Below are 72089 nucleotides of genomic sequence, written 5' to 3'. Positions count from 1 at the left end.
GGCGAATTCTGGAAGTAGGTGTGCAAATGCCCATAGTTCTGAATCGGCAGAAAATTCACTAGCTAGTGCATGAGCCAATGAGTTAGCCAGGGATGCAGCTGAAGTTAGAGTAGACTGAAGAGCACCGCGTGAAAATTTGTATCGTTCAGCTACATACCATATTGGGAATGTTGATCTATTCTGCCATAGTTCGGCGAGAGCTAGAGCGACGTACAATCGACGAAGAGGTCGTTCATCTAACTTCTGTCAAATAAAGAAACACTGTTCTAATTATCCTAGGCTATAGGACAATAATTATAAATACAAATATCAAAGATTACATTTCGAATAACTAAATAGTGAAAAGTGGTATCTTCATCACAGTTACACGGTGTCTTCTCGAAGAATGATATCATTCAGTCAATAGTTGGTATAATAAAGTACACACTATTCCTGACAATTCGAAACAAAGAAGTAAATAATAAATTAATTACTCGTGCACTAGAAGTTTTCAATTCAGTTTAGTTTAATTAAGCTGGTATTAGAAGTTAAAACGAATATATACGAATCTCAAGTGTTATTTGTATGGATATATAAAAGAATGATGATATAAAGAAGTAGAAAACTATGATATGGATATGAGATGAGATGTAACTTTATCAATGGCAATGAATATGGTTCATTGTCTCAATTGTTCCTACATCATCCAAAAATGGTTTTTACTTTTTAGTACATTTGAATTAACAACTATATATTTTCAAATTTTCTAATCCTGTTTACTCACTACTTTTAATCGCAGTATTAGATAGTCAAAATGTAAAATGTGAAAACAAAGATTGTATGAATATTTACATCGGAAAATCAAAGAAAAAATTAAGGTATTCAATTTAAAAACAATCTTGTTGTACTCACAGAATGTATATGAGTAAACAGAAATGAAACTACAAAAACAGAACAACTTACTCGTTTGATAGGATAGCCAGTAGCTTTCCACAAAATATATCCTTCAGGAAAACCCAAAAGACTTATTAAATTAGCTTCATTTTGTGGCATGATACTGATACGATCAAAAAGAAGACTCCAGTCAATTTGTATAGTATCAACAACATCCGGTGGTGCAATCAAATACAGTAAATGTAATGGACCACTTGTATTTACTGCTCTTGCTGCTATACGAAAATCTGATATTAATGGTCCAATACGATCTGTATCGATTCCACCTTTTACAGATGCTCTACCCAATTTAGTTGCCTAACAAAGATTGTAAAAAATGTCATGTATCAATCGGAAATAGAGATGTACTGATCATTGAAATAAATAAACAAATTTTGCGGAAACCCCACTTTAGTATTTTTATTCACTACATCAATAATATGTCAAAAAGGTCTTACGATTCTACATTACTCTGACCAATTGCTTTCCTCCTATAAATACAGTTTCTTCTTTCCCTTTCATATTTTATAGTTTTGAATTTACCTTTCAGACAAACATCTATTTATGGTTAAAATATCACTAATTTTAGAAACAACAATAATTGATTATGGTTGAATTCAAACAAACAAAAGGATAACTGAAAGCTGATAAGATGACTCGACAGCTGAGTTACAAAGCTGAAAATCTGTTAGATCACATCTTCCATCTCTAAGAAAATATAAAAGAACTGAAAGATGAAAGATTCACGCTATCTTGAATAGAACAGAATAAACTACTAATAAAATCCGCTTTTTTGTATAATACTACACTACAGGGTACAGGCTATTGGTAGCATCTTTAGTTTTATGTTAACAACAATAAGCAATTATTCAGTGAAACAAACTTTTTCAAATTGTAAAATAAATACCTGGAATCGAGCTTTTTCCAACTCAATATTTTCTAAAACTGAAGTTGTTTTCCTGAGATATGCATCAACTGACACAACCACAATTAGATCCATTTTAATCAGCGTATTCAATTCAGTGCGAACTAGGTCATCGAAATCTCCGCGTTGATATAATCGGTACTGTACACCCAATAACGTTTTTTCACATGACCAAATAATATCTGGGTAAGTTGCGGCCAACTATATGATTAAAAGTTACACAACATTAATTGGAGAGTAAATACATTAAACCGTACTTTTTAAATAAAATATTGACCACCTGATACTCTTCGGTAATAAAACTCTACGCTGCATACATAATTAGGATATAGCAATATAAATAATAGTCAGTTAACGACTAACCATTTGAATATGAAAGCAATACAACGGTAAATGGAGTACGTATATGTCTTTAATGGTGTCAATGGTGATTGAGAACGCAAATTGATTAAAAGTATGAATCTTGAAGTAAATCGGTCATCCACATTCACTTCAAGAAGTTAAGTTGAACACTATTGGGACGGCTCCGAGAAAGCACGCGGAAGCCACCAGAGGGTCGGAAGGAGCTGGAGAGATTCCACCCAATCAGAACCCGCTAGGAATTCCTAGAATACCAACGCGGGATGGTACGATTGGACAACTGCATGACTTCCTGATTGCAGATTGGCTAGATTATATTGATTTTATAGTTTATAATAAAAACTATATATATATATATATATATATATATATATATATATATATATATATATATATATATATATATAGAGAGAGAGAGAGAGAGAGCCAGAAAAAATTATTTCTTAAAGGCAAATTAATACAGTAAGTAATAGTTGATAAGGGAAAACTAACAATAAGCTTATACATACCATACATTAGTAGAGACACAGAAAATGAATCTACGAGAGTTATATTTATAAAAAAGGTACCATTTAGTGATTGGTAATACTAAACGAGGAAAGTAATTGACTGTTTAAAGAATTAGCTGCTAATTCACACATACGATTGAAAGTTGCCACACAAATATAACAAGTTTGAAAAATGATATAATGTAACAGATACTTACTTCAAGACCTATAAGTGAAAGTATAAATTGTCGTAGACCCTTTCCATTTTCATACAATAAGCTGCTGCTACATAGACCAGTTGTTCCAATACGTGGTTTAGTGTCATCAGGGTCTGATATATCAGATAACAAATGAGCAAAATTTTGTCGTTCATTTGGTTGCAATATTGTAATACTTTCACCAACAGTATCCAAACCAGCACGACCAGCACGTCCAACCATTTGCTGATATTGAGTACTGGACAAAAAAGAACTGCCAACATAAGGTTTGCGAATGATTACTCTATAATAAATAAAAATAAATTACTAAATTGGGTAGGTTTTCTCTTGTTTTAAAGATGCTTGCTTTTTAATAAGTTCGACTAACTGATTAGATGGTAAAACATTAAGATGAATAATTGTACTTTAGTTTAGTGATTTAAGACTGATCTGTTTCAGAACAAACAATAACCAACCAACAACATGACTACTTCATGAATATTACATACAGTAGTTTTCCAGAGCACTCCCGAAGAAATGGTCTTAGAAAAATAACTCCACTCAATCGATAAAATTATTACAGGAGATAACAGACAGAAAGAATGTGACACTACAACCATTATTCAAAAAATGGGTTACCTCCTAGCAGGTAGATTAACACCGGCAGCTAATGTAGATGTGCAACACAGCGCTCGGATTACTCCCTCATTATAGGCAGTTTCTAGTGCACTCCTTTCTTCCTGCGTCAACCCACTGTGATGATAAGCTATCCCTTTAGGAACTGTATATTCCAAAACTGGGCAATGTGTTTGAGCTCCTCCCTTTAAATCTTTGTTTTCAATTGTATAATCGAGACGTAAATTGTCTAACAATATTGATCTTTGTTCAACAAGATTTTTCTCGGTTATATAATCTTCATCATTTGAGTGAGGAAAACAAGCAGTGACAGGAAGGAGTTCCGCTAACATTTTAGCTGTATTTTCACAATGTACTTTGGTTGGACAAAATACTAAACAAGAAAACCTTTCTTTAGATGATCGAGTAAATGAGGTATGAAATAACCTGTTACAACACCAATCACTCATTGAATGTCCAAGTAACGTTTCTGCAACTAGGGCAACTAAGTGGTCCGGATCTCTAGAAAGCATCTTTTTTGTATACTAAAATGATGAAAAAAGGAAATAGAATTTTTAAAGCAAAGCATAGCAATGTACATATCGATTGACATGGCCAGTATGCAAAACTGAACGTTTTATAAGTAAAACAATATAAATTTGAGTAGCACCCTACTCTTCAAAAGAAAAGTCAATTACTTCAAGATACACAATACATTTTAACAAGTTTAGGGAATGAGTAGTAGAAATAAATCGAAACATATTGGGTTTATGATCCTCTATTGTTGGACCATTTTTTAATAAAACAATTATGGTTGTTTGAATTACAGAATTACGTAGCAACCGTGAGTAAAAAAATACTGAGTGCTACAACTTGAAATTGGCATAAATGAACAATTTTATAGCTGATAAAATTATTAAATCATAGTTTTAGATAGACTTTACAGAAACGCTTTACGAACATATCGTAAAGTGGTGCACCTGAGAGTCAATATTTCACTTTGAAAGTAAGTAAACATATTTGATCACTTCAGTTAGATATTTTACAAGTCGATTGTTTTCCGTATATGATAACGTTAACATGATAAATTTACTAACGCTCAATTTATGTAAGTTCCCGTCAAATCAAATACACCATAATTTTATTGTAAATTTGGGAAAACAAATATGACTTGTATTCACGTACAGTATCCCACTTTTGGAAGTTGAATATGATCATGAAGCAACACAAACCTATCTTCATTCACCAAAAAAATGTTTCAGGGTAAAAAAGCACATTCATATATGTTAACCAATTATCGAGAGTATTAGTAGAGTATCAGATATACCATGAAGTGGTAAATTGTGTCTAAAATGTTTGTTACATTATCACCCCTCAAAAAGGGACTGTTAACACTTTTTAGTACAATGAGTTAACAATAATTTATAAAATAAAAACTTGAAGCAAACCTGGAAATCTACCATACGACAATGAACAAGCCTATCAGTGAAATCATTTCCTTCAGATGTACAATGAGATGTTTTCGTAGAAGTAATCTCATATAGATGATCACCAACTTTTACGTATTCAATTAGTTTGACTGGACGAAAATTGCTGACATATAATTCTGCACTTAGATAGTCGGTCAAATCAGAGATGTTGGGAAGGGTTGCACTCATACCAATAATCCGAGTAGTAGCTACAAAGAAGAGACTAAGGATAAAATGCTGTGTGAAAAAAACTTTAGTTATCTAATATCCATAAAGCATCTATGTGTATGATGCTCTTACGAAATATATTATAAAAGGATTATATATACTAAATGAAAAGTACATTATGTACATTTACCTCACCGAGGAAGTCTAAAGACAGAGGAACCATACAAGAGATTCTAAAAGAAAATTTCTAAATTGCCAAGGCTTATTAATAAACAATGTATGGACTTGTAGTAAAATAACGCTTTGAAAGTCATTTAATGTTAGTATTAAGGTGGTAGGATTGTAAGCAAGTAAAGATTGTAACCGATCTTCAAAGTCCTTTTGATAACTACGGATGGGTTTGAACGTCCTATTAAATTGCAGATGCAATCATTATTCCGACCAAGAGAAAACGAGATATTAGATACTATGAAGTGGTATACAAGTTAATTTTATGCTTAAATAGAGGAAATATATGTACAGTCATAGAGCTAGTTATTTCTAACTTTACTCTATTGCCCAAAAACGTTGGCGGCAAAAATTCTGGGCTACAAAAGTAAGTATTATACTAATGCAACCGACTAGGCATTCAACTGTATAGACTAAATGTACGAGGTATCATTAGGATCATTGGAGTACTGCAGAAATTATATAAACAAGACAACAAACACACCAATAACATGTAATGATAAAACTTACGAGAAGATAAACGTAACTTTGTAAGGATCATTTCTAAGCATGCACCACGAGGCCCACCATCACCAATCATATGCAGCTAAAGAAAAAGTAAGTATTAGTTACAGATTCACTTAGATAAACAGGGGTTTAACGAATTTTAGAAATACATTTTAACGTAATAATATGGGGTTCATACGAAGACAAAAATAGTATTGACACTGAAGCAAACTACTTTTTAACATTATTGGCACTTCAATTGACTTCTGAGTGTAAAAAATTGATATGCAGCAGGTCTAAAGTAGATGGATGAGAGTATATTGAGTGGTTTTGAACAGCTTCTTTACAATAAGGAGATAGGAAGGTTTGGCCGATGTTAAATGACATTTGGTAACAGAATTACCGAAAAGTTAACGGCCCCAGAATTAAGAGTTTAATAATGACTGCTTAGTTTGCTACTCAAATCATATAAACAAATTGCGTAACTTTTATCTATATTAAAAGGATTGGATGGAACAGAATGACCCTGTATAACTAATTAAATTGCCTCTGACAATACTTGGTCACAGGACACTAGCTAATATCATTTACTACAGTACTTAGAGCTAACTGAATATTATCGACAAAGAGTGCCATGGGACCATCAGTACACTGAGTGATTGAGATTTGTTTCCCATTGTGACCGACATTTGGTGGTTTGAAGAACACGACAGGAAGCCTTGAATCTAAGTTCGGTGCTTGTTGGCAATGCAGGGTAACCCAATTGAAAGTCTCTGAGGGAGAATGAGACTCTCTGAGGTTGATAATAAATCTCGGAAATACATGCCAACCAGCAAGAATTACATGAATGAGGCGTCTTCCCGATAGTCTCTAAACAAACACGAATTGATTTTTATATCTTATGGCTAGAGTTTACCACAAGCTAATACAAACCAAATAAATAATAGTGACTATAAGTTATTAATCGCTATTCTTTCTTTAATTCAACATCTCTAACAGGTCGTCAATACTCCTGAAATGAAAACTCAATAATATTGAAGACTAACTCGCATAACTAGATCTAAAATCATAACTCACTAAATCATAAACACGTAGTTTGGAAATAATGTGGTATTTATGTAGATTAAATCTAGTGCTTGATCCCAATAACAAAAATAATGCTACTGACTACCCTTACGCCCCCAAATGCCCTGGTATGGCCGAGAATGGGGTGGGCCCGCCCTCCCTCTCGAAATGCTCGCACATGGCCACGCGTATACAGCCTCTGCCAGGGAAGTCCTATTCACTGCCTTCTCGTGACAGGGGTGTTGTTTACGAAATTGAGAAGACAAAAAGCGAATGTCCGGCGCTTTAATCGAATTCCAAACCAATGGTGCACATGGGCTCCAGTATCCTGAGGGAACAAATGGCGTATGAAACAATCGTTGGTCACCGGCCACCATGGGACTGCATCTCCTCACGATGTTCCACTGCCTTGTGGGTCAGACCTTAAGGTCAAAGGCGCGGGGTGTGGCCCCCTAAGAAAACCACCTGCTTCGGTCTGGGCACCCGGGCAGTATCACATCCCTCACATAAATCGAATGATTTATGTGGCGCATATCTGTTTGGTGCCTCCTTGTACCAACGTTTATGTGATTAAATAAATAAATAAATCGGATGACTACCCTTACACTAAAAAGAGAAAAATTATTTGAAAATGCATAGACTTAGTAGATTTAATCTAACATTAATACTGGATGTATAACATGGAATCGGAAATAAATAAAATCATTTATTCAAATAATTCACTAAAATCGCTATATTTGTCTCACCTCATCCACAATGACTAATCCCAGACTATCCAATGTCTTTGTATCAATCAAAGAATTTACGATAGTATGCCCTTTCTCGATGGTAGCCATCAAAACAGAATATGATCCATTACGTTTAACTGGAGGGATTCGCCCACGACTACCGGCATATTCCTCTACCCAAAATCCAAGTTCTAGACCCATTGGTGTAAGTGATCGGACCTATGAAAAATTTTATAACAGATAAATTTGTTCGGCATAAATATGACAAATATTTCACAAATATATTTGTATTCATTGGCTGAAAATCCTAAGTTGTTATACAGTCCACACTTCTAACCATAAGTTATAGAAATAAGTCCATCGATGACTCTAACGAACAAGCAGAAGTTTGGTTTTATCCTACCTTCATACAATTAGAATTTTATCCTCAATAAAGTATGGAGGTTTGGAACGTTTGATTTAGAACGAATATATTAGTAAATTAATCGGGTTCAGGATGAGATTAAATTTATGCGATAGTTAACCATTTACATGTTTTGAGAATATCCCATAGTTTTATAGATTTTTGCGATAGCTTCTTACTGATAATAAAGAGACTATTTAAGAAGTAAACAAAGACGGGAAATGCTTCATAAGATAGCAAAATTATCAGAATATGCAGATAAAAAGAGGTTCATACATTTGTTATACTGAGTAAATTTTCACCAGCAAGTCCTTCTTGTACCATAGATATTAAAACACAAAGCTCCATATGACCCGAACTGGTTGCCGAAAGTTACACAAGCTTTTTTTTCGACTCACTTGTGCTTTTTTCACTCCAGCCTAAATTTAAGGAAAACCGTACATGGAAGTGGTAAGTAGGCATGTATTACACACGTCCTAATCATTAGAGCATCATTAATTAATTAATTTTTATCTCCGAAATAAGACCCGGTATTTTAAGTCCATAATATTTTTGTAACAACTTAAACGAGCACAAAAGTCTTTAAAATTATTGATTGTACTTTGACTGAATAAAATAGAGAATGGTAATAACATGACCTATGCAGGAAAATCTGACGTTAAAAACAATAGCTGTCAAATTAATGGACGAATGTTTTTACATTTTTGAAAACAATGAGGTTATAATTGGATTTGAACATACATATAAAAAACGGATTTTCCGGTGAAATTAAAAATGTCAGGACGATAAGAGTATGGATCTCATGTTTGGGTGGACATGATTTTAACATAACTGGATAACATACCTTTTCTTGAACTATTGATACAAATGGTAGAATAAAAAGCACGCTTTTATTATAAATCAGAAGTTCTTTGAGCATAAGAATTTCTGCGACCAAAGTTTTCCCTCCACTTGTAGGTAAACTATACACCAGGTTAGACCCATTTGCTACGGCTGTTAAATTCAGACACTCTACTTGCCAGTCTATTAAAGAAAGTGATTTTTAAAAAGGAAAAAGGATAAATAGCAAGTAAGCAGTGAGTCAAACAGATTTCCTAAAAAACGGAAATTTAACAATTATTTTATAGTGGCAAATAGGTAGCATATTTACTCAGAACAGAGCTTATAAATCTCCTAAATTTACTATTCCTAAGCCGACCTTTAAATCGAAGATACATTCAATGAAACGGTAGCCGAAAAGAAGTACTTGCCTGGTAACAAAATTATATGACGAAGTGTACTAGTCGGAACACTAGCTAGTGCTGAGGAATATTCATTGAAAACTGACCGATAAATAAGGGGAGTTATTTGGGCTTCGTGTGGTTGAATTTTCTTTTTTTTTTCTCGAAACTAATCGTAAGACAAGCTGCAAACCATCAAAGTAAATTGATAGTGAAAAACGACTGGTTAGCTATCCCGAAATACACATCACGAACAATCAATCCTGCAAACATTTTGTGATCTAATGAATGCATAGAGATAATTCAGTAAGTTTACTACACAGAATGCAATTTGAGTTACTAAAAATAAATAATCTAATTACACATACTAGAATATCGGGAGGGTTTAAAGAAATTAAGGATATCAATTTTCAACTCAAACAACAATGATATCAACCCACGATGATTAGTCGGTCTGATAAATGTGAAATGTAACAAAATAACATCATCGTATACTTTGTAAGCACTTTTCGGGTTTATGTTTAAGCCCTGCACAATTCTTGGGTGAGATACTAATAACATGAACTTTTCAATTCAAAAATCGAGTCTTAGCATTTAAAAAACATGAATATATTTAGTATGCATAAGGAAATTATTTGATTAACATAATTATGTCTTAAGTCTTAGATCTGGAGATGACCTCTAGAAGGACCAATTTTAAAATAACTAATAATAAGTAAAAACCAGAAGTGTTATTCTGATTCTGAAATACGGACAGTAATTAGGATAATTTATAGGATCCATTTCCTGATATTGAACTGAATTTCAGTCACTCAATAGTCTAAAACGTAGGACCAGGCACATATATGCATTGATCTAAGTTGCCACACCTCATTAGCACAACAAGATGGACACCAAGATCACAGTGGTTACTTCAATAGTAGTTAGTTCGTAGAAAGAAAGGTATAAAGGAGTTTTAATCCCACGGTTTAAGGAAAGACAAAGAGTATATACACCTACACCATTGTGATCCGTTCTGAGCCATGCCACTCAGAGTCTCCAACCATTCATTACGATATTCACGCGGACTTCAAGTAGCCTGTATCTACCAACATGGCTCAGATCAAAAGTCAGTGACTTTATGAACTGATACCGCGTTTTGGTTTAGTCTTCCCTAACTTCCTGCCATGTCTCTAACATGAGTCAGCATTGCGCGCCACTGTAGTCAGTACTTGGGCATGCGTAATACGTGCCCTAACCACCTCAATCGATGGAGATCCACAACCTCATCAACTGATTTACCATCATTCCCTAATACTTTGCGTCTTATCTCACTACTACTTACTCAGTGTTCCCATCAGATGCGAGCAATATTTCTAAGACACCTGAGATCGAATAATGGTAACTAACGAGTATCCTCTACCTTTAATAGAGACGCTTCGCAACCGTAAAGTAAAACAGAACTAACTACTGAGTAGCATACTCTTCCTTTAATTGATAGACGGGTATTTCGCCTTCGCCATAGGTGACAAAAGTTGGCAAAAGCCAAATCCGTGCAGTGATTTTGTCAGACACCAACCCATTAGGGCTGATAAAACTTCCAAGATAATATAAGTGAAGTTGTCGAAGCGTTTGACTACTTCACTCCCTATCATCAGTTCAGGTGTTCACACAGGCCAGTCGTGGAGCAACTTGCATTTAGAAGGGGAGAGACGCATCCCAAACATTCTGGCATTGTTGCTCAGTGCTACCAAGACTGCATTTTTCAGAGTCTTCACCAAACAGGACTATCGTCTGCATATTCTAAGTCGATAAGTGAACCTCCCTGTAGGAGATCAATCCCCAAAAATTCAGACGACGAGAACGTTATTTCCAGCAGTAGGATTATGATGAAGTTGAACAAAAATGGAGATAGTGGACAGCCTTACCGGACACCACTTGAGGTTGTAAAATCAGATGACAGTTCTCCATAAGCTCTCACTGGACTGGTAGTGTTTAAGTAAGGAGTCCTGACGAGGTTTATGTGCTTTTGAGGTACACCCTTCAATGACAGACACTGCCACAGCACCTCTCGGTTTATAGAGTCAAATGCCGCTTCTAAGTCAAGGAAGACCATCATTGTGGACGCCGATAAGCATTCCTGTGTTCTAGAGTCTGGTGAATGGTGAATATGTGGTCGATGCAGCCACGACCAGGTCTGAAACCGGGCTGATTTTCTCGTGATTGCAGCTGACGAGTTTTAGTTAGGCGTCCGATAATTATGGAAGCTAGTATTTTAGATGCTATATTAGTCAAACTAATTCCTCTATGGTCGGTTATCACAGGATGGTTTTGACCCGTTCTTATACATTGGGACAATCAGTGCTTGCGACCAATCAGATGGGATTACGTTCGACTCCCAGATTTTAGCTAAAATATTAGTCAACCTAGGCTCTAAAACTATACAGTCATCTTTAAAGACATCTGGACCAACTGCTCTTCCTTGTTTCAGATTAGCGGATATAAAATACCAGCCCTAAGGGTACCACGCTTTTCTTTCTCTGCAGATTTCCAGGATCAGAGGTAAGGTTTGAAAAGTGATTTTACAGCCCAATTAGTTAGAGTTTGGTAAGTAGAAATACACTTAGGTGGAAAGTTCGTTATTCCATCCCAGGAAAAACAATGTAGAAAATCTACCTCAACAATGGTCGAACAAAATATCACTTCTAACAAATTGCAACTTTAATCACAAGGAGATAATGTCTGACTTAATGATACTCAACAACGGCTCAACGATGGACATATTATTATGAGTCATTACAATATGTTCTAAAAACGTCAGTGGTATCCACATCTAACCTCAAAGTAAAATGATAGACAGATGATTTCGGTAGCTATTACTGAAGCAACATGTTTGAAAAGTCATTTTAGAGAGCTCTGAACGTTATGGTGAGTGGAGAGGGATTAAGGGAATGTTGAAAAAAGTTTCTACAATGATTATAACGACTGACTGGTAATCAATGTTTAGACGGAAATGGGAGCAGAGACAAGTAAAGGTAAACAGGTGCTTAGAATTATCGCACATAACTGAACAACAACCATTATTTAAGCCAAACTTTTGTATATATGTATAGCAAACTACAGAATAAATAAAACAAAAAGCGACTTATATTTTAGACCACAAATTCACAGACAATTGCTAAGTTTCATAAGCATCCATTAGATTTGGTTTAGAAGAAGTACATACTGTAAATAATTTTTATGGTTTTTAGGCCTAACTAGGTCCCTGGTGCATGTATAATCCTCTTGGAGAATAAAGTTGTGCTGTTTAAATTGTAAACAGCTTGGAGTACCTAATCCATTTGAAAACCAAAGTAACATACAACCAGTCTCCAGAGGAATACACATATATTTGTAGATATAGAGCAGTAGAGTATTAGATTTTACCTTCGATTTGTTAATATATCGTTACGAGCTCAGACCTAACTTAATCTAAAACAGATTCAGCAGTAAGATAAATACTAACACATAAAGCGTGTTTCAAAACCGAGTGAAAATATCTGTGTTGCTATTGAGTTATCAAGTTAGGTTTTCCACAATACAATTAAAAACAGTTCATCACAGTTCAGGAATACTTTATGGTGACTTATTTTGAAAAACATCATCTAAATGTTAAGTGGTATGTGAAAGTGAACGCACCATACTTACCATACAATTTCGTCACACCTCGAAGTTCATGAAATAACTCTTTTACACGTAATGGTAGACCAAAGAAGCAACCTGAGGTCTGCCTATTTTCAGCACTGCCTGAGAAAGGTTAGGATAGTCGTCGTTACCTGAATGGTTTAAAGTACTTTGCTCAATAATTGACAATGTATGAAGTCTATTTGAATTGTCCAGAGATTGGGGGTCGTTGTTAGACTTGCAATTTCTGACAGGTGTCGAAATTAAAAACTTCCTTCCTCTTGGCCTTAATAACAAAAGGTCATTAGCTAAGAAACATAGGGTCAATAATATATTGCAGTACTTGCATTCTCTAACAATAATAGTAAAAGAAATCAACCACGACAGTTCTCATAAAGCCATTTAGTTCATCAATATTTAATAAGGACCATATACTTAAGTTATTGATAAATCTGAAGCATGTATCTCTATACAACTAGACTGAGTCACATGAAATAGTTTCGTGTTTGAATTGGAAACCTATTAGCTAACCCTTAACACCAAAGTGGTAGATTAATAGCTACTACGTCGAGAAATAAAACTAATCGTTGTCTATAAGTCTTTGGAGTAGGTAGTTACCAGTTTTACGTATAGTAGAATAATCCAGAAAAGTGCTAAACAACTTCAAACATGACAGAATCTTCCGGATTACTAGCAACATTTAGAGCAGTTTACAACATATTTGACTATATAACGACATACGTTTCCGAAGATCTGCTAGCATCGAAGATGATGAAAGATTGAGGGACAATATTCTACGCTGTGCACAACTCCAATAAGTGAGTCTTTACACCAGGTGAAAAACTAACTTTTATTTTAGATGAGTGAAAAACTGAGGTAAGAAGGCTGAACAGAACTTCAGCGAGCACGTCACCTTTTCATTGAGACTTGAATCAACACAACAATTCACCACCCCGAAAGTAGCTTGAACTGAATCTCCCGATTTTGGGAAAATTCTGGGGAAAAATCCTAAACCTAGAGAAATTTAGAGTTTTTGTCGCATTTAAATGCGACCTTTGTATCTTAATTTCCGGCGTTTAGCGTTATCCATTTATCTGCTTGCACACCCTAAATTACATGATACCGTTGTAGAACCCGTCAGAATGGACTTACGAAACTTTCGTAAGGAATACGAATAGTGTTATGGGTCTGAAAACTTAGTTTACAATGTGTATTCGTTACAGCACCTTCCTGACGTTGTTCGTGTACATGGACCTTTAAATAGTTTTTCAGCCTTTCCATTCGAGTCTTACATGCTGTTGCAAAGCAAGCAGCTCAGCGTTATGCTGAGAAAATGTCCTTCTGAGATAGGCTTCAAGTTAGTTGTTTAACTAATACTACCCCAATAGCTGCTAAGGTGGTCTCCAATAAACAATTATGTTTAAGAATAGTAAATTAACTTCATTTAAGCCTGACAATGTTGTAGTAGTAAACGGACAGCCTGGTTTAGTTACTGATATAGGGGAGGATGGATTACTAAAATTTAGATCTTTCGATGACCCACGTAATTACTTCCAAGATCCTTTCCCATCCAGTGATATAGGAATATTTATGTGCTCCGTAGTTAGCCATGAACACACATGGGTATCGGTTAAGGACATTGACTGTAAATGTATAGCCATTAATTGCATCAATTATTTAGTTATAGTTCCATTGTTGCATACTTTTATGTGAATGTATTTTGTTTTATTTGTGCTTAATTCATGATCAAAAACTATTTCACTACCTCTTATGTTATGTTTAGCCCGCTAACAAACAATACGTCATTGTTGACGTTCCTAGCAAGAAACAACTAATGATAGCAGCCAAGCAGTGGATTGTTGGCAAAGAACTTTGCCTTTTTTCCAACGGAGCTGGTCGATATCCACCTGCAAAACTGAGACCGACCAGATGACAATTGGTCAGTTCTGAAATGTGAAGTAATATCCGAAATTTCGGTTGTTTGACATAGTCACCTCACCAATTGCCAAGTACCTTTCATTACTATTTAGATGTTAATGAAGTAGTTCGACACAATTAGATACATCACCGTCAACATTAGAATCTAAGGCTGTGCTTCAACGGCCCAGTAAGTCACCTGTACGATCAAGTGAAGTTTTTCAGATTTGATAGACTGTATACAATGATGCAGAACATGTCGTCAGCTATTACTGACTTGAGTATAAATGTAAAGCTGCTACTAGTGAAGTTCAGTGAACGCGAACATCCGCATCAATTCGATTGCGGACTATCAAGTCAGCAGTTCCCTTTGTCATCTGAAGAGGAAGTGCAGATGCTGGACACTGGTTTACAGCAGAAAGAAACCAGGGACAGATTTGTAAGTCAACAACATTAATTTTATAATTTGTTCGCATTACAGATGGCCATGGTAACGAGGTTAATGGATAATGATCCTAAAACCTCAATGCGATATGTTTTGTCGTACCTAATGACACCTGAGGTTGCCAGTAATTTCACGCTATTTGGCAATTCTTCAAAACGAACACTTCATAAATGCCGGTTTCACGGCTGCATACGAAGTAACCTGTATCTATTATTTAAACGTTAGGTGCATTAACCAATCGCTTTTTGTCATCATCTGTCAACGAAAAAGACCTTGCGAAACTGCACGATATCGCGACACAATGTTATTTTCACGACGTCAGAGACAAATTGATAAAGCGTAATAGGAGGGAACAAGAACATGTATGTAATAATTTAAAGTGCTAACTTCCCTACTGCTCTATAGTTACAGTCAAGTGTTAACAAACATAACCGTAAGTGAAGCTTCAAGTATTTGGCTTTGCCAGAGCATGTCACTCAGATATCGTTGTAACTTCTTTCGTTCTTTACACTTCAGAATTCACAGGAAGATTATTTTTATTCTCAATAGCCGAACATGCTTGGCTAAAGGAAGTAATCCGTGAAATGTTCTTTATGTTCTACTTATTTTTCCATAAAACTTTATTTTGTAAGTGAGCTCGCTTTCTTACTTACATGGGAAACTATTTAAGTGTTGAGAAATTGAGTTTGATTGTCAGTGAACTTGCGACTAAATACATATGCTTTATTAATAATACATCACCCGTTTCTTCCTTTGCAGATCTTTTTAAATAACAATGAATTGGCAATTACAATGAAAATGCATAACAATTGATGCTCAAGCTTCTGCTGTAATGTTGTACAATAATACGCTTTTCCTTTTCAATAAATTTATTTAAACATATACCATTTTTCGCGTGGACTGCAGTTTTAGTGTGGGGATAAAGGCGAACATAGGAGAATTTTGGGGTTATGCCAATGGTGTTTTAAAATTTGGAGCAAAAGTAGACAATTCGGCGTACATTTGGGCGAAAAGTAGACAATTCGTCGACATTTGAGCGACAAAAAGTGGGAAGTCCGCATTATTTCTCCCGGACAGGCGAAAAAGCAGACATTTTGCTGCGTTTCCCCTTTATTTTCCAAAGCATTATCCCCTTTGTTCGCCTTTATTTCCGTTTTGTTGGTTGATTTAGGGACTACTTGATTTGGGTGAAAGCCCCAAAATACGAGATTGGGCTGGGAAAAATCACCACCACCATTCTAGGCACTCGAATTTTTACCTATTACTGTTGAATAACCACTAGTAACTTTTTTATTTCTATGAGCTGGGTTTCTTAGACTATATAAACGACGAAATAGGAATACGACAACTGACCTCATGGTTAAATAACAGACTTAGTGATCTTCAATTTGACAACGATGCAAATAAACAACCGTTGGACTTTGTACAAAACAGTATTTATCCCTCGTCACTAAGGATAGTAGGTCGACTGAAGTGTTGTAATATGTGAAGTATGTTTTCAGGTAAATATTTAGTTTCTTCTTGAAAGTGTTGGCCGGTGGGTCTGACTGAAAATAAACTAAACTCCGGTTCGTAATTTTGGCAGTCTACTTAGCGAATAATCAGAATGAAGGGGAAATTGTAATTTCCGCTGTCTTAATAAAAAATGGCTATTGGTTTGCCTCCACATGTGATTTTTCGCTAGCCTTTTGGTTTCGCTGCATAATTTAGTCTTATAGTGTTCTGAAATTCCTCAATTTAGATGATAGCCTAAGTGCTCGCGCTAATTTTTTCGGATCAGATTTATCTTCCCGGTTTTTGCTACCGCGACTCAGGTCAGTGTATTTTCTTAGGCATGTTTATATTTTTATCTGGCAAAATATTAATCCATTTTTTGTTTTGAGTATTAGTTTTAGATATCAGAAACCAGAATGGGCGTTTTTAGCTAGAAATGTATGTAACAGCCGCCATGGATTTTCTAATCGTCCTTGGGTTCGTTTCCAACCGTCATTTTTGATGTTATTGAGAGCAACTAAAGAAGACCATCTCTAGTTACTCATTCTCCTCAGTATTGTGGATAGCTCTATTCCATCAATGAGTTATGATCAGTTATTGTGGATACCTGTGATGTATTCGAAAGCATTATTAGATCCAGTCACCTGAAAACCTGCGACCAATTTAGAGACGCTACCGCTGTGTTCCAAATTTGTTAGTGAAAATACACTATATAACATCATTTAATGATTTCGTCTCATTATGTCGTGTATGTGAAAGCAAGTAAAATACTGGAAAGCTAGAAATCTGCTACCAGCATGTAGTGTATGTATGTTGTGTTGGTCATAAAAGTTAACCCGAGTTCCATAATCAGAGAGCAAAGGAGTAAAAACTGTAACTGACTGGTAGATGAAGTGAGACGCGATAGAAGTCTGCCTTAAGTTACGAAAATATATTGGCTCATTGCTGAAATAGTGATCATTATTCGGGTCTGTAATACACTAAGTTAACGTGATAACGTTGATTACAATCCCACCCAATCCACTCCTTTACACTCAACTATTGGTCTTTCGATAGGTTCATAGTTTTTACTGCTGTCTAATGTCTTAGTTTAGTCACTTGAATGTGCTAATCTTAGTGAATGTAGTAGTTAATTGGGAGTTAATATTTGTTGGATAAAAATAAATGCGTTCGTTCTATGGCAGTGAGATTGCTGAGGCCAGTATTTGTCACATTGCCTGGCATGGATTCAGTTTATCGGAATATGAGGGATCATGGAAATTCGACTGCAATGAAACAAAGAGAAGATAACAGTCAGCATTAGTAAATGGAAGTTTACACAAATACTGTAAATAAACGACTGACTACTTTGGTAGTAATAATGACAAAAACGACAATGATACTATTATTAGAAATAATAAATACGATAGTTATGGCAATAATAAGGTACAAGACATGCATGTTGTACAGCCATTATATGAGAAGGGCGACAATCCATATATGAGTACGTGACTATCAAAACTCTTCGTAAAGCTATCTGCTGAGTGGGCTATGGTCATATCGGCTGAGAGAGCATTTCAAACGAACCTGATAGTGAGTGAAAAGAGGTGTGATCCAATCTATGTATTCGCTCTTTGATATGCATTTGGTTGCCCGGTATCTGACTGCATTGAGATCGTACGATGATTGTGTTAGGTCCCGATAAGCATAATGGATGGACCAGTAGTATACGCATATTATTGGTCCATAAATGGATCCCAAAAGTTACCATCCATTATGCTTATCGGGACCTAACAGATTTCCATCAACACATACATGCCGGCAACCCTAGCATATAATTATCGGCTTAGATTGCACTAGTGAATAACGAAATTAACTAAGCCTAATATGAGGGTGGATTTTGAATACGTACACTTAATATAATTGTTGATCTGAACAGTTAATCAGGAACACGAAGTGGAGAAAGTGAAGCGAAATGAAATGAGACACAGCAAGGAAGGCGAGTGAGACAGCTCGTCCTGACCAAGCTTTACTGAACATTTATAGTCAGACCAAAAATGAATTACACACACATGATGAATGGGGTGAGCATTTAACTCGTGTAAGATCATATAGAAAGTCATTGTTGTTAAGCCGATAAGTGCAAGGTCAAAATGTGTCTGGAGGGGAATGAATAGACGGGTCTTTCTGAAAACTAGAATGGATTATGCACGCAGTAGTGTATTTGTGAGCGACAACCAATGTGTTCACAAACCGGAATGAGAGGTCAAAGGTTATGTTTTTTTAAACAACTTCACGCTTAATAATGGTAATTGTACAATTGTGAGAATTAATTAAAAATGGGAACAGCAAACAAAGTAGTTACAAAATATTACGTCTTTGATCTGTCTACCCAATTTTGTGCAGAGGATGTTTGTTTAGTCTAGATTAAAATCTTTACGGGATAGGCCGACCGCCTTAACCTTGAGGCTAGTATACGTGAGTTCGAAGTGAGACTAACTTCTTAAGGTAGAGAGACGAAAACTATTCTATCACTTGATTGGCTGACAAGTATGCAAGTGAGAGAGGACAAGTCAACTGGAACACTACTCGATTTATCCCCAATCCCGACTTGGTTCCCGATTTCAGATAGGTGCAAAAAGATACGTGAATAAACAGATGACTAACCTGACCACAACGTATAATAATTACGACAATACAATTATGTCCAAGACTGGAAACCAGCGTAGACAATAGAGTACAAAACGGTACGTTTGAATTACAATGGCCTTGGAACAGGAAAGGCTATGACAGTGAATCATATATCAAACGAAAGCTCATGATTTGTAGAATAAACTAGGGGAAAAATAAATGTTACCGTTTTACGAGCTGTGAATTAAATGAAATCGCCCCCAAAAAATGACTCCCGTAGTTTGTCAAGGCTTCTTGATTCTCTAATCACATCACAAAATAAGTCTAAGTTGACTGTCTCCACATGCCATTCGTCATAGATTGCTTCTAGAGTTACAAGTATCAGATTGAGGTAGGCCGTTTTTTTGGGAGTATTTGTGATTCAATACGTCATTGTCAGGTAGCCTCATGCTCTTCTTTAGCTTAGGGAAAGTAATCGAAGGCAGCCGAATCGGTTTTCATAAGGCCTGTCCCTTAATCTTGTGACCAACATACTGATGCCTCTCTTTACTAGGTCCAAGAGGTTCCTATTAATTTTGTGGAGACGAAGTACTATAAAGTTTCTAGATGCGGGTGACTATATGTTTTGAATACTGTCGGAAGGAGCTCTGGAATCAACACGTCTTACCATTTCCAAATAAAGGTGAAGTTAGCGTAAGTTTTGGCTGCATCTATACGGTAGTTTTTACTAGTTTCCAAGTTTTCAGTAGTTAATAGTTTGGGATTGCCCTCCATGGAGGTAGTCGGAAGAGATCTATCGTATAAGACGTGTGTTTTCTGTGTTCGCTTGGTGTGAATTTCATAGCATTGCATTTTGACATTCATGCGCGCAAATTGGTGCCATTGAGTTAATTTTATCTCTCAGGAAGTCGAAAGAGATCAGGAAGAGGAGTGAACTCAAAACGGTTCCTCATGGAGCTCTCGACGTTGAGACACTAGCGTACAATAATAATGAAGTCGCAAATAACGGTGTGTTATATTAGGCATGCCGGTTTAAAGGAAAGATCAGATTGTTACGGAAGATAAGGTCTTCAATGATGTGGGTTGCTCGGTTAGTTTGATATTTTATGAGACACACTGATCATGAAAGTATAAGGGAAAACGTTCCTCACACTGCATCAAGCTCTGGCGATTTATCGGTAGAATTTTCTCGCTCTCTCTCTGTTAAAATGTTGAATATATTTATTCTGATAATTTATCTCACAATTTCATTTCACTTATAAACTGATTCAAGTTAACACTTTATATTAGTCAGCCCCAACATTAACAATTTTATTTATATAACAAACAATTCCTGATTCACATATTACAATTTCCAAATGATGTATTTTGCCTTAAATCTGGCCAATTTTATGGATTATTAATCTGGATTTATAATTGTAGAACCTGATGAGAAATTATTGAAAAGAATATTCTTCGTTCATACAATTGTGTTTTTAATATAATGGGAATTTTTCATCAATTAAAATCTTGTGATCAACCCATTGCGTTGAAGGCACTCAATGAGTTCCTGAAGTAGAACACAAAGTTCACTGAAACGGAAAGTTCATTGGAATTTATAAAGAACTGTGTCGAATCATGTCATTATCCGAAACTGTTCTATAAGTCACTACGCCGTAATCATATTAATCCAAATAGAAAAACATTAAAACGCTATGCACTTAATAAAATTGACACATTGAATAATGACTTGACAGAGATAGAAGTAAACATTGCTCGCAGAAGATTTGCAGTTGATGAATTACCAGAAGACCTTAAGTCCCAGTTTATGGAGTATGTCACAAAAATAATTAAGGAACGTTCAAACAAGAAACATATCCAACTTCTCAAAAGCCTTGAAAATCAACCGGTTGAAAATAAATTTTCGACGGAACAAAAAGGTATGTGCACAATTTTTCCTGTACTGAATTAAATAAAGAAAAACTTGAAGTATTAGCACTTGGCCTAAAATTCTGTGATACACGAAACCGCGTAAATCAAATCGATACGGACATACAATTTGAAAACCTAAATCGTCAGACATCAGATCTGGTTCCGACCTCTGACCAGGAACTTGAACGTTTCAAATCAAACCTAGTTGACTGTTGCTATCAGTTTAAGAATAGTAGATATAACTACAGAAGTATTTTAACTAAGAAACACAAGGAGGCTATCATGGATCTCATTAGTGACGAGAATCTGATCATCACAAAACCCGATAAAGGAACAGGAACCGTCCTACTTAACAAAAACGATTACATTGACAAGATGAATAATATCTTGAATGATCTTCAAAAATTTCAGAAACTGAATAACCAAAAAGATGTCAATAATAAGATAGAGAATGAACTGACCCAAACCTTAAAAAAGCTCAGAGATCAACAAATGATTCCAAAAGACGTATACGAAACAATTAAGCCAATAGGTACACATTTACCTAGGTTATACGGACTGCCAAAGATACATAAACCGGATATCCCATTAAGGCCAATTTCGGACATGTATGATCCCCAATATCATGCTGTAGCAAAGTGGCTAGTAACTGTTTTGAAACCACTCCATAATCGTCTGGCAAAACATAGTATTAAGGACGTATTCCAATTCGTTGACAGGATTAAAAACATAAACACGAAAGATCAGACGATGACTTCTTTTGACGCAGCATCACTGTTCACAAATGTTCCACTCAGAGAAACTGTAGAATATATTTGTGAACAACTTAGAGAACAGGGACTAGAAACGACAATCCCTGTAGAGATCATCAAAGAATTATTACTAAAATGCACTATGGATGTACATTTCAAATTCAATGGAGAAATCTACAGACAAATAGATGGCGTCGCGATGGGTTCACCCCTGGGTCCCATATTGGCAGACATTTTCCTTTCTAAACTAGCAAACGGCCCACTGGCACAATAGATCGATAAGTTTCCATTGTACTGTCGATATATGGATGATACATTTATCCTTTGTAACGAGCGTACGGACTTGATAAGAACACTCGAGCAATTCAATACAGCTCACCCGTCCATAAAATTCACATGTGAGAAAGAAAATAGGGGTAAAATAGCCTTCCTAGATGTTCTGCTTACAAGGAGAAAAGATGGATCGCTAAAAAGAAACATAAGCAGGAAAATGACCTGGACGGGTCAATATACTAACTTTTTCAGTTTCGTTCCTCTACAACAAAAAAAGGAACCTTATCAAGACACTACATCATAGAATCAAGACTATATGCACTATGGATACGATTGAAGATGAAACAAAGACATTGTTTACAACCCTGAAAGAAAATGGATATCCAGAGAAATTTATAAATAAAAACTTAGCCAATAAAAGACAGCGTAGAGGATATCCAACGGTAAATAGAAAGCCTCTATATATACACTTGCAATTCAGAGGCGACGCGCCGAGTGAAATGTTAAGACTTAAGCTAAGTAGATCAATTCAAAGGACTTTTAACGCAGCTAAACTACAACTACTATTCTCCACACGACCAATAATCACTCCGAGGTTGAAAGATAAATTACCTAGACTAGCCACCTCCTTCTGTATCTATCAATTCAACTGCTCCTGTGGAGCAAGTTATATTGGCAGATGTTCTAGGAATATGTACATTCGAGCTCGTGAGCACCTACCCGTGTGGTTAAGCAAAGGTGTCGTCAAAACTGTTAACAGCTCCATCTTAGACCATTTAGTCCAAACAAGACATACAGCCAACATGGAACAATCTTTTGCAATAGTTTATCGTGTCAACAGCAGTCTACCTAATTCCGTCAGACTGCGAATCCTACAGACGGCTGAAGCAATTGCTATTCGGATCAAAAAGCCAGAGCTTTGTATCCAAAAGAAGTATGTTCAGCCACTCCTTTTACCCTGGCCAACTAGCTAATAATCAATCTTATAATGTGGTGACGTAATCTGATTAATGTTCATTTTATGTCCCAAACTTATTATTGTTATTACTATTATTATTATTATTATTATTGTTATTATTACTATTATTGTCTTTACACTTGATAACCCCTTTTTGAGGAATTTATTCAATATCCACCCCCGAATCTACTATATTTGACCTAATTATTTTACATATTACGCAATTTCCGACTTGTAATCACAATATTCTCTCTCTTACCTATGTTGACTATATTTATTCTGATAATTTATCTCACAATTTCATTTCACTTATAAACTGATTCAAGTTAACACTTTATATTAGTCAGCCCCAACATTAACAATTTTATTTATATAACAAACAATTCCTGATTCACATATTACAATTTCCAAATGATGTATTTTGCCTTAAATCTGGCCAATTTTATGGATTATTAATCTGGATTTATAATTGTAGAACCTGATGAGAAATTATTGAAAAGAATATTCTTCGTTCATACAATTGTGTTTTTAATATAATGGGAATTTTTCATCAAGTAGAATTTTAAATATCAATTTTATCGCAAGGACAGCAGCTAGTTTATTTTCCACCTACTAGTTTAAAGGCCTAGGTTGCTCGATTTCATAAAACTAGACTTTGTGAACCGCTTGTTTTCGTCACATTTTCCGTTTATTTTTTCCTATCTGATTACATACAGCTCCACGACTGCTACAGCAGTTGTGAAGTTTCCGTCATTTTTGGAAAGTTTCTGACGACTGTAAAGTCGCTGTTTAGTTCTATTATACATATTTATTTATTAGCCAGTTGTTAAATGTGCAGGAATATTCTATTGTATGATTTCACTGATTTTATTTAAATAATACTCCTGCTTGGGTAGCACCTGATTTGTAAGCTCATCTTGCAAATTGTTGATCAAGCCTGTAAAGATGATGTGAACCTGAAAATTCAGAGATAAAATACCACCATTATTACTGCTGCTGAAATGTTTGGAAGGTTTAGCAGCACTTCTAATTTTCCATCTAAAACAAACAAAAATGATTTAAACTGTTGTTTTAGGGATAATCTCTTGAAAAATGACAGTCCGGTTGTTGTGCTTACTCACCTGATTTCCAAAAACACAGTCACACCTTTTTTAGCCGTCCTCGATTCATCACTATGAGGTAAACGACATAGGTCGAAGCACGCTTTACACCAGTGGTTTTATGATAAATTATTAAGCACCAATCACCACTGTCATTTCGAAGAAGCAAGAACAAGTTTCGACGAGTCGATAAAGCTCAAAAAGCCTTCTAGCCTGGCCATTTCAGTGAACAAAACATAATAAGCCATAGTGGTGACCCGTGTGCATCCCTTCGGGTTAATTCAACAGCAGTTAGATAGCCAACTGTGATTCTATATATTATGACCGTCTATTTAGAAAATACTCCCAGATAACCGAAGTACACCCTTTTTAAATATGTGATAGGCCGCGGAAAAACACACTGGTGTCTTCACGCACGTGATATATTAGGTCCAAGCTGAAAATTGGACGGTTTCAGAGCAATCATATATCCCTAATTTTTCGCATCAATATCTACTCTCGTTCCTCTCGTTCCTAACTATCACTTCGGTTCAACTAATTTTTGAGCAAAGCTCGGAGGTCTCTCCCTCCTGCACTACTTTTATGTCTCATGGTGACTGGGGGAACCTCTCTTCATGACGTAGCGAGCACGCTCTAAAAACACCAAAATGAAATAATGAGGGTGATAAGAGAAAGGAATAAAATGAAGGATGAGAAAAGTTGTTGAAACTTTGTCCCACAACAGACCTTAAAGATTTTGGTTCTGAATCTGATGGAGAATAGTCTAAATGACTGTAGTAAGGCCCTTCGCTTGTTATGGCGGACATTAAAGATTTGGTTGTTTCATCTGTTCACAATGCACGAAACTCACGCACTCTGATCGAGTCACATGAGGCTAAATCTGAAGGATTGTCAAACTACTCAAATGAGGCCTTCTCGGAGGACACTATTGTTATCAATGCTTATAGACATGTTGGACCCATTTTTACCCATCCCTGAATAGTGATTTAAAAAGTCCTCAAGGTTGTTGTTGTAGGTTTTTACACATTATGCATACAACAGGCGGAGCGCGAGATCCTAATTTAAACACAAATCCATTAAAATTTAACACATAATAATGGGAAATATGCTGTCTTCATAAAGAAGGAAGCAAGTAAATACTTCATCATGGAACCCTTGATCCGATAGAATGCTGTCAGCCAACTCATATCTAGATAACTGACAATGCTACAGCCATAATTTCAAGATGTTATTCGTGATATGAGTGCTTGTAACCCATGAAACTTTCTTTAGATTTCTGAGTAGTCCGAATGCTCTCAAGTCTACGAGCCCTGTTGGATAATATCTACAATTCCTATAATCTTTCACGGACATAAGGTCGATGACACCCACTGTGTTGCTCAATACGTCTATCAGGCCTAAATACCGAGCGATTGGCACGACACCATCATTAGACCTATACTTAAGAACAAAAAAAAGAGCTCACGTCCCACCACTGTCCCATCATTTTAACTAACACAAAAGTTAAGGTATTGAAAAAAACAATTTAAGATATGTTGCTAATTCATGCAGATGCGAAATAAAGAGGGCTTCGGAGTGAATGGTTTCGCTCAACCAAATCACAAACTATCAGAAAAGACTGAACAGTGGCTCGAGATAACGGATTTTTTGTTGTTTTAATATTCTTGCATTTTAGCAAGCCGTGTTTTCAGGTATCTTGTTCATAGCCTATGCAAAACCTTCACAAATTTGGAATAACAGGCATAATAAAAGACCAGGCAAATATTTTTAAAGCCGAATACAGATGGGAGTAAAAGGGACTTAACAAAACTTCTCAAGTGGTCAGCACCCTTATTTGTAGATAATATAAAGTCACTGAAACCAACCGACGGTGATAATCGTTTCCTTGTTCTCTAAGTTGGTTGAGATAGGTTATTTCGTTGACCTCAAAGTTATGGTTCGCTGATCATAATAAGACTGCGCATAAATACGTTGGATATGTTAGTTGATACCACTACATTGTCGATGAAACACCACCTGAACAAGTCTGTGAAATAAGGTTCTAAGTTGTGACTTAAAAAAAGCTGAATACCTCAAAGAAGCAGACGCTAGAGGTTTTCGAGTGCTATGGTCTCTTGAAGTAGCCCCTGAAACGTCCCCTATCGAAGTACTGAGTATTTTGTTAAACTAGGGCTGAACATAATTTTCATTAAGACATCTAGAAAATCCAGGATCAAGACCCACAACTTCGACTGGATTTTTGTCTATGCTGCTACTACACCAAGTGTGGTTCCAGTAACTTCCAGATGTCAGAGGTCATCTGTAGTATAGTAAATACAGTTCGAACTGTAACTTGCTAAAGTAAATTAATATTCCTACATCTCACTGGGTGTATTATTGACACAATCGAATATTTTAAACCCCTATGTCAGAAGTTCAACACTTATCGTATGCGAAAAATACTAATATTGAGAGACGAAGCCTTTTTTTTGTTCAAGATATTTATATTGAACATTAGATGTAGCGACCCAATTAATTGGGCATAAAAAGCTACGGAATTTTTCATCCTATCAATTTAGACGATTTTATGGTTCTATTCTATCACATAAGTGTCAGTTTCATAAATTCGTTTAATCGTTTATTTACCTACAATTGACGTACATACTCACAGTTAACCTTGGAGTGTGGTTTTCATTTCGAGCAATGACCTCTAGGCGTGTTGTGGTTTCAGCTGTGAATTGGACTGAACTGTATTCAAAATGCCCGAAACATCAATTAGATCAATTTAGAGAGTTGAAGACAAAGACAGACAATCTTGTATCTAAGTAAGATAGCTTAATTTACTAGACATTGTTCGTCATAGGATAACATCACTTCCAGAATCTCTGCCACCAATTAATTGGGAACACTATGCACATGCCGTCCCCATCCCAGGGCTAGTAGATAAATTCAAGAAGGAATATGCAGGTTTTTCAGTTGAATATCCTAAAGATACGTCGGGTGCTGTCACTAAAGTTCAGAGCCAAGGAAGGATTATGGTAAGTGCTTTTTGCTAACAGACGACTTCGCAGATGGCGAACGCTGAACGTCATGCAGATGCTTGTTTGAAGATGAAAGCTAGTGCAGAAAAAATGGTAGCTTCCCCGAAATAATCTTTACTTTTATTAGAAAGCTGCTCTAAACAAACTGCCTCCTGTAGATGAGTCTGTGCCAGAAATCATGGTTGCGTATTTTGGTCTTCAGGCCAATCGGTTTATCGATCGCAGCAAACCAATATCTCTAGGAAATACGAATATTTTAAAAAGGTCTGCACCATCGATGCATTGGGACTTCAATTAACATAAATGACCAATTCTAGTTACGTATTCGATTAGTTTGTACCCTCCATGCTTCCTAATTTTAATAGAAAGTACACCTTGTTCTACTTATTGTTATTCCTATTGGTTATCTCAGTTGTCTAGAGGATTTCGTTGGCCAGGTATTTACGATTTGAACAGTTTGTGCTAAAATGGATTACCGTTGCAGTCATTTGCGTATTTGAAATCAGTTGGTTGTAGTAGTTAATGAAGAGCTATATCTAAGGAATTCTTATCTATCACAAGAAAGTTAGCTGGTACTAGTTACATCCACGGATAATCAGTCCCATAACACTGGATACTAGTTAGGTAATATATAGCTTGTTCGCTTATGACTTCTACTGTTCCTACTGCTATATGCACGGTAGTACGTTTTTATCTGCACTTTTTAGTTGACGTCTGATTTCAGTTGTCGGTAATAAAGCTTACGAAATTGTGGATAGAATTACAAATGTGTATCCAGTAAATACGACTGACAAAAATGTGGTACAATCTTGGTAACCGATTTCATTCACAACTGAGAATTTATATTGGATTCCTGACATGTTAAACGAGAACTAGTATAGCGTACTCGTCCAACTTAGTTTCCATACGCATGTAGACACCCAGAGTTCGAGTCTGAGTAGATTATATTTAACGCTTTCGCGACAAACGCGTCGACCACTTAGAATGGGATTGTTTTCTAAATAAGAATTGCGTTCCAAACTGTGTGTAACAGGCCTGAGTGGGTTCGTATGTTGGTACACTGATTGTCCACTCCTTGAAAACACTAGTAAGCTATTGTAACAGTGAGAACAGGTAACGGCACTGAGTTGTTTCCAACTACACCGAGAGTGTATGGACCAGTCGGATGGTTTGCCATTTTAGTAGACTTGATCTGAATTTCATCTAATATCTAACCTGGAGTCGGCTTATCTTTCGGACTACCCGCAAATTATTGCATTTATTGGACTCTTTTACTTAGCATTCGTTGGCGCAAAAATAATGCTATTATACACTTGTGGGTAACTTTCAGTACAATTCATTTAAGCTAATGCGAAGAATAATCTGGTGAATGATATATTAAGGAACTTGTGAAGAGTCACTAAGACAACGTCAGTTCGCACAAAGCAGATTAGCTGTCCTCTACGATACCACTGATGAAATAAAGATAATTTGAGCAATTAAGTTCCTAATCGCATCTGGTAGTCCATTCCTCAGTTGGACATCTTTTCGTTGCATTTGTTAGTATCTACAAATCAACGATTAGTAGATGGGATTCATCTGGACGACTTCTGACGTTAAGTTGGTTCAAAATTGGCACTATCAACTCTCAGTCTTACTACACTGTAATAATCATAGTGGAGGACCAGCGGCTAAGGTTACGCCTCTCTCACAACCAAATACGTCTAGTTCAACCACGGCATCATCAGTAGATGGCATCTCAAATAGGATAGATGAATCCCATTACGGTCCTGATGCTAATGTTACTTTTAAGATGTGGTTCAGGCGTTATGGAGATCTATTTATATTTGATTTCGCCAATCAAGATGATGCTTGGAAAATGCGGCTGTTACTTTGTAAATTGGGTGCAACTGAGCTGGACAAGTATTGCAATCTGATCCTGTCTTTGAACCCACGTGACCGATCATTTACAGACACAGTTCAGACATTAAGCCAACATTTTGGCGATAACTCGTCTGTTTAATACTCGTTATCAATGCTTGAAGCTAACTATGAACGAATATGATGATTTTCTTACGCATTTGGGCGTCGTCAACCGTGAATACGAACGCTCCCAGTCAAAGTACTTGACTGAAGATCGGTTTAAAACCCTGATCCTCATTTGCAGCCTGCAGCACCAAAAGTTCAGTGACTTACGAACAAGGCTACTAAGTCGGTTGGATCAAGAGCCGAAACTCATCCTGAGTGATATAGCTAATGAATATCAACATCTCACTAATCTGCAACGAGACACTTCTATGGTCCAGAGTGGTGGGTCTAGCCGATCTGAAGTACGAGCGGTGCAACAGATGCCCTACAAAAGCAAACACGTCCCTCCTTCATCCAGTCCATCCCACTCCAGCTCGGGACGACAGACTAAAGCGAATCCCCCTACTCCTTGCTGGCAATGTGGTGCATGGGACTACGTTCGAAACTGCCCATTTAAACAACATGGATGCAAGAAGTGTAAGGTTATCGGTCATAAGGATGGGTTTTGTCTGAGGAAAAAGAATCCAAGTCAATCCAGAAATACCAAAGAGACCCTTCCTACATCCCGCACCAATTCTTTGAGCTTAGTATTTTCGTGTCAAAGCTCATCACCAGGTGAGAGAAAATTTATTACTGTTAATATTAATGGGCATTCATCTAGATTGCAAATAGATACTGCTTCAGATGTCACTATTCTCTCACGTAAGATTTGGACCAGAATGGGCAGCCCAAACTTGCAGCGTACAATGCAAAAGCCTCGTACTGCGTGTGGTAATTACCTTTACCTGCTAGGACAAATGGAATGTACAGTTACTTTCTGTGGTTCGGCGTTTGTTGAGGAATGTTACATAACGCCAGCTGATCTAAATTTACTCGGTTTAGATTGGTTCGATCAGTTAAAATTAGCTGATGTTCCGTTGAATACCATATGCAACATGGTATCACAACCCCAACTACGACAACAACCACATGGCTTGGGAGCATATACGAGGAACTTGATGACGCAGTTTTCAACCATTTTCCAACCTGAATCGGGTCGGTGCTCTGCTATTAAAGCAACGCCTCGATTAAAAACTGGGGCTAAGCCTGCTTTTCGTCCAAAGAGACCTGTGCCTTATGCAACATTACAAACAATAGATGAAGAATTGAATCGCCTTCAACAACAGGGAGTTATTACTCCCGTTTCCTACTCTGCATGGGCAGCACCCATAGTTGTTATCAAGAAGGCTAGCGGCACGACACGTACATGTGCTGACTTTTCAACAGGCCTCAATTCAGCTCTGGAACAACATCATTATCCCCTGCCTGTTCCCGCAGACCTATTTACCATACTGAATGGGGGAAGGTTTTTCGCTAAACTGGATCTAGCTGATGCTTATTTGCAAGTGGAAGTAGATGAAGCATCGAGAGAGCTGCTAACTATCAATACCCATCGTGGTTTGTTCCAGTATAACTGTCTACCTTTCGGGGTCAAAACTGCCCCATCTATTTTCCAGGTATCTCGGGAGTCGCGGCTTATGTAGATGACATTCTAATTGTAGCGATGACATTAGAACAGCTACGAGAACGCACGACATTGGTATTGCAACGCATCAGTGACAACGGGTTCCGGTTACGCTCAGAGAAATGCCAGTTTTATTTGCAGTCGGGTTCGTTTTCGATGCCGACGGCCGCAGACCGGATCCTGAGAATATCCAACCTATCAAACTGATGCCCACCCCCACTAATGTCCCAAAACTCACATTTTGTAATCTTATCTTTGTGGAGCTTGTGTGCAGGTGTATGCTTGATGAACCTGGTATCTTCTGGTTGTCTGTAGAATACACTTTCTACATCTTACCAAGACTTCTGGATTAGCGATCCATTGAGGTTTCACCGCGTGGGTTCAAATCATATCCACGTCGCCAAATTGTTATGTTCGTTAAGCTTGAATGCTACTGCTGATTCGTCTTACTCGGAACGCATAGAAAAATCAAGGATTCAGAGACTCGATAGGCTATACTGGTCCGTTGTCTCCGACTCAGCTAACTCGATCCAGAATTCTTGGTAAGATGTAGAAAGTGTATTCTACAGACAACCCGAATATACCAGGTTCATCAAACACACAAATCAGGCGTATTTATACAAAATATATATAATCGACATCGCCATGGAAGTTTTTAAACATTTAATCGATAAGTTCGTCAATCGACTATGTGCGTGCGTGGTAAGAAATGCCCAAGCATACATCTGCATACAAGCTCCACAAAGATAAGATTACAAAATATGAGTTTTGAGGATCTAACGTCCCCAACACTCCCATTCATAGACCTTAATGTATGATAGACTAAACAATCAATATCCTCAGGAAGTCTGTGCAAACACTTGGGGTTCCTGAATTCCTTAGGAAACTAATTTCTGTGTGCTTACGACACGAATATCTACTATTGACTACTCTTCTGTTATTCATTCCCCTCCCAACGCATTTGGAGGTTTCCGGATCCAAAAGGCTATTAAGATAGACGCTATTCAAAACTGACATCTCAGGCCATGAATATTTGCTGTGTTCCTACGACATATACAATATTCTAAATGTAACTGTTCACTTAACTAGGGTGATTCAGGGTGTTTTCTGTAGTTCTGCCAATTTCTAACTGTGAGGGGTTATGACATAGTAGTAATCACCAGTTGTGTATACGATTTTACAGATAAAATGTCGTGGATGTCTAGTATCACCTAAATTATCAGTAATTCGTAAACAGCTCTGATTTGCGGCCGGTGAAAGTAAGATGTGATTAACCACTGAGCGTGGAAAGACTAGATCATTTACTGTCAAACATGTAATTTCCTTTCTATCATTGATTTCTGCCCCAAACTTTAAATGCATACCGCTTGTAGTCGTGTTGCATAAGGTACTGTCCATACCCCGGTTCTCTATATTGGGTCACAAACCGTGTATCTGGTATAGTCGCTAACCCAGTCTACGTAGCGCAGCAATAGAGTATCCAGTGTAGTAGTAATATATTCTCAGCTACCTGTATGATTTAGCAAACAGAAATATTTTCATTCTGTCGTCGTATCAGGCTTATGAACATTATACTCAACTTGAAGCCTGAAGACATCATAACCCTTTTTCAAAAAGCACTGAACAACAACCTGGAGATACTAAACATGAATCTCTCACCTGTAAGCTTATTTCAAAAATAAACATCAACACGTCATTTTAAAATAAGGAGTGAGGCAGTTGATTGTGCTGGCTGGCTTATGCGTTCTCTATACTGATATATTGGATATGAGGGACTTTCGCCAATATACAAATAGTCGTAGGGAAACGAGTATATTCACCCAATGTTACTGAACTAGGCATATGAATAATCCATTAAAATACTAACTTTTGGTCTGTGTTTATGTGAAACAGTACAGGTTTCCTGAGTAGAATTCTCAAAGTGATGGAAGCAAACGACCGAAGACCCTAAGGGGGATTGGTCAGAGTCAGAATGATAGGTGCACTCACTTTTCACCCTTCTATAAATAGTGAACGTTTTATTTATCCGAAACGATTTTTTCACACGTTCCTTATTTCCATGCTATTACGTCTATATTGACTTTTCAATTGTATGCTGTCGAGAAGTGCGTCAACCTGAGCCAATGTGTTTTGTATTTATCCAACTAAATACTATGTAGCAGATTGTTCAAAGTTTTTGCTATTAAAAATATTCAAAGCAGTCACAATAGGTGTAATCAACTTGTAACAATACTGTCTGTCCTTTCCTCACGGGTTTTATTAATTTCCAGATCGATGGAAGAAATAGGCGACTGCTATACAAATGGTACACAAGTAAAATATCTGTAGAAAACCATAAATGACAATAAGTAACGAAACTTTTTATTAGAATGAACAAAGTGTTCAACAATATATTAGATTAAAAATATTTGCATGATCACAACCACTCCCCTCAGACATGAAACAAACTGTAGCAAGAGAAGTGTATGATAATTATTAATATGTATTGTTCCACAAAGAGTGAACAAAAACACAAAACCGAATAATAAACGAAATTAAGTCATGGAATTTAGCAAAGCAGAAATATCACATTATTAGATCACATTTTTAGTGAATGCAGTACAATCACTACAAAAGATACTTATTAAAAAAGGTATTCATAGTATATGTACACTAATGATGTAAAGCAGAACGATAACTAGTCAAAACAAAGCAAGTCTGTAACAGCCTCCTGTTTATTTGATTTACTGTCACCTGTATGAGGACCCCAAGTAGATAAAGAGTTCCAGTTGTTCATATCTAACACCTCATCATCACCCTCATTTTCAGAATATCGGCTTTTGGAATTTATTCCTGCCAGGTCTATTAATTTGACATCGTCAGTTAACTGGTTATACTTGCTACTGACAGATTTTTCTCCAACTGACTCAGTGTTGATTACATCCTCATCAATATCTTCACCGCCTTCATCTTCGCCTGTATTAAAAATCCCTAGGTTGTACGCAAATGCATCTCTTGCCAGATCCACTTCAAGTGGAAAAATTTTTATTTGCTTCATGACACCATAACATTGATCATGGTAGGTGGCCATAGCATCGATGAAACGTTGTAACTCAAACACGATATCTTGTACTGGTGAAGCGGAAAAGAACAAAAACCGACTGCGGTTAGTTCAAAACAAATATGAAAAATATAATCCCATTTTACATACCTAATCATATAAGAAATCTGTGGCAAACTATGAATACTATAGTTCTAAGGATCCAAAGACATTGTACAAAAAAGTCATTGTAGTCCGAAAAATTGATATCTAGTTTGTTTGGTATGTTATTTAGAATGCACATGTTGACAAAATATTCAGCCTAAAAGCTTCTTATACCTAACAAAGTTTAATTTTATGGTATCAAGAAATACGTTAATAGTATGTCTAAATTCGTAGACACTTAGGAACCTGGTTACTACACGTAAAACATTGTATTCAGTTCCAGATCCAATTTATAACATATACACAATAGTTGGTTCATGTCATGATTTGGGTTCTGAATCATATGTTAAGCAGTGTCTAATTTCGCATTCGGGTCTTCAGAGTCCTAATAAGATTCTTTATTACATCGGGAGTGTTGTTCGCTCAGACATCAAATCACGATATGAGAATGACGTCGTCTACCATCACTTGTCAACCAGCTGTTGAAAGTAGGGATATCTCCGTCGAAAACAAAATGGATTCCAACATACGGCAAATATCTAGCCATGGTAGAACCAGTATATCAGTCAGTCATCTAAAACATAGGACCGGCACATATATGCGTTGGTCCAAGTCAACATACCTCATAAGAGCAGTATAAACCAGTTCATACAAAACTGATTAAAAACAGTGCGATTTTCGACTACCGAAATCTTGACGATCGTTATAATATAAAGGAAAAATTTCATAACGTCAATAAAGTTGTATTAGACTACCGTCAAACGGAAATTCATGAATACCGCATTTAGTAACTAAGTGAATGAGAAACAGTAAATACAATATTAACTAGAACTGGAAAGTTATGTAAATTATTTTTCCCTACTAGTCACAATGCGAAGAAACCAGTACTTTATAACACTAACTTAAACAGATTATTGTTGTAATTACATAGATCAACTAACTGATCACTTATAAACCACGGGGAAAATTATAGTGCAACATGTTACAACTTTATTTACAAGACTATTAATATTATTATTAATCACTTTATTCAATATTATATATTTAGCATAACATAGAAGCAACTTTCCTGACCAAATAATTGCCGACAAAACCGTCAAAAATCAATCCCAGAGACTGTCATAATACAATAACAGTTTTGTAAGATATGCGATGCCAATAGAAGTCCGATAAAACAGTTAATATAATTGTCTGTGATTGGTATGGGTTAAGCAATTAAAGACTAAATACGACGATACATGTTTGAAAGCGGTAGGTGATTTTTTGAACTATAATAGCTGTAGTGTAGTGTGACTCAACTGCCAAGTACGAGTTAATATACTTCGGGATTCGAATCAAAGTACTTAGGCATGTACTGTAAAGAATACTCGGTTATCTAAACTGAACGTGGAGCGCGGTTCAGACCTGTTACATAACAATTGAGAGGCAAGCGGTTTAGCAACTAAGCAATTTCTCTATCTTTCACTGTGTTAATTACGGTTCTATACAGTGAAGTGTAAAACTGTAGTGGACGAACACTGGAGTCCGGAAGACCAATTTATTATTCATGCACAATCACATAGTGGTTTAGTAAGATATGAAAATCATACAGCAAATACATCATTTTCACATCTCTTAGTTGTCCTTTACATCCTTCATGATTCTTCCAATTCCTTGGTTTCCTTCTCTCTCCTCTTCATTTCAATCTTTTGACAAACATTCCACTTCTAATTTGTATTACATACTACTTATGTCGACAAACATAAATAGCATACGCCACACTCGTTCCCACTTTAAACGGTCGATCTTGCGGTTGTTCTACTCTCTGTGTCACTTCCTTTGCCGCGCTCCCCATCAAGATGTAGAATTCACCGGCGCACTGACCTCCACAGCAATATCGGCCTTCCGGGCCACCTAGATACGACGTCCTCCCAGCGACTTCTACAGCCAACACCGCCCCGCCGGAACACTCCGCTTGACGTTACATTCCTGAACCGGACAGCCCCAAGTAGCGCCTCCTCTCTTAACCCGGTAACGGCGTACACAGAACTTCACCTCTCTTTTTACAGCGACACCAAATTTAGTGAACAAAAACTTGGTGGGGAAGAGGAATTTATTAGTCAATACGAAATTGCAGAATGTCTTCGTAAAATACGAAAACCATACATTAAATACTTCATTTACACATCTTCCATCAGTTGTCTCTTACAAAATTCATCGTTCCTTCATTTCTGTTGTTATTACAATTGCTCTCTGTTTACATTTCTATCCTCTTCAATTCGATCTGTTGAACCTTTGGCTACCAGGCATTCCACTTCTGATGAGTGTTACATGCTACTTATGTCGGTAAACATAAGCAGTAAGTAAAACATATATATACCTTTGAACTAGATAACCGTTTAAATGGGCTTGATTAGGACTCTACCGTTTATACAGCAATGTGGAATGATTATTCACCTACAAATGTTAACTCAACTATTTAGGAACCATGCTACTTGAATTATAGTTTAAGTGTCTCCATATTAAAAATAAGTTTATCCACACTTTGTTAATGAGTGCAGAAAATGGTATACACGCCAAATTATTATTCCACTGTTACTAAAATTTAATCCAATAAATTACCAGAGGTCGAACGTGATTAAAAAAGGAAAATAAATACACTGTTTACCATGTTTATTATCCAATAATTCTAGTTTTACTAAAACATCATTGCGCATCTTAGCAAACCGTGTACGTGCATCCTGTCGACATCTTAAAACAAGTCTGTATTCATAATTTCCAGTTTCTACACGATATAGTGGTTCTTGAACCATAGCAAAACCATACTCTTCATCGTCCATTTCCTTTACTTTAAGACAATAAGACTAGTGAAACAAAAGGAGATGAAATAGAAAATAACAACGATGTGTCAGTCAATCACGAAAAATATACACAATAAAAACCTATTGATCATCCAAGAGTAATATGATGGGCTTTGTTGAGATTCTCATGATACCGAATTTTAGCTAGTTTTTCTACCTCTGACAAATATATCCTTTTTTACAAATGAGACGCCGTATTTTAAAGTGGATTATTTGGAGATACATACAACTAGAATATTAAGTAAAGTTGTAATACATTCAGTCTACAGAAATGTCCTATTAGAAGTAAACTGAAAGTTATACCAATTTGCGTTTCAAACTAATTTGACAAGTACATGTTTGTGTTGTCCGTTACCTGGGAGCACTACTGAGGCAACCCGAATGCGGAAATCATAGTAGATGGAAAAGGGTACAATCTAGAACCCAGTGGTTGAAAGTCAAGTATTTTAACAACTACACCAATACTCCAAATCAATTATATTTTATTTTAGCAATTTTTTACTACAGAAAAATATGTAGTCAATATGTCCAGAGGTTATCTTAATCTAGTTTCTGACTGCTTAAAAAGGTCTACCTTTGATTTAATACACAATGGAAGTTAAACCCTTACCTTAGGTTTTACAACAGAGACGTCACAATTCTATTAACTGAACAACACTATGATTTTTAATATCACTTGGTACAAACGTTATCATCACATATCATCTGTGTGTGTCTGTCTTTACTTCCAAGCGGACTAACTAAATAAATCAAGGCCTTCTATTAGAGCTTGTAGACATTAAGCTCAAAACTATTCATCAGTAGGTAGTGAACTGTTATGCAACTTTGTAGTTGGCTAGCTTCAACAACCGTTGTGACATGGATTAACATAATGAGTGAAAATTCTGAGTGGAGGTTATACCTTGTAACAATGGTGACAATGTAGTAACAAGCTGAAGCCAAGATCGACTTTTAGTATTATCTCAGTCATGTGACCATTGAATTAAGATCACCTTGTCAGCTGCTCCATATGCTTATTCAGTTGTGAGAAAAAAAATTAAACCATACGAGAAGAGCAATCACAACTACTCTAACTTAAAGTGTAAATTAAGTTGTTCAAGGATATTTTGAGAGAAGACAGTGTATGAGAAATATCATTAGATAATATTACACCTGACAGGACAATATATCTATTCAAGATACTAAAGAACATAAAAAACATACTCCACAATTCCTTTGAACTATAATAAATACAGATATTGACAACATAGGTCATACCGGAGAATTTTCGTAACAGAGTAGATTGTTGAAATCAATGGGGCTTTTAATTATAATTAGGTTTGTTCAGCTGTGTAGTTACAGAACGGTTGAACAAACTAATCCATTTTTATTGGTTTTGGTTCACATGTTTGTCAGTTGACTTCAATTTCTTGTATGTAAAAGTAAGACAAATAATGTATTTAGATAACCGATACTTGTACCGAATTCAAGACAGAAATCAATCAATGGTATTCAGTAAATTTAAGTAGAAAATTCACACTATCCTACGTTCAACAACGAAAACAAATTCAAACCCAAATTGATTGTCAAATACTTAGTTTAAAACAGGACAGAACGAGCTGAAGTAAGAAAAATTAGTAACGCTTCGCATACCAAATATTCAAATTTGACATCTAAATATTTTTTGATTGTTAACTTTGTATCAGGAACCGCTTTATGTAGAAATGTGTTTAAATCCATGATCATCTATGTGGAATAACAAAAAGTGAAAACATTTTACTACAGAAATGAGAGGGAAAATTATTACAAATTCTAATGTGTTATGAAATGTGCAAGATGGCTTTTAAATACGAATAATATGCAGAAATTTTGAGAAACACCGTGGAATAATGTTACTCTTAGGTCTGATAATACTCCCGTTATTTGCAGAGTTGTTAGCTATAAATCTACAGTCTTAACATACAACAATTCATTTATTGGTTCAAGTATTATCAGAAATATTTGAATTACGTAAGCAGGACGGTTAGCAAGTTAGAGTTGATATGCTTCTATAAAAGTGAACGAAGTAACTCGATTGTAAATAGATTTAATCTCCATTTGGTTTGTGAAACAGTTAAATTAATTATGAAAAAAAACTATAAATTATTGCAGTATGGCGATTTTATAGATTTGATGTGAACTCCGTCTTCAGCCCCCTTAGGGGTTACTTCAAGTTCCAAGCCCGGATAAAAGAGGCCTGGCCGTGAGGTTAACAAACCACACCACGTAAAAAGAGTAATCAGAGAAACTATGCCCTGGAAGACGAAGGTTTTCATGAAGACAAGTTATGAAAACTTATGGCTGAAATTATGCTTCTTCCGACAAATATACAAATAATTATAGCACCCCCACTTGATTTATTCTAGCCTTTAGGTAAATGAATTACTCTAATCTATTCAATCATCCTGATATTTATATATGCAACTCTAAGCATGTGTATGTGAAAGTTCCAGGATGATCAAAGCATTCTTTAAAAAAAAACGACGAAAAAATAACAATGGTCATCTAATGCAATGCTCTCATCAATGACGGGAGTGATGAAAAAAGCTGGTTTTATGTAGAAAAAAAAGGTTCATCGCAGAAAATGAGTGTGAAAACACCTTATGGTGGACCTAAACGCCAAAGTCGGGATGAATAACATAAAGTACAATTACAACATGAAGTGGTATGAATAAAGACAAATAATAGGAGTGGTGGGAGACTGGTAGATCTGAGTGACAAGTATAAAACCAATATTTAACGTCAGGCTGAAAATAAACAATGTCACATAGAATGAAGTCGTACGTTGAGAATAAAAACAATATCAAAATGTTACACTGGGAATAAGACTGATGTCATAAAACCTTACATCAAGTAAGAGGAGTGAACTCGCCTTCTTATCTCGACATATCAGAACTAAGGAAGCAATAGCTTTAATATGTTAGGAGGTGCTCAGTCCCAATAAGCATCAAAATAAAGAATAGATCTTTGTACACCGCCTGGATAGATTTAACAAAGGAAAAAACAAGACGGCATCAGTCAACAAAAGCAACGAAAGTCAAGGCACTGACTGAATATTGAGAAGCAAACAAATGAGCTGATAAGCGGAAATATGTAGACGAACTGACAACAAGGAAATATGGAAGAACCATATGATTCCCAAAAAAAGCTTACAGGGAAATATAGTAGATCAATCAGCGAGACCCGTAAGGAACAAAGATAAATCAATCATTTAGGATCAACAGCAGCAGGACAGGTGAACAGAACATTTTTAAGAGCTCTTGAATAGACCGGCATCACTGAACCTACCGGACATCAAAACAGAACACACACCTTCCCATAGATGACACTCCGTAAACAATAGAAGAAACAACCAAGGCCATCGGATAAATAAAAAATGACAAACAGCAGAACCAGGACGCATACCACGTGGGGCACTAAAGTAAGATATAGAGGTGCCTGCAAATATCAGAGTCCGTCTTCATATCTGAAGCTACTTATGCGTTATGCAATTGTAATCACTGTGGTTTGGAATAATGAAGGTTAGTCAGTTTAGATGAAGTCACATTAAACTCCCAAACGACGGTTTCCCGTTTTTACATTCAGTTAGCGAGTGTATATGCAATAGTTGACAGCAATCAACTTCCGACCCCAATGAATATACAAATATCTATGAAATAAATCCCATAGTTCTTTTATTATATGGGTAAGTTTTAGTGACACTGAATACATTATGCTTTTGAATGAGTATCTTGAATGTCCACCGTATATCATTAGCTGATAGTGCTGACGTTTTAACTAGTGAAGGCTGTTCATCACGAGAGCTGAAGACAGTAACATATGATTTGTTGTTTACAGCGAACTGAGTATATTATTCAGTAAATCTGAATCGTCGGGATTTGTAAGAATCTAGAAGCCGGAAAGTTTCAATATAGATTATGAAAATCTGACACAGAAATAAGACACAGTAGGAAAAGAAATGAATAAGGTAAGTGGTCCGTTGGAATAAGAGGATTTTTAAATTCAGATGTAGGATATATTGCGACTCATATAGCTACTAACTCATATACTAAAGCAAAAGTAGACTACGAAGAGGCAACGGCATGTAGCTTTATCTTTGTGAGTCATATCTCATTTAACTTCACAAAGTACAACAGGCTATGAGTTGTAATTAACCCCAAGAATGTCTGTTTCGATTTGGAACTCAATATTATATCTAGGCCAACAAGAACGTGGGATGTAGTCGCCGAATCACCAGACACGCAAAAAATGAATCGTGCTGATTCTCCAAATTGGGTAGGTGAAGAAGCTAAATGACCACACTTATGGTACACATGTAGATTTCGCAGATACGGGATATATCGGTAGCATTGGATTCTAGAACCTTTGCTGTTGAAGCCTATTGCATGATTTAATACAAGGTTCGAACATTGAAATGTTCGTAATGTGTGAGCGAGAATGATAATCATTGGTTGTCTGCTTAGTCAGACATGTAGATAGTTTGATGAGTTATATATTCCCCTATCCTTATTATTATCACTTATTATTGATTGTTCATTGTTGTTGGATTGTGTCGGGTTTTGGTGTGGAAATATATTCATGTTGTGGTCAGGCTAATCACGTGCTCTTAATCTGAGTTGTGTTGAAGCCCTGTAGAATAGACACTGGGAGGGAATCTAGTGTAGATATTCGTCTAAGGTAAATTAACGTCCCATACGTGTAAACGTGGAAACTCAATCGTTATAACATTAGGCGAAGTAAAACCGAGCGTTATAACAGTTCGGTATGTAATTTGGAGCATGGTTTAACGATACAAAATATAATATTTCAAAAGCTCGAATGGTTAGCACTAATTACGTACGCGTAAGCGAAGAAATCCAGAGAAGTTGATGATGGGAAAAGAAACATTAGGAAGCGAATGAGTTTTGGTGAAGCTAAGTTCTTTGAGATTAGGGATTGAATCGTTTCTAGACATCACACGTGAGCTGTCAGAATTTTTTCGCATACGGCTAATAGCTTTGTTGTCATTAAATTTAAATGACTATTTTCAACATGTCCCCCCGTCATTGTCTGGATATTTATTTTGATTGTCTTCCTCATTGACTCCTGCAATGAATTAGTCTGAGAACACTACTGATAAGTTAGAAATAAAAATAGAAAAAGGTGGCTTGTTGGTCAGATAATTTCAATTCAGATATCCAGAATTTTTTATAAGAATGTTGCTCAGTAGCATCGAATCTGCAAAATTGGCCATTATTAATTAATAGGAAACTTCAAGCTTTAATGAAAAAGTATTTCTTATCAAATTAGATGACATACTGGCTTAATCTTTTTCAACATTTCAATCGAAAAACGCTCCATACTTCGATGAATCGTACCAAACTGAGTAAATGCTTCGCTTGTGCATGTCATGGGCTCTTTAACGCCAATTTCTGAAAATGTGTCTCCCAATACTTAACAAGTAAAATAAAATACCAGTTGAATAAACACATAATGGGTATTTTAAGCAAGCAGCATCGATAATATGCTAGAATAAATTTACAATCATATGAAGATTTACCAATGAAATTGTTATGTTTTGGAATACTGAACAACGCTACAAATACAAAAATATTCTCTCCATTCCGACCAGGGAATCAAATTGGTAAAGAAACCCAAAACGACTTATTTCCCCAAATGGGGAAATCTATGAAATCGAATGCATATATGAAATACAACAATTATAAAACATATCTACATACTGAAGCAATATTAAGTCACATCTTAAGTCCAAACGAAGGCGAGTGCTGAAAGCTGTGAAGACTGATATGTCTTCCTTAGTTACCTTTACATTTTAAGCAAACTACTACATTCATTGATATACTCAGGAAGAGAGTACATGTACAGGTTTCTCTGAATATGTCAAAAGAATTTAATACTTAGGTGTAAATTAAATACCACATTTATTAATTCATGCTGTCAATTTTACATCTTATTACAAAATGAAGCAATATTACTAGTGGATTTAGCATAAGAAAGTTTCCTATCTTACAACTATTCTTTCAGAAAGGTTTCGAAAATAACTTGTACAGAAACTCCAACACATGTGATGACCTTAATATTGACTTTGAGTAATGGGAATATATGAATAGTTTCCACAGCTCAATGATACAACCAATCTGCTACATTTTAAAAAACTGGGTGACTATAACGACTGAGGAGATAAGAATTAGGTACTACTTATAGAGAGAATTCTCCTGAGGTTATAAGTTAATGATAATAATAGTCAACAACCACATACAGACTCATGTACTAAACCACAGACTACGACTAATATTTGTGACATGAAGACTAAATAAAAACAATATTAATATAACTCATTTAACAAGTACAGTTGCATGTACTCGACTTTGAGCCAGGCAGCTATCCAAACGTTTGTACTGATTAGAGCTTCTCTTGCTCGTCAAAAATATTATCCCGCCAATCTTAATTGTGTCCCATATACTAACTCTGTAGCACAACTTAAATCTCGCCTAATGGTAGAAATACTAAGCACAGTTGTGGGCAATTTATCACTATTATGTACTGCTATTAAGTATACTTTCAATCGTTGGTAGGATCGCTAGACCATTTCATTCGTGATTGGATGATAAGTTGTAGCCCTAACTCTTTTAATACTCAAGAACGCGCCCATCTATTGTGATTAGTGCTTGTACTTTGAAATTCACTAGTCAACGCTTAGCGAAATTTTTGGCAATGTTGTTGCCGTCATATCTTCCAATGGTATCTTGTAAATCCATTATTACACGTTAAAATATACGTATATCCTTTTGGTGGTGGCAACGGTCCAACGGTTCCTACGTGGAAATAGTTGAATCTACTATCCGGTTCAGTGGGTGCTTCAGTAGAAGTAGTTGCTAATGCACTTTAAATCTTTGGCTTACTAAACAGGCATGGACCAAATGTTGGATATCATCGTTCATTTCTGTCCACACGTACCTTTCACTAATTAATTTAGTCGTAAGTCGATTGTTAGAAAATTCGGTGTGATTTGTCGAATATTGGCTTTCTCAGTGATGGCGATAAGAAGAATCTCGACTAGTTTGTGAACGTATCATGGATTACGCTCAGGGCGTCAGCGAAGGGGCAAGGCTTATAATTCCAAAGTATTTCGACTTATTACCAATCCCTTCACATCTTTATCTACATCCATTTTTTGAGATAATCGTACAATATAGACGTAATCGGTCTGAAACGTATCAATGATAAGTTGGCACAATGAGTCTGCAACTGTGCTGATTTTATCACTAATGTGCCATATGTTGGACGTAGACCGGGAAATAAATTCTAAGTGTCTTATGTCCCTCTATGAATAAGTATATTGTTTGGTGCTTAAGGCTTTCATAAGAGGTTTATAGTGTTTACAAACAGTGAAAACAATGTCTGCCATCATCTGCCAACATACTTAACAATAAAATATTTTTGACTTAAACGTAATTTTCACCCTGCATTTTAATTTCACACAATTCTTATGTATCCACTAAGAAACCTGACATTTCAATTTTTGGACTAAATATATGTCCTTGTTTCTTTCTAGTATTTCACTTGGATTCGGTAACATGGATTTCTTTATGGACCTACACAAAGTATATATTTTTGACATAATTATGCCAATATACTGATATTTTATTATCTCATGAATCCCCATTTTGATGCCCGTCGATTCTGCACAAAACGTTGAAATTTTTATCATTCAATTTTCATTTTCTGGATAGTATATACCGATGGTAATTGTCGTAATAACGGTAATCTGGCTGATTGTTAAGTGGAGAATATAATAAGTACACCGCAGCTTGCTTTCACAGAAGAAGTGAGATTCACACACATGATTTAGTGGTAGGGAATTGGGTTTTCATACTATTGAGGCAGATGAAGGTCTGTTACCCCGAAACTGTTCAACAACTTACACTAGTAGTTATTTAACTTACCCGCTTGATAGGAATGGGACTAAATTGTAAACTGTCAGCTAAATTAACATTTCTCACTCTATTTAGATAAACAGGTATCGAGGTTCTGTTTACACCGCATAATCACTAATATACTATCGTTTTTATAGGTTCCAAAAACCAATCGAGCGTCATTTGTTGAGTCATCACTTGATAATTTCTTGGGTCCCATCAAAAACCTCACCAATCGTTACTGAACTATAGAAACAGAATGGGAATTCAGGCAATAAGTAAGACATTTTTTGAAGGTACTACTACTAGTAGCTATAGCAATACCTTATTACCGTCAAACAAGAACTTTGGTTAACATCAAAACTGACATTGTGTCACCTAATCAAAATCTCAATATCAAATGTAGTACGTACACAAAACCGTCACATCAAGATAGCAAATAGTGGCTGAGTATAAACCGTAGTATGTCAGTCATAAGTAATGTAGAACCCGGCGCACTTGTGTATACAGTGATATATTTCAAGGTGTGATCATACGGTAGGATGTTGAGTCCTCGGAGCAAGTACCCAACATTGCGTAAAATGTATACACCTTGTTAATTTATGCACATTAACCCAATTACAGTTCTTCAATACGCTCTATGGAGTACTAGATACGCAAAAATAAACCAATAACCAAGTAGAGCTAAGTGAACCTCGGTATGACTGTCATGAAAGAAAACATTTATTAAAACATCTTACCAGCATAGATACGAGAAAGTTCATAGATTGCACGTAACAACTTTTTTGCATGATTTACCATACCCGAAAACACATTTGATGTTTTATTGAGTTCTTCCAACTTTTTAACCATACCGTCTACAAATTATGATTTTCCTGATATAAAAAAGTTATCTAACAAACCATTTACAAGAATAGCTCGGCTTAGACCTAAAGCATCGGCTGTACTAGATTCCATCGTTTCAACAATACGATGTTTCACCTTTTTTAATACTGTGATAGGATGGTTATGATAATCTAAGTAAAGAAAGTAACAATTACTTAAGTCTAGCGTTTTTCCTTGTTTTGGGTCTGCATGAAGTTTGTTATAGTTAATTCTTACTTCATCCTACAATAAACAGAGAATGAAAATGTCTGTAAATTTAGGAAAGTACATATTGTTATAACAATTTGTCAGGAATTTAGAGTACGGAATCGCAATAAGACACATTTGTTTATAGGATAAGAAAAAAGCTTTATAATATAGATAACTTCCTTTTTCCTTGAGCAAGCTATACAATGCCAAACAACTAGGACAATGTAGAGGGTAAAATAATACAAACTGAAACCACCAAACTTCGAAACTCAGTAAAGACAAAGTAACGACAGCAAGGTTATGTGAAATAGAGGCAGATACATCACTGTCTGCACATTTTACATCAAGAAAAAGGCCAGACATATTTATATTTTCATCTGTGACCTAGCAGTCCAAACGGTTGGCCTTTAACCACTTGAAGTGCAACCCCCACTTAGTGTAATCAGCTGTTACACAATACATGTTGGTAGGTGACTAACTGAAATCTTTTCAACTTAGTTCTTTAGATGAGTCTACTTTGTGTCGACTAGTGTTGCGAACCAATAATTTGTTATTTCAATATAGCATAGGCCATGAAATTTAGACAATTAATTAATAGCCTAATAAACTGCTATCGGTCTAAAATCTGCTGTAGTTAACATCGTGAGTCAAAGATGATCGGTGGTTTATATTATACATCAATAGTTCCGTCAATTGATCCAAGTTAGTCTGGTGAATACATTCTACTTTGTGGTTGCACAATAGGTTATATTTTCCTTAAATATACTACCTTTGGGTAGAAAACTCGGAACTATTTAGGCATATGATGAGAAAAGAACTAAAATCCTACACTGAAAACTTTCCGCCCCACAAATATAAGTGGCTTGGAATCATTACCCTCACCATCATTGCTTAATGGTCAGTAACTCCATTCTCCCTCTTTTTATGGTGTTACGTTGTTTATGGTAATTTCCAGATTAAATCTTATGTCCTACACGAGACCCTATGTTTCATATCCTGACGGAAATCACTGTGTTACAAGTATATCATACGGGTACAATTTATGCACACTTAGTTAGATATCGACCCAATACTGTAAGTTGCTTCACTATAAATTATGAGTTTTGAGACGAAGTATAAGCATTTAGGAAGGCATAATGGCAGACACTTCATTTAACTGGGAGGAAAGGTATGGGAATATAAAAGTTATAAGGCAATGGGTAACGAGATGAATTTAATAGCACTTCATCAAAACCCACATGAAAGAAATTAACTGATAAGGGATAAAGGAGATGGGAGTCATATTAATTTAGTTTTGATGGCGTTTTGTTTTATCCAAACTGGGCGATGGTTTACGATTAATGCAAGAACTGCAAAACCACTAGTAGATAGGTAGTGAGTTGTGAGACTCACAAGACAACTTATTGAGATCGAAATGTTTGTCTCTTGTGGTTGACTATAATCGATGAGTGTCAACTAATACAAGGTCTCCAAATACCCTGGTACGACCGAGAATGGTTAGAGTCAGCTCTCTCTCGAAATGCTATCACATGGCCACGTGCATACAACCACTGCTAGGGAAGTCCTATTCACTGCCTTCTCGTGACGGGGGTGTTGTTTACGAAGCTGAGAGGACCAAAAGCGAATGTCTGGTGGACACGTAGAGTCCACCTAGGCGAATCGGAAAACCCTGATTCCAAACCAATCTTGCACATGGGCTCCAGTATGCTGAAGGAACAAATGGAGTATGAACCAATCGTTAGTTACCGGCTACCATGGGACTGCATACCCAGACGTTGCTTCACTGCCTCGTGGATTAAACTTTCAGGTCAAAGGCTCTGGGTGTGGCCCCATAAGAAAACCACCTACTCCGGTTTGGGCACCCGCGCAGTATCCCAGCCCTCACACAAATCGAGCGATTCATGTGGCACATACTTATTTGGTGCCTTCTTGTACCAATGTTCATGTTTGAATAAATAAATAAAATAAAATAAATAAAGGAGTTTTGCTTAAGGTTTCAGGTTCACACGTTTCAAAAATTCGAAACTGTATAAAGTAATTTTGGTTCTCCTAGACTACTAATTATATTGCATAAAGGTCGGCTTTAGAAAAGTGGGACCCACAGCATGTAAAACAGAAATACTTTATTTGAAAACTGGTTTAATTGGGAATTCAGTTAGTCAGCTACAACGTAGGACCAGGCACATATATGCATCGGTCCAAGTTGCCATACCTCATTAACACAACAAGATGGACATCGGATTCATATAAGTAGTTAATTCAGAGGTGGTAATATATAAAAGAAAGATTGCAATAAGGATCTTAATTTGGGAATTATAGCTACTATTTTGCCAAGAGACATAAGGAGAACAAGGTGAGTACAATCTCAGATGAAAATGATCAAGAACATAACACCATGAGAGTTCCTTGATTTTGTAACTGTCTAAGATTGAACGATTTAAAGTTATTCTGACCAAACCCTACACTCACAAGATTTAAAATAAGCTTTTGAGGTTCATATATCTAATAAAGCCTTAACACTAATGCATTATTACTTGACGCACATAAATTAATTAAGGTAACAATATCACAAACAACACGATTAGGTGGGGTAAACAAAGTTAACACCTACCTTGAAACTTTGAATGAGTCGTGCAGCTTCCACTTTCGTCTTGCCTTTTACAGATATACCATTGACACCAGTTATTTCGTCCCCAGCTTGAAGACTACCATCTTCTGAAGCTGGCGTGGAGTCGAATATTTGAACAACGTAAAGGCACGGACAGTATGGGGCTCCCCCTCCAATACTTATACCCACTAGATTCTGTGGGTCCTTTTTAAGTTTCACACAACCACTCGTTACGGTCATCCCACTAAAAAGTTGTGAGAAATAAAAGGATCTAGGATAGAAGGCAAAAGCTTAATTCCGAAGGATAGAACTTTCTATAAGCCAAAAAGTAGTAAACGTTATGTAAGTTCACTACCAGTACGTTACACAAAAATATGTCTATTCAGTCCACAATGAACTTCACGAATAGTGACAAGACTATTTAAAAAATGGAAAAGTGATAAACTTTCTACTCCACGCCGGACTACTTCTAGTTTATTTCGTTTGAGTAACAATGCAAATGCAATGACTAAACAAGTTTACTATCTATAGAAACTAAAACCGACAAACCTACGGTGATTTGGAGCAACCATTTTATGTCCATCCCGAAATTAACTGCCCAAAAATGTTATAGCTTGGTCATGTGAATGTCAGTGGATATGGTGAACCATATCATATCTTATAAGTATGATGATTCAGGACAAAATCTTACTCGCGCTACGGTCAGACTATAGTCTATGGACGACCTATGAGCGACGCTAGACTTACCTTGAGAGTGTCCACCTAATAACCAGTACCAAATAGGGTTATAAATCTGTGTGAGAAACTAGAATTATGATTTACAGTTGATGATTAAGGTTAAAAACTAGATTTATGGTTTTCATCACGAACTGACATCATTTATAATGTCGAAACTCTAATTAGCCGAAGTGAATTTCGAGCCAAAACCCGAGACCTGTTATCTTATACGTGATTGGTTCGTCCACGAATTATTCTCGCTCGTTGTTTATTTAATCTGTATCATACGTATGCCATGAAAACACCTAAAATGGTTCATTGAGTTATAATCAAAGGGAGACTGAATATGTGCAGAAAATCCAACAAATGTTACTTGTAAGGAAAATTGCGAGGTATGCATCCTATAGGAGTTTAAGTAGAGGTGATACCATCAAAATAATGTAAGAGCATGAGAAAATGTGGGCTGATAAGACAACGAATGATTAGCATATGAGTGGAAAGCAAAAATAATCTAATTCAAAATATAATAAGTAAGAACCCAGACTTACATAGGAAGTAAACTGAGGTTACATTCTTATCATTTCTTATTCTTGTGTAAAAAAGTCAGGAAACCCCAAGAACCAGACTTCTCTGAAATTATGTGTGCTTCCGAATCTTCGGATAATGCATACTTAGTACAGTGATTACAACTGAGGAATCTGAACACACAATGCATAATTTCCTGTCTCACTCTTCAGTAATAAGGATAAGAGGTCTATTGACCTATATTAATCCTTGCAGTTTGTAATACTGTGGAGGTCCAACCTCGTTTTGAATATATTAACAGACGGTGCTGATATTACGTGTTCCGGTAGAATTCCAGTAATTCACTACTCGGTGCGAGAAACGGAACTCCAGACGTAAACGGTTTGATCTCGGTTTTTGAACTTTCTTCGAATGTCCTCTCAAATGATCGGTTCTAGACGGAAGCAAAAGATAAGACATGTTAATACCAAGGTCATCGTTCAGTATACGATAGGCCAATATTAGATCACCCCGTATTCTACGGCAAGATAACGGAAATAAGTTAAGGTGTCTCAGTCTGTCTTCATAAGATAGGCCAGATAGACCTTGTACCATCTTAGTAGCTCGTCGTTGGACTCTTTCTAGCATGTCTGCTTCGTACTTGAAACAAGGACACGCTGCTTGAATCCCGTATTCTAAATGTGGTCGCACATAAATCGGGTATAGTAATCTAAACATTTCATCGTCTAAATACTGGAAAGACCTACGAATTGACCATAATACCCTATAGCTTTTTGCAGCAGCAGCCTTACAGTGACTAGTGGTTTTGAGATCATTGCTTAATATGACTCCTAAATCTTTATAGTTTCTTGCTTTGGGTAGCACGAATCCACGTAGTGTATAGTGATACGATTCGTCAGAGTTATTTAACTGCATCACTACACTCTTATTAGGATTTACTTCTAGTGACCACCTGTCTAACCATGCCACCAATGAGCTAAGATCATCCTGTAATACCATTCTATCCAACATACTATGTATGGGTCTTCAAATCTTTATGTCATCAGCGAAGAGTAGGACAGATGATTTTGCTACAGTTGGCAATTCATTTACATAAAGTAAAAAGAGAAGAGGACCTAGGATTGTACCTTGGGGAACCCCACTTTTTACAGGTAACCACGAGGAGAGAGCCCTATTAACCCTTACCCTTTGTCTCCTGTCATGGAGAAAGTTACTTATCCAATCGACGACTGTATAATGGATTCCAAAAAGTTCCAGTTTGAATTTAAGACCAGAGTGGGAAACCTTATCAAAGGCCTTACTTAGATCTGTGAAAATCACATCCACAGGAACATTCCGATCTTTTGCAGCAGCCCAATCTTCTCTTGCAATGAGATTTGTCAAGCAAGGTAGGCCTTCCCGAAAACCATGTTGTGCCCTGAAGAAAAGGTTTTGCCCTTCAACATAGTTTATAACAGCTATCCGAATGATTTTCTCCATCAGTTTTACAACTGCACTAGTTAAGCTAACGGGTCTATAGTTACTAAACCCCTACTCCCAGCCTTATACATCGGACTTATTATGGCGTCTTTCCAGTCTCTAGGAAGTCTGGACTGTCTCAGAGACATGTCGAATAGTATCGCTAATGGTTCAGCAATTTCATCTGATATGGCCTTCATAATCCTAGGATGAATATCATCAGGACCGCTGGACTTATCAGGTTTGAGATGCTGAAGTAGCCTTAAAACAGTACCTTTCTCAATGACTACAGGATCCATCAGCGAGCCGTCACGGTCACGATGAATCGTTGGTCGTTCCTCATTACCAATAGAAAATACTTTACTAAAATATTCCGATAAAGCTTCATCCTTTCCGGCATCATTTTCTGCCAAGATTAACGGATTTTCTTGTGTCAAAAGTGATGGAATCCTATCGTTCCTTTGAGTTCGCCTTTTTATATACGAGAATAACCGTTTCGGACCATATCTAGAATCCCTAACCAATTGTTTTTCGTATGATAGTCTAGTCTTACTTATTAACGCTTTACAGGCATTCCTAATCTTACAATAACTGGATCTGTATTGTTCTAAGCCAGTAGAGATGAACATATTCCAGTGATTCTTCCTTTTTCTAAGAAGTTTCCTGATCGTTTTAGTTATCCATGGTGGACTGTTAGTCGGTCTTCGCGGTACCAGGTATGGTATGAACGGGGACGTAACTAGTTTAAATTTACTTTTAAATACAGACCATGCTTCTTCAACTGATAAGCTAGTATCTACTAACCAATCTGTCTTAACAGCGCATTCCTGAATGGCTGATATGTTAACTTTCCATACATTTGGGCGAGGTGTAACCTGATCGTATAACATGTCCCTAGTTCTAAACGCGAATGACAAAACAGCGTGATCGCTGTTCACTAACGGTGGAAGAATATTTAGGTCGACAATATCCTCAGTCTCATGAGTGATTACCAAGTCGAAAAGAGAAGAACCTTGGTTAACACCAAAACGTGTGGGTTTGGATACATGCTGCACTAATGCATGCTCCATTATTGTTATCACGAACCTACTATCAAAGGAGTTTATAGATCCTTCTGTGGTCATCTCAGTCCAGCTAATATCAGGTGCGTTAAAGTCTCCTATTATCAAGCACTCCAAAGATGAGTGTGCTCTAAAATAAAGTCATCAGTTAAGCAGATTGGGCTGCGATAGATGACACCTAGCATAAATGTACTACATCCTATAGCCAACTTATAGCTAATGACTTCACAAGTACCGCTATCATGGGATTCGCTAGTAGAGGAGCGGATATTTATGCTATTGTCTATATATAAACTGCGCTATCTAAAAAGGACAGTGGTATTGTTTCTCGTTGAATTAGTTAACTGTTTTGATCGTAAATTACGTATCAAAACTACGATTTACACTTTAATTGAATCTACTACAGTTAAAGTGATATTCTATTGAGTTTTTCGGCTTTTGTGTATTTATTACATTCGAAAGCATTCTTGGTCTGTATCAAAGTACTTTAGTTAAGGTTTAAAATCTTGCTAAAGTTTGTCTTGTGGTAACCTTTTATTCGTTGACTGACATTTGTGTTCATACTGTGATCATATTGTGTGTTACACCTTGATCTGACTAAAATGGTTGGTAGTACTCACAAATGTGGACAACCAAAGTGTTTGTTCCCTGTGGAGGAGGGAATGCAATGTGACAAATGCAATAAGTGGTTCCACAAAATGTGCACCTGTTTAAGTCCCACTGCATACAAAAGATGTTCGAAGCCTAACTCACATTGGCTTTGCATGTTTTGCTGTGCCAACAAGGCATTACTATTACAGGAGGCTATGAGCCTATTGGCTTTGGCCTGTAAGAAAAACGATGGCATATGCGCTGACAACACGGGCACTGACAGTGACGAATGTGTCAGTGTAGTACCTGCTGTTACGCGACGCCTCAAACGACCGACTCTGACAGACGTAAAAGTGAAGTCTCCGTTGACATTAACAGGAGTAGTACCACCTGGTACTGACATTGTTAATAATGCACCTTTAGTGGGAACCGAAGATCTGGATAAAACAGTCACCGTTCCAAATAGTCCCAGTGTTATGAGGGATGAAAAATGGACTACGGTACGTAGGAAACGAAACGAAACGAAAAAAAGCTGTAGGCAGTACACAGGTAGTTAGTAACTCACTGGTGGACTCAAATTGTGAGCCACAAATTGTACTACCAAAATCTGATGGTAAGAATGAACCTATTTCGTAGACTACGAGCGTTGGCATATAAAACTCCTAAGTAGAACAGGCTATCCACACAGGCCTTGGTAGCATTCGCTTCTAAGACCTGACTATCCGAAAACCCACTAGTCAGAGATTTTCCTCGCCGTTTTGCCGACGGGTTTCAAGTTCAGCTACTGCTTTCTTCCTTTTTATTCTATCTTCGAGAGGCATGTCAGGTCTAACTCGGATGTCAGAATTGTCGTGACAACGAGCGCTACTTAACAAGAGATCACGTTGCTTCTCCGATCCTAGGATTACCTTAAGAAGTCTGCATGGACGAGGTTCAACATTGTCCTCGGTCCTCTTGCCTATTCTAACCAATTTTTTGACCTGAACTCCCTTGGAGTTATCTGGTAAAATACTACGAATGTATTCTCCTAGCTCTTCTAAGTCATGCGCGTGTCTAATTTAGGGGTCAGGGTCGTTTGACTCCCGCAATTTGCTCGCAATGATATTCGATGTTATTAGATTTTTCTTCTCAGTCACGCCAGGACGGGTTTCACTCTTACCATCAGATTTTGGTAGTACAATTTGTGGCTCACAATTTGAGTCCACCAGTGAGTTACTAACTACCTGTGTACTGCCTACAGCTTTTTCGTTTCGTTTCGTTTCCTACGTACCGTAGTCCATTTTTCATCCCTCATAACACTGGGACTATTTGGAACGGTGACTGTTTTATCCAGATCTTCGGTTCCCACTAAAGGTGCATTATTAACAATGTCAGTACCAGGTGGTACTACTCCTGTTAATGTCAACGGAGACTTCACTTTTACGTCTGTCAGAGTCGGTCGTTTGAGGCGTCGCGTAACAGCAGGTACTACACTGACACATTCGTCACTGTCAGTGCCCGTGTTGTCAGCGCATATGCCATCGTTTTTCTTACAGGCCAAAGCCAATAGGCTCATAGCCTCCTGTAATAGTAATGCCTTGTTGGCACAGCAAAACATGCAAAGCCAATGTGAGTTAGGCTTCGAACATCTTTTGTATGCAGTGGGACTTAAACAGGTGCACATTTTGTGGAACCACTTATTGCATTCGTCACATTGCATTCCCTCCTCCACAGGGAACAAACACTTTGGTTGTCCACATTTGTGAGTACTACCAACCATTTTAGTCAGATCAAGGTGTAACACACAATATGATCACAGTATGAACACAAATGTCAGTCAACGAATAAAAGGTTACCACAAGACAAACTTTAGCAAGATTTTAAACCTTAACTAAAGTACTTTGATACAGACCAAGAATGCTTTCGAATGTAATAAATACACAAAAGCCGAAAAACTCAATAGAATATCACTTTAACTGTAGTAGATTCAATTAAAGTGTAAATCGTAGTTTTGATACGTAATTTACGATCAAAACAGTTAACTAATTCAACGAGAAACAATACCACTGTCCTTTTAGATAGCGCAGTTTATATATAGACAATAGCATAAATATCCGCTCCTCTACTAGCGAATCCCATGATAGCGGTACTTGTGAAGTCATTAGCTATAAGTTGGCTATAGGATGTAGTACATTTATGCTAGGTGTCATCTATCGCAGCCCAATCTGCTTAACTGATGACTTTATTTTAGAGCACACTCATCTTTGGAGTGCTTGATAATAGGAGACTTTAACGCACCTGATATTAGCTGGACTGAGATGACCACAGAAGGATCTATAAACTCCTTTGATAGTAGGTTCGTGATAACAATAATGGAGCATGCATTAGTGCAGCATGTATCCAAACCCACACGTTTTGGTGTTAACCAAGGTTCTTCTCTTTTCGACTTGGTAATCACTCATGAGACTGAGGATATTGTCGACCTAAATATTCTTCCACCGTTAGTGAACAGCGATCACGCTGTTTTGTCATTCGCGTTTAGAACTAGGGACATGTTATACGATCAGGTTACACCTCGCCCAAATGTATGGAAAGTTAACATATCAGCCATTCAGGAATGCGCTGTTAAGACAGATTGGTTAGTAGATACTAGCTTATCAGTTGAAGAAGCATGGTCTGTATTTAAAAGTAAATTTAAACTAGTTACGTCCCCGTTCATACCATACCTGGTACCGCGAAGACCGACTAACAGTCCACCATGGATAACTAAAACGATCAGGAAACTTCTTAGAAAAGGAAGAATCACTGGAATATGTTCATCTCTACTGGCTTAGAACAATACAGATCCAGTTATTGTAAGATTAGGAATGCCTGTAAAGCGTTAATAAGTAAGACTAGACTATCATACGAAAAACAATTGGTTAGGGATTCTAGATATGGTCCGAAACGGTTATTCTCGTATATAAAAAGGCGAACTCAAAGGAACGATAGGATTCCATCACTTTTGACACAAGAAAATCCGTTAATCTTGGCAGAAAATGATGCCGGAAAGGATGAAGCTTTATCGGAATATTTTAGTAAAGTATTTTCTATTGGTAATGAGGAACGACCAACGATTCATCGTGACCGTGACGGCTCGCTGATGGATCCTGTAGTCATTGAGAAAGGTACTGTTTTAAGGCTACTTCAGCATCTCAAACCTGATAAGTCCAGCGGTCCTGATGATATTCATCCTAGGATTATGAAGGCCATATCAGATGAAATTGCTGAACCATTAGCGATACTATTCGACATGTCTCTGAGACAGTCCAGACTTCCTAGAGACTGGAAAGACGCCATAATAAGTCCGATGTATAAGGCCGGGAGTAGGGATTTAGTAACTATAGACCCGTTAGCTTAACTAGTGCAGTTGTAAAACTGATGGAGAAAATCATTCGGATAGCTGTTATAAACTATGTTGAAGGGCAAAACCTTTTCTTCAGGGCACAACATGGTTTTCGGGAAGGCCTACCTTGCTTGACAAATCTCATTGCAAGAGAAGATTGGGCTGCTGCAAAGATCGGAATGTTCCTGTGGATGTGATTTTCACAGATCTAAGTAAGGCCTTTGATAAGGTTTCCCACTCTGGTCTTAAATTCAAACTGGAACTTTTTGGAATCCATTATACAGTCGTCGATTGGATAAGTAACTTTCTCCATGACAGGAGACAAAGGGTAAGGGTTAATAGGGCTCTCTCCTCGTGGTTACCTGTAAAAGTGGGGTTCCCAAGGTACAATCCTAGGTCCTCTTCTCTTTTTACTTTATGTAAATGAATTGCCAACTGTAGCAAAATCATCTGTCCTACTCTTCGCTGATGACATAAAGATTTGAAGACCCATACATAGTATGTTGGATAGAATGGTATTACAGGATGATCTTAGCTCATTGGTGGCATGGTTAGACAGGTGGTCACTAGAAGTAAATCCTAATAAGAGTGTAGTGATGCAGTTAAATAACTCTGACGAATCGTATCACTATACACTACGTGGATTCGTGCTACCCAAAGCAAGAAACTATAAAGATTTAGGAGTCATATTAAGCAATGATCTCAAAACCACTAGTCACTGTAAGGCTGCTGCTGCAAAAGCTATAGGGTATTATGGTCAATTCGTAGGTCTTTCCAGTATTTAGACGATGAAATGTTTAGATTACTATACCCGATTTATGTGCGACCACATTTAGAATACGGGATTCAAGCAGCGTGTCCTTGTTTCAAGTACGAAGCAGACATGCTAGAAAGAGTCCAACGACGAGCTACTAAGATGGTACAAGGTCTATCTGGCCTATCTTATGAAGACAGACTGAGACACCTTAACTTATTTCCGTTATCTTGCCGTAGAATACGGGGTGATCTAATATTGGCCTATCGTATACTGAACGATGACCTTGGTATTAACATGTCTTATCTTTTGCTTCCGTCTAGAACCGATCATTTGAGAGGACATTCGAAGAAAGTTCAAAAACCGAGATCAAACCGTTTACGTCTGGAGTTCCGTTTCTCGCACCGAGTAGTGAATTACTGGAATTCTACCGGAACACGTAATATCAGCACCGTCTGTTAATATATTCAAAACGAGGTTGGACCTCCACAGTATTACAAACTGCAAGGATTAATATAGGTCAATAGACCTCTTATCCTTATTACTGAAGACTGAAGGATGCCACCTTTTCCACACATATACCTATCACTCCTGAGGTATGAAACAATGACCGTCTCATATTTGCATGTGCAAAGACAAAAATACCCATAAAATTCAGTTACTAAATCTCTCCTACGAAAGGCTGACTACACAGTCTAATTGTTGACTATGAATTTCGATCAACAGCTACTTTAAACTAAAGTAACTTTAGTGAATGAAAAGCAGTTCACCCCTGCTCAAGAGGCTGTAATATTTAAGGTCAAACCCTGACTCGTTGAAATTACTTATATTTCACTTCACTTTTACAGCACACTCACAGTTTGTTCTCTTCGTATCCATGATCATAGAAATCCATCGTATGTTGGCACTACTGTTAAATACGCGGTTAAAAACGTACGATGTTCAGTTTCCACCCGGTGAAACCATATACTTTAATTACTATTGATGGGAATAGTATGCCAGTCATACCTAATGTCATTTATAGATTTAACGAATATTATCGTGCTTGATTTTCGGATACTCAGTCATTCCCCCAAGGTAGGGATGTAGCATAAAGACAAGTGTTAGTAACTGTCTGTACGTTGCAGGAATTGCCAACTTAGGTTTTAATAATTACTTTTAGTTAGAAAAACTCGATCAGCGATCTAGGCTACATTCTGTTACGGAGCTTTTGAGACCAATTTTCAGCTTCTAAATGTCCATCTTAGTATTCCTATGACGACTTGCATGTGTAGGGCCAGTGAATTGTCCCTCAGCCCTGACCAAATCATCCGGCAGTTGGGTAACTGAATATTAAATAGATCATCAACCACTGTAAAAAGTCATGGACAACCAACAATTAATCGTACGCCGTGAACTGGCCCATGTGGTAGTGATCACAATTTCACTTATTCCTACTCTAACTAATATAATTCTGTAATAAAGTCCTCTGTGTTATACGATCTCCAAAGCAGCAGTAGTACTTTGATGTGACAGTGAGGTAAACCTCGTTAGGTTCTGACTGCGAGATGTGACTTCGAAGTTAGCTGCTAGTCACACTGTTCCCGTCTAACTCGAGTAGGCCCGCAATCTTTCGACATAGATCATCTACGTCAGTGATATACGCATGTGTTTAGAACCAAGCATATCACTAATTCCAAACGTTAGACCATTTCTGTTTGTCTTCTGTATATGTATGAGGTAGCCTTGTATCAGAATTATTTAGTTCCTGTGTATGAGGAGCTTTCAAGTGGTGGGTCGATCTGTACACTAAAAATATCTTCCAGTTCTTTCCAAACTTCACTATTTCATTTTTTTAGTTTTAGTTTTCGGATATTTTGTATATCGATTTTCCAGACTTGCTAGGGGTATTCAACCTATATTATTATTTCCACTATATGATGATTTATCCCCATACTAATCAGTAATTCCCCAAAGTTAATAACTTTTCAACCGGTTAGCAGTAGTACTGATCATATTTATTCTGCTGAGAACACAACTAGCTGAATACGCAGGCCCAAACGTCAGATATAGGTCAGGCTTCAACTTGTCATGAGACGCATTTCCGTCCGAGACCTCCTAGCTTAGAAATTGTAGTCTACTAACCTCTATCTACAATTCAAATATTTCCCACTCACTCATTCTTAACTTCTTTTCTAAGAACCTCGGTGGACATGTCAATGTATGAGATTGGGACATCAGTGCAAAATTCCGACGTGTCAAACTCGTCTTCACTTTTCTGACCGTAAACAATATATTATTTTGCTTTGCTGAGACAGATGCTCACATTTACTATGTGACTGACTCCCATAATTTCTTGCTGTAATCACATTATGGTGCGGTCTTGGGAAGTACACTTTATCATTTTTGTGTTGTTCTGATGTAGCCGAATATTATCAAATGATCGGAATGACTATTATAATATGATATAATGTAAATCTAACCAGCGGATAGTCGTTAAGTAAACTGTTCCGTAATATTGAGATAGTAAATTGTTCGATCACCGGACTTTTATCAAAAGTGCTCATAATTGCACTTCGTTTATTATTTCTTCCAAACATTTTTGGTATTTTTTATCGTTGTTTAGCATAAATTAAACCACATAATACTATTTAGACATTAGTTTCATTGAAATGTGTGTTTCCATCAATGAAACCACTTATGTAGTTTTGTTTATACCTACTGCTTGGACACTAGCCTCTGAACGTTACTCCTGCCACGTTACCAACTATTTACTTTCTATATTCAAAAAGCTCAGAATGTGTAATTGGAGTCTATGATTTTAGTGTCACCAAAAGCTACTGAATGCTATGACGGATAAACACGTCAAGTTCATGAAAAAATTCTGACTACAGTTATCGTGCCACAATAAATTCTTAGAAGCCTACATACTCGACAAATCCAGTCTGTTCCGTAACTCGAATGCATAGCTCGAGTTTCTGTGATATCTAGATCAAACGCTTGCCCTGTATGAAAGATTATTTAACCATGTTTTACACAACTAATCTTCTAAGGTTCACTGGAAAGTGAGGTATTTTTCATTTCCCTTGCTGACCGCAAATAATGTCGACGTCGCATGGGAAACATTGATATTTGATTGACTTCATATATATATTTATATCACCTGGATTTCAGTAGGTCAAGTCACGGATCCCCATATCATTAGCAATGAACTCTGTAGTTCCATAAAGCTTACTGGGATTAAAACACCTCTTCTAAAGTGTGGAATGTTTGCGTCGAAATAACAACCCATTTATGTGCTGGCAAAATTGATTTGAACAGTCTCTTCAAGTGCCACCATCTCTGCTAACACTGGAAACCACATAAAGCTCTTACGACAAATTATTACTTCCAGTGCGCAACGTACGTAAGATTGCCGCGAACATTGTCAAGAGAGACTGCTATCCCTGGTTTAATTTACAGACACTTATCTAATCATTAAAACACTACATTCCCACAGCCTTCAACGAAATAATAATCACAATAAGTTGCGTCAAGAGTTTCCGAAATATCCATAATCGATTCCTCTGAAGGACCAAAACCCGGCAGGAAATGTTTCATTCGATCGATTTGGGATTTAAACTCTTAAATGACATTTAGGAAATGAATAGTCGTGTCTTTGATTATAATGGACTATGCTGTTATTATGTTTAATTTTTCCAGAAAATTTCAGAAGCCGAAGTGTTATGTCCTAGTCAAGATTACATTACGAGTAACTTCCGAGACCTATTAATGGACTAATATTATTTACATATTCTTATGGTATAAATATTCAGTAACCAGGTTATGTATATCTATATTCCCCTTGTTATAAGCTTTATTTCGACCTATATATTATTATTGTACGATTTACTGTTCTTAAGCTATGTTCAGTTTATTGACTACTGCCTCTCACATTCACAGCCACTTTTTGGCTTTATTGTATATGAATGTTATTTCCTATTTTATGCTGCATTGCGGTTTGTTTGTTTGGTATATAAACCCAGTATGTTTGAAATAAATGATTCGCATAGTGGAGGCTGTTATTGGCATTCTGGACTCAGCTGGACGGGTTAGGAGAGCAACGGGCCAATAGAACGCTAGGCTGATCAGACCGTTCGGACGTCATTGACTTAGTACAGTATAAGAGTGAATAAGTCGTATTTTGATTGGCGAATATATTACGTGATAACAAGCGGTCCAGAAAGTCACAACAAGAAGATCACGTACGAATATAAATTTGACTTGTATTTTTTGCACGTTGACTAAACCTTGTGTGAAATTCTTACCCACATTCTGAGCTAACTCTCTGTTACTTCAGCTGACGTGCTGATGCACGAAGAGACTAGAAAGGAAATAATAAGCGTTTTATCATCAGACTTATCAATTTGTGCTCTGAAGGTTATTACAGAATGCATACCAGGAGCGACTGGGTAAGCTAGAAATCCCTCATATTGTTTAATTGAATTATATCGTTATTTCCTTGTTCTTTTTCCCTGTACTCTATTTTAACCTTTGCTCAGGTCTCTTTCAACCATGTTTCATATTCTTCAGTCTTCTTTGTCTGAACTTTTATAAGTTGAATTTGGTCAAAGATCTACCTTTATTACCTAACTTCATTGTTGTAGGTTGCAAAGCCACTGATACTGGTGTCGTACTTCACTAAGCTCAAGCTTAAGATGTGTTTTAGTTGATAATTATTGACATTTGATTGTCAGTTTGGGACAGTTACTCAAATTTTTTCAGATATATATTTCACCTTGTTAGTAATACTACTACTGATTTCCAGGTGCCAAACAATTACCTACTAATCATTTCTCTTGCTGTTGAGCACGTTGTTTTGTGGTAGAGGAAATTTTGACTGCATGGCACAGCCTGTACCGTTTGAGGTATTTTGTACTCTGGATATAGCTCGTTTTCTTGCTTAAATTAGAACCAACAAAGTTGAACACGAAGTTTTTGTTTCGACATAATTTGGTACGAGTTACTCAAAAATAGTCCGTACGCTATACAAAAGAACGTAGTTTTACCTTATCGAATAGACTTTCGTTTGTTAATCCTACGTTCAAATCAAATACTAGAATTTTGGTCGTTACACTCATTTTATTCGCGTTAATTTTAAGTAACGGACTCTAAGTTGAAGTTGAAGAATTTCAAACAATGAGTGCTTTCGTGGATGCAGGAGTGAATCAGTGCAGCGTTGTCATCTAGCGTTTTTCTACTGTCAGAAGTAAAAATGTATTCAACAAACATATAGCTATCTTTAGTTTTCAAGCACCCCATTAGATACTCGTTGGTATGAAAAGTGGCATTTATTCTTTATGAGTAACACTTAGGTCATTCTGAACACTAAAATCAGGTTTTTTATTGACATCGCCTTCATTAGCCGCTACACATAATTGGATGGTAGACCAGTTTGAGATACTAATTCACTTACGGTTTCTCGAAGAAATACAGACATAATGATACTAAGTTAGCTCTACTGATGAATTAAACACAGGGCGCTGACTCATATTTGGATATCGGATGGCCTTCTTGTTTTAATCTAAACTTGAGAGTCTTGCAGATCATTAAAGTAGATGATCTATGTCGATGAATGGGAAGGCTTATCCTGATGGACGAGATCGATGAGGCCTCCTAGCTTTCTCCCAAGCCAAACATCACAGCTAAAGTCTAATGTGAATTACTCCCTCTTCAAATAGAACGAGCGTAGTGATATCACAGGAATATGCTCGTAAGAGTAGGTGTGAGAAACAAGGTGTGACTACTGTAACACAGGCCGATCCATGATATGGGATTAGTTGACTTAGGCGGTTTTGCGTCGACCCTGACAAGCATCAGCAAGCTGTTCGACACTCGGGGACCTAACTTCTGGATAATTTGGCCAGGGCTCTGGTAACAATTCACTTCTACAGGCCAACAAGATTTGAAATGTGTTCAACTCGTAAATTAAAGATAGTACCACGGTTGTGGTATGGCACGGGGAACAGTGAGTCGTGACTGGATTTGTTTTTAACTATTACGTGTATCCATCAATAACGAGAAAGACTGCACACGCTAGTATCAAAGATGATGACCAACATTTTTCAAAATGTAGCCCTCTGGGTTAGTGTTTCACAAGTAGTCGTTACCGTTACAGAAGTCGGATACACACTTTTGATGCATTACAAAACTAAGCATATAAAAAGTGACAGACGTGAACTTAGTAGACGTTTTGACGAACCTTTTCGTTGTCTAAGTAAATCGACGATATTTTGCTATCATCAGGAATTCGTTAGCTAAGTATAGAACCTTTTTAACTAAACGTAGATTAATATTAGATTAAGCTCACTGCGATTGGAATTACTGAGCAATACATAATCTTGTCAAAATACCCTCGATAAACAAATGTGAATGTGACAGTTTAATTTTCTCACCACAAATATGCAGTGTAAACAAATTAAAAAAATCTACGAATTATGCTTATTTACAAACGACTTATTCACACATAAGTGTTGTCCAGAAGCCATTCGGGTTTCATCAGAAATGCACTGACATACAATAGTTTAACTAATGCTAACATATTGTTCACAAAATTTTTAACTGGTTCCATAGTTTGAAAGGAACTTCAGCTGGAGTGAGAAAGTTATTACAAATGTTTCTGTAGTAGCAGCAAGGTTCGAATAACCACAATTACAAATTAGACACAGTAAAATCAGACTACATTGCCACCCAAGTTTTTTATGAGAAACTGGCTTGAAGACAGGCAAGGAAGGATGGATATTTGTGAGGGGACTTATATTTAATGACACAGTGAAATTCCCAAGATGGCTATCAACAGTGGGAAACGTGTTTCACATCAGGTTGTACTGTAATCTGCTGGGGACGCTTGATCGGGTGTACTCTACATAGTAGTGGCCAAAACAATCAATATGATCAACAGCAATGTTGAATGTTTGAAAAGTAGTTAGTTTTAGGGAGACAAATCTTGCTAGCAACTCGAATAATATATTTTGAGGGAATATTCATAATACTCATGATAGTATAATCACAGACTTCTGTCACGTAGAACATTTTTGTCTTACTACATCGTAAGCATGGGTGACCAACCAACAGCTAGTCAACACTCACCCAACATCATTGATAAAATACTAGTAATCTCAACACCCTGCACTAAAGTTGATTTTGAATTAAAATGGCACCTGAAAACGAATTACCATAAAATTGCGTCTCCGACTGATTCGGTGTCATAAGCTTCTGAGTTAAAAATCTACTGCCCCATAACGTTCAACTCAATGTCTATGAGCCTATAGATTGAATGAAGTCATATGTATGCTCAAATAAAGTTGCTGACTGAATTTCCAAGATTGGTCCCGCCTGTTTATATGAGACTCAAAATGAAATATTCAGTGATCCTTCTCATACAACACATGGACTACTGATATCAGTGGAACTCTGAAAACGTGACCATCATATTATGGGAGAGCTTTCAAGCACTTATCTTTTCACGAAATATTCTCCCGGAAATCACTGCTTTCAAATGAATTTCGGTACATTCGTTACACTTAATATTTACATTAAGTGTTTTTACCTTTTTAAAGGTGACGGAATAACACTAAACCCCGGGAAAAGTGATAATTCAAGCTGAATGTACTCACCCTTAGAAGTTTTATCATTTAACTTTGAATGGTCGATAAATGGTGATGAAGGCCAGTCAAAGTTAACATGGTGTAGGGCCAGTGAAATGTCATTGAGCCCTAGCCAAATCATCCGGCAGTTGGATCACTGAATGTCGAACAGATCATCGCTCCCTGCCAAGGTCATGTACAAGCAACGCGCATTAGTTAATCGTATGCCATGGACTGGCCCATGCGGCAGTGGTCTTACTTTCGCTTGTATCTACTTTAACTAATATATTTCTGTAGTAACTTCCTTTGTGTTGTACAGTCTTCAAAGCATCTATAGTACCTTGATATGTCAATGGGGGTAGTCCACGTAAGGTGCTGACCACGAGGTCTGACTTCGACGTTAGTTGGTTCGTCACGCCATTCACGTTCAACTCGGGTAGGCCTCTAATCATTCCGACATAGAACATCTACGTTGGTGATCTACAGTGGGTACATGATATAAGCTGCATAGCTTAGTCATCCAGAGGTGATAATCGTACTTAACTCTTTCGTCAATACATTAATTATGTTATTTCGTCGGCAACATTGCTTTGATCCTTCAGGGTCCCTTAAAAGTAGCATGCTCTGACTATCAGGTTAGGACAGCTCAGGATAGAGGATGATGTGGCTTCTCAATAAGACCATATCAATCCGTGAGTAACGTCTGGCCGAGTCAGGCATATTTGAACAGGTTTATTAATCTAGTAGCATGAATCAGTTCATAGCAGCGACCATAAATCTATGATGCACACCGAACACTGAGCTTTTGCACTTCCCTACTTTTCTAAGGATTATTTTGTATCCATATTTTATCGGGAGAACTATCATTTGCAAATCGTGATGATAGCTGGGCCCCTAAAATTCACAGATAACTTACTTCGGCTGAATGACACCGGGGTAAATACATGAGGTACAGTATATCGCCGCAAATTATTCTTTAATGTAACGGAACATTCATGTAGCTGCAGGTTTAAACAAAAATCGTCAGAGCTTGAAGAAATCTTGTAAAGTACACATAACTATGGAGAATTCAGAGTTTGTGGGCCAAAGAGTATCCGTCGACTACTCACATACTTACGCCTGTTATCTCTCATAGGGGAGCATCAGTTTCTCATCGGCAATCTCCATCTAACTCAGTTCTGGGCAATCCTTACCACTTCTTTTCAGTCTCTATTGATCCTTTTCATATCTGCTTCCAACTCCCAACACAGTGTGTTTTTTATTCTCTCACTTTTCCGTTTCCCTTCAGGATTCCAAGTAAGTGCTTGCCCCGTGATACAGTTTGGTGATTCCAGAAATGTATGTTCTATCCACTTCCAATGTCTTCCTAATTTCCTCTTCAACTTGAAGTCGGCTTGTACTCTGCCATAGTAGGCTTTTGTTGAAGGTATCTGGCCAACGGGCATTCAGTATCTTGCGTAGACAATTGTTTATGAATACTTGTATATTTTTAATGATAGTTGTGGTAGTTCTTCAAGTTTCAGATTCATACAATAGAAGTATCTTGACGTTCGTATTAAAGATTCTCACTTTGATATTGGTTGACAATTGTTTTGAATCCCATATGTCCTTCAGCTGAAGGACTGCAGCCCTTACTTTACCAATCATTGCTTAGACGTCTGCATCGGATCTCCTTTGTTCATTGATGATACTGCTCAGGCACGTGAACATTTCCACTTCTTCCAGAGCCCCTTCATCAAGTGTGGGTTGGTGTTCTGCGTGTTGTATTTGAGGATCTCACATTTAAACTTGTGAATGTTGGGGCCTACTGATACAGAGGCTTCTGACATGTTAGCTATCTTCATTTGTATTTCTCGTTGTGTATAGGATAGAAGAGCTAGGCCATCCGCAAACACCAAATAGTCTCATTACATCCAAGCTATATATTATATTTCATGCCTCCCCTCAGATATGTAGGTCTTCATAAACCAGCCAACCACCAGAAGAGGAAGAAAGGGAAAAAGTAAGCAGCCCAGTCCTCACTTGGAGCGTGTCTATCAGCTGTCCTCCATGCACCACTGTGCAGTGTAGTCCATCGTTTGAATTCCATATGACGTTGAAAATTTTCTCAGGTACCCCATAGTGTCGAGGAAGGTTCCATAAGGTTCTCTTATCCATGCCGTCAAAAGCCTTCTTAGAATCAAGGAAGTTAATGGGTAGTGGGAAGCTTCATTCAATTGATCGCTCAACGATGATCCTTAGTGTCATGATTTGGTCTGTGCACGATCAATCCTTACGGAATCCAGCCTATTGATCTTGGATTCAGTGGCGCTAGCCTATTTAAGAGTTCCTCAAAGTGTTCTACTCATCCGTTCCTCTATTCTTGAACCTCAGTGATTGGCTTTCATTCTTTGTCATTGACCGGTCTATCTGGTTTGCTGTATTTCCTTACCAGTTTCTTCGTTGTGTCATATATTGGTCTGATATTTCCTTCGCTTTCAGCTTTTTCCACTGTTCATGCTAGGTCTTCCACGTATTTCTACTTGTCAGCTCTAATGATCCTCATCGCTTGCTTGTTTGTTTCTGTATATTCAGCTTGTACCTTGACTTTCTCTGTTCTTGTTCGGCTGTTGTTAATTGCTGCCTTCGTGTTCTTCCTTTCTTCAATATTGTCCAGGGTTCCCATGGAGATCCATTTCTTATGATGATGCTTCTTGTGGCTCAAAAGCGTATAACATTGCCGACTACTCAGATGACAATGTATCATCCTGAAAGATTTATGGGCATATTCTCCGAGTTCGATGCTAGCGTGAAACATCGATTAACAGTAAAGCAACTGAGGTCAAGTCGACGTTCAAAAGGGAGAGTTCTGTTGGTTTCTGAATCAGTTCTTTCCTTTGTGATTTTCTCTCAAGACCAAATGTACACCTAAATGACATCAATCATACGTCAATATTCATTTAACCTTCGAATTTGCCATTATCGGCGTAGCTTGTTTTTAGAGACACAGAACCTTGATTTTGTAACATTTCGAATTTCTTCCGACGACTCTCAAATTCATTTTTAATTAAGTAACGTCTGCTGAGCAGCTAGGATGCTGAAAGTCCCACTAAGAGGAAACGGAATATCATTTTTACTGTTTGTGACAATTTTAAGAATTTTATAGTAATAAAAGATCCGTTGAGTGTGCGAAAATCAGAAAACAATGCTAACTTACACATACGTCATCGGGAATAGTATAAATGTTCGTAATTTAAGTCCTTCCTTTTGACGTTTATTCCAAGTGTGTTGTACAGCTTTTTCATAAATTTTCCCGTTCACTTACTGGTTTAGTGTTTCACTTATAATCGTGGTTCTCACTAAGTGCTTCCATTTAGGCCTTAACCTTCACTCTATTTGTTTTTTTCACCCTGCAAGTGGGGATACGTTACAATGGCTTTTGCGTGAGAGAAATGCTTAGGTAGTTTCGAATGTTTGAATTTAAATTCTGGGTGGGAGTTATGTTGTTGTCTTCGGCACTTATCTATCAAACTAGTAGAACTTCTGTAAGATGATAAATGTTGGGCTCTAAATTGCTTTTCGAATGTGAACACCCGCCATAAATTCAGCTGTTCAAGGCTATTAGACCTTGAGGGGGGCTGGGCGGGATTTACTGTTATTGTGTACTTTCCAACTGTACTCCTATAAATGTCGATCAAAGGTGGGGATCGGTTGACTTATTTTATGGCTCATGTCCGGGACTTCCTTATTGGAAGGGAATATAATAATTCTCTTAGATATGCTGAACAATGCTCTAAACGGACTCAACCACCTGCTTATCTTCCCAATGGCATAAATGACAAGATATCACATAATGATTACTTTGCTCGAGATGGGCGACGCGGAGTTAAGAAACCTGTTGATATTTATGCTTCTGGCCTGAAAAGGCTTGAAGCTGGGTCAGAGTGAGTTTCATCGTTCTGCCACTTACCTTTATATTTGGTTGCCAACCGTCTACAGAATTTAATTAACACTCAAGTGGTTGAACTCTGACACAAGGTGTTCAACACCATGTACAACACCGGCCGCTGGTGAGGCGTTAAACTAACAGCCACGTAACATTTAATTCGACAGATTTCGTAATCTGATTGTCTTAATAACTATTAACCTTGTAATAGCTAACTTGGACCCTAATTTATATTGTCTGTAACTCTAAGTTCTTTCGTTTCATTCACCTTCCTGGCTCTAGTGAAGATTCGTGCTGCAATTATCCATTTTATCACCAAGTGTCTGCACTTTTTTAAGCTGCCGATTATTGCCAAATTAAATCCACTCGGTGTGATGCATTCAGATTAGTTTTAAAATTGAGTTTATAAGTTGAGATGTCTTTCACATTACTTTCATGTATTTTTGATTATTCTTATCAATATTGTTCGTAGGAACATTTTTAACATCAATTAAGTATAGCTACTCTGAACTAGTAATTGATAGTCTAGAATCGTCCTTATTGCGAAATGGAGACTCAGTCAATGGATTCTACCCATGATAACTAGTTCAAATATCACTAAACTGTGCACGCAGGTCATTCCTTACTAAAAGATTCAATCACTTCTCATTCCTGTGTATGCATTCATGTATCGGAAACAAAGATAGCTGCATCCGAGTTTTATCGGATACTTCCTAGTCGCTAATATGTATTTTCCAGACTCGTCTGGATTACAAATTATTGGGTTACCTTATTTATTTGTTATTATTTTAACACATAGATATTGGTACAAGGAGGTTACCTAACGGTTTGTTGGTCTCTCTTCTGTCTTAGAGGGATATTTAATATTAATAAAATAACTTGGTGACTTTTGGATGACGCGGAAAACAGCAAATTAGCGCAACTTAGTACCCAAGTACATTTTTGTGCATTAGGACTTGATCCTAACTTTGTGATTATCGATGCTACAAGCCTGATCAAATAAAAGTAGATGGAGAGGAATGTCAAACTTATAGCTCGTCGTTGGAAGTCAGGTTCTCTAACCGCCAACCTATCATGAGCCTCTCGAATAATTTTTTTTACATGATGGTACTAACCAATGTAGATGTTTGTGTTAGTTACGAAGCAAAAAAATACATGGGATTAGGTGATTCATTAATTGACGTTTTCTCGCTCATTAAGCAGGGTTACTCAATATATTTTAAAAACGATTAATTATACATATGGTGATGAACACTATGTACTTGAGCTACTAGAGACAGTTTAGTTGTTACTATAATTAAGTCATTAAGTGTAGTTCTTTATATGCTTAAAATGCAGTAACCTCACGCTTCAGTGTTATTTTTATGTGTAGTTTACACCATCTTCCTAAGTATCTAGAACTGAACCTTAAATAGCTTCCCATAATTCCCTCTAGTGATTCACTGTATTTGAACCTTTTTTTGTTGGGCCCACTATTTACGGTAAAACATTTCATTTAGATCTAGTGTAAAATCCATAGTGTATGTTTTTGTGACGAGAGGGGTATTTTCGTGTAGTCCAGAAGTAGTCGCTTTTAGTCGTGATAAATTCATGGTGTAGGCGCCAATTATTTCTAGATATTCAGCGGATTCGTAATTTAGTATGTTAACTAACTTAAACATTACTTGAATGGTTACTGTTCCAAGCTGTCGCTTATGTGCACAGTACATACTCATTAAGAGGAAAAGGTATAATTTGTAGTGCTAAAGAACTTTTGTATCATTCGGAAATAACGTAAGAACTGTGACACATTGTTCCGTAAACATTTCACTTTTCTTCAGGGCGTATTGTGATTAGTAATGGGTTGGTAAATTGGGTGCCACAAGTCCTCAGTGGTGAAACTGTTGATCTTATGGGCAGTATATTCGTCTCGGCTGAATTTATTAGTTGAAGATTTTGGCAACTGACATGTATTTCACTGTCACTATGATGATTATTAAGGCGTTTTTGTCATTTGTGCTATCTACGGACAACTATCTACTGTGCTATAAACTGCACTCTCAATCTTCTGTACACTTATGTCTATCAATCTCATTTTTCTTTTAGTTTAAGTTTACTTCCTGTGGCTGATATGTCACAAGTAAATAGGTAAAATTATATCGTACTTCATTTTTCAGGTCTAAACATCCATATGCTCTATCCAAGTCGGTTGGTGTCGTCCCGGGACAAAAGTTTAACTGGGACAAACCAGTAGAATTGGAATGAACTAGATCATTTGGTTTCTCTCGCTCCAACTATTCATTATTTGAGTACATAACATGATTTTGATTCATTTCACCCAACGTAAAGTGTTTTTTCTTGTTTTAGACTTCATCCACTAAGTATTACATAGCCCTTTGTTACTCGTAGTAACGTAAAATATATGTACATTTCATATTTTTGGTCTCGCCTCTTCTCTACATTGTTATTGTTAGTGGTTTTGATGATACCTAATTTACGTTCATCCAAGGCATGGATTTGACGTTTGTTGATTGCCTTTGTTAATAGAATAGTAAAAGTGTCTTTCGCAGTGTCTAATTTCCCATGACGAAATTTTTTTCGAAATTCAGAATGCTAATGACTATTTTCCTTTTGTTAAAAGTATTATATGGGCGGTCGGTTACTGTGGTATTGTTTATTTCACTTTATATATTTGGGCAAACTATTTCAGATCTTAATAACAATTTTTCAGCTTAAAATTTAACGCTGTTTTGAGAAATACCACCTAAAGTATCCAACCATTGATTAACTTTACATCCAAAACCTCATTTGGAAAGCTTGAATCACTCTACATGGTTCAGGACAATAGTCGATGACTGTACAGACTTACTTCACAACTAACCTGGTTGCCTCCACCCTGTCTAAAACCTATCTGTTCATTAGACTGGATGACGTTCAAAGTGGCTGGGGACTGACAGAGTGTATCCGACTGTGATATTCATTATAATAGTCTCAGATTCTGTTATTCTTTGGATGGTTTAATAAAAAGTAATATTGACTTCTCGATTCGAAGTAGATTATCGGTTTTTTAAACTAGTCATGGGTTCTAGATAATTAGGTATATCATTGCTAAACAATTTTATGATACCAAACATAATTAATTAGAGGGGCCACGTCGTCATAACATTACTGAACGGCTGGATAGATGTTAAAAATAGTGTAGTAATTCTCAAACCAATTTGTCATATCTTCGTGAAATATAGCTTAAGAGATACCTAGACAGACAGTCATCATCAACAGGTGTGCTCTGGCCCAAGTTTCCATAAGTGATTAACACTAGATGAAAATAAAAAAGGATCCAAACTATATAGTAGTGGTATTAAGAATAAGGACTAAACTATGGGAATGTGATTTAAAAAGAATGTGGAAAGAGGGATCATGAATTTGAAGATTTCAAGGAAAAAGAGTGAATGCATCTGCATCATTGTGAACTATTCCGAGCCATATCATCCAGATTCTGTAACCCTTGGTCGCGGTTATCACGCGAACGCTAACCAGGTAGTCTGAACCTACCTACAGTCAGTGACTTCATGAA

At 36.9% G+C, this 72089-nt stretch overlaps 4 protein-coding genes across 7 annotated transcripts in view; 2 read left to right on the top strand and 2 right to left on the bottom strand.

The window, feature by feature from the left end:
- The window catches only part of MS3_00003264 (uncharacterized protein), a gene marked incomplete at its 5' end in the record, with an annotated part of 18918 nt that extends 2262 nt beyond the window's left edge, over positions 1-16656 (bottom strand). The window contains 12 exons of one of the 2 annotated variants that reach the window (XM_051211009.1): positions 1-243; positions 943-1230; positions 1820-2038; positions 2904-3186; positions 3522-4042; positions 4946-5175; positions 5873-5948; positions 7660-7860; positions 8889-9067; positions 12931-13029; positions 13059-13192; positions 16622-16656. The exon at positions 1-243 is cut by the window's left edge and continues 66 nt beyond it. In XM_051211009.1, the coding sequence (XP_051071035.1) occupies positions 1-243; positions 943-1230; positions 1820-2038; positions 2904-3186; positions 3522-4042; positions 4946-5175; positions 5873-5948; positions 7660-7860; positions 8889-9067; positions 12931-13029; positions 13059-13192; positions 16622-16626 (2478 nt within the window). Of the gene's footprint in view, positions 244-942; positions 1231-1819; positions 2039-2903; positions 3187-3521; positions 4043-4945; positions 5176-5872; positions 5949-7659; positions 7861-8888; positions 9068-12930; positions 13030-13058; positions 13193-14457; positions 14477-16621 lie in introns of those variants that run through there. The other variant, XM_035732117.2, reaches the window with a different exon arrangement.
- Positions 16657-26656: 10000 nt separating this feature from the next.
- ATP5H (ATP synthase, H transporting, mitochondrial Fo complex, subunit d) lies at positions 26657-28398 on the top strand. Its single transcript, XM_051211005.1, has 5 exons — positions 26657-26956; positions 27017-27170; positions 27209-27383; positions 27417-27479; positions 27514-28398. The coding sequence occupies exons 2-5, from the start codon at positions 27049-27051 to the stop codon at positions 27682-27684; spliced, it is 531 nt and encodes a 176-aa protein (XP_051071034.1). The 5' UTR covers positions 26657-26956; positions 27017-27048; the 3' UTR covers positions 27685-28398.
- Positions 28399-30656: 2258 nt separating this feature from the next.
- On the bottom strand, positions 30657-57902 carry PICK1_1 (PRKCA-binding protein; the record flags this gene model as incomplete). 3 transcript variants are annotated; one of them, XM_051211003.1, is made up of 10 exons in its annotated part: positions 30657-32844; positions 32887-34008; positions 36729-36924; positions 38554-38646; positions 42238-42371; positions 45596-45712; positions 45758-45847; positions 45896-45962; positions 48541-48781; positions 57865-57902. In XM_051211003.1, 9 exons carry the CDS (start codon positions 57900-57902, stop codon positions 33575-33577), a joined length of 1410 nt encoding a protein of 469 aa, XP_051071032.1. In that variant the 3' UTR covers positions 30657-32844; positions 32887-33574. The 3 variants fall into 3 exon arrangements, with proteins under 3 accessions (XP_051071032.1, XP_051071033.1, XP_012798164.2); XM_012942710.3 differs by lacking the exon at positions 30657-32844 and having other exon boundaries at positions 45758-45962; XM_051211004.1 differs by lacking the exon at positions 57865-57902 and having other exon boundaries at positions 36729-45712; positions 45758-50152.
- A 10298-nt stretch (positions 57903-68200) lies between these two features.
- Positions 68201-70780, top strand: NDUFA7 (NADH dehydrogenase [ubiquinone] 1 alpha subcomplex subunit 7; the record flags this gene model as incomplete). Its single annotated transcript, XM_012942711.3, has 2 exons — positions 68201-68534; positions 70693-70780. Exons 1-2 carry the CDS (start codon positions 68278-68280, stop codon positions 70778-70780), a joined length of 345 nt encoding a protein of 114 aa, XP_012798165.1. The 5' UTR covers positions 68201-68277.
- Positions 70781-72089: the final 1309 nt, after the last annotated feature.

The sequence above is a fragment of the Schistosoma haematobium genome, chromosome ZW, assembly GCF_000699445.3.
Source record: "Schistosoma haematobium chromosome ZW, whole genome shotgun sequence".
In the NCBI taxonomy this organism is placed as follows: Eukaryota; Metazoa; Platyhelminthes; class Trematoda; order Strigeidida; family Schistosomatidae; genus Schistosoma; species Schistosoma haematobium.
The sequence above is the reverse complement of the archived record's forward strand: the minus strand, read 5'-3'. Positions and strand labels throughout refer to the sequence as shown.

What these genes read in the sequence shown, in the direction of transcription:
- ATP5H (XM_051211005.1), top strand. Translation starts at nt 27,049, where the DNA reads ATGACCTCTAGGCGTGTTGTGGTTTCAGCTGTGAATTGGACTGAACTG. An exon ending in AGAGCCAAGGAAGGATTATG is followed by an intron (nt 27,384 to 27,416) that starts GTAAGTGCTTTT and finishes ACGACTTCGCAG; the next exon opens with ATGGCGAACGCTGAACGTCA. An exon ending in AAGCTAGTGCAGAAAAAATG is followed by an intron (nt 27,480 to 27,513) that starts GTAGCTTCCCCG and finishes TACTTTTATTAG; the next exon opens with AAAGCTGCTCTAAACAAACT.